Raw genomic sequence first — 72089 nt, 5'->3', positions numbered from 1 at the left:
TCGAAAAAGGTAATCAATCATGTCCAATCAGGTCTTTTCGGTTTCCCAAAAAATTGTCTGACGGCTGTTGCACTTCCCCATGCTTTGAAAAAAGTAATTCCATGATTACCTCTTTTACCGTGCCACAATCAATATAAATAATTCCCCAAGATCACTTTTTTAGTTTTTACTTTTCATTTATCTTCACTTCTTCAAGAACTCTGAAGAACTCTACACTCAGAGCCCAGAAAACCCAAACGATTCCAGTGTTTCACGAAGTTGCTGCCCAACCGCTCGACTTAGTGTTTTAGAGACTCGCTTCATCCTTTACTCAAGTAAGTTTATCAACCTCTTCAGTCGTTTAAGATGCCATGCAAAACTGTTTTTTACCTATTTCATATCCTAGGTTCTTGAAAAATAATTGCTTCGGGGTAGGCGATTATATTGATCTGTGCTTGAGAGGGTAGTGAAATAATGCTTTATAGGGGTGAAGAATCAGTTTGGTAGTTAGGATATTTAACTTAGGGCGTGAAATCGAAGTAAAAATTCGATTTCTAAGCTTGTAGAAAAAACTGGGTTTTCCCCACCCTTTCAGAGTCGAAAAGTTTTTCCTGGAAAACTTTTCACTTCTGCTTTTTAATCCATTTTCCAAACTGCTAGCTTGAAATATAGTTTTTTTTGTCAGAATGCTACTGGTCGTATAAAAGCTTAACTTTTATACACGAGTAGCGTTATTCCAACTTTTAAACACAAGCTTTTTAGGCCGTAGATTTTCATCTCCCCTTTTTTGTTCGTATATTTTCATGCAAGATCTGTGGGGAGTTGAGAGGCCTATCGACGACGATGACTTGCTGGCCCAATTGCTTGAGGACAAGGAGCAACCATCACTGCTAATCCCAGAGATCCCTTTTACTCGTGTCATCCCAAACAATCCATTGACCCCACCTCAAAACATGGGTCGAGTAAAGTCCAAAGCCCAGGAAAAGAAACCTTCCACTACTTCAAATCAACCTTCTCCTCAGGCTGAAATTCCTTCAACCAGTGATCGAGAAGGAAATACCCTCGACCCAAAAATCCAAACTCAAACCCAACTCCGAAACGTCATTTGACCAGATGTCGAATGGTACGTTTCCCCTCCAAGCCGAATCACGGTTAGGATGATTGCCAATTACATCAAGAAGTATGGACTTCCTGGGGTAACCTTAGTCCAACCCACCCGAGACCAGCGGGAAAACCTGCCTGGAGGTACCTTCAGTGCCTAGTTGAGGTATCATATTGAGGCAAGAGCGATCCTGCCTCTCCATTCTTTCTTCCAAGGAGTGGCCAACTATTTTGGGGTCGCTCCTTTCCAAATAACCCCAAATGCGTATAGAATGCTCTCTGCACTCTATATCCTTTATAGTCATAAGAAGTGGCCTGTCCCTACGCCACACGAGGTCAACTACCTGTTCGACCTAAAATCCAACCCCAACCAAGAAAACACGGGGTTCTTTCATTTCTGCCACCAGGAAATGACTCGCACTTTCCTGAATGATACCACTTTTATATCCAATGTGGGGAAGTACCATCTAGAGTACTTTCTGACCACCGACATGGTCGCCAACAACCTGGCCTTCACTCAAGGAGGTAATATCTTTGCTCTCCTAGTCGTATATTTGCCTTTAATTTTTTCTGCATTTCCCTTAGAGATTTAGCGTATTTTAGGTCCATGGCTGCGATCGGCTCCTACTCCAGACATGGAAGTCCGAGCAGCACTCTTGGCCAGCATGACTGACATAGTGAAGAGCGTCAAACAGCTGGTCACAGAAGCTAACCTGAGGCTGGTCGGGCTTCTGGCACCTCACCAGGATGTGAGGGAGTCAACGGCGGGGAGTGCCACCGGCGAGGAGATTCCTGAGCAACACCCAGATGTGTCACAACCTCAAAGGAGGAGGATGACTAGAGTGACAATCAAGGAACCCTCCAGCACCCCATGAGCAACTGCTCCCCCTGCCCCTATGGGGAAGGGAAAAAAGAAAGTTTCCGAACCCCCTACATCCATCGACGAGTCCTCAGATGAGAACGGTACTGTTTTCTCATTCTTAGATAGTTTGCCAATTCCTTGTCACTTATTTGACAGGGATGACAACTTTAAGTATACTCCAAACTTAGGTTCAAATTTCTTCCAGGAAGTAAGTGAGGGTAGCAGTAGTTCAGTAAGTAATGTAGCGACCAGTAGTTGTAGCACGAGTACTTTACTTATAATTTCCTTGCTTTCCTTTTTAGCTCCATCTATACATATTGTCTCACTGCTCGTATTGTTTCCTTTTACGTAGAGATGTCGTCTGAAGACGTGTGCGATCACTATAAGGCCGCTGCTACTTCCTCGAGCAAGAAGAAAGACAGCAAGAGGGCTCACGGAGAAAGCAGCAAAACTACTTCAAAGAAGACCCGGACTGAGGGTCCTTCAACTGCTCCTTCAAAGGAAACCACGCTACCTCCTTCTCCACTCGACCAGCCATCCTCAACTGCACCAGTTGGCCAGCACTCTACTCCTCCAGCGCCTTCCGACCAACCACACCATACTCAGCCCGAAGACACTCTGACCAGCACCGTGGTCAGCTCGGCCAGGGATAGAATATACAAACTCTCCAAGCACAAACGCAGTCAAGAGGTCATCGCCAACACTAGCTCCATGGAAACCAACCAAATAATAAATCGAGGGCTGAACGAGATAGTCAGTGTAAGTTGCTTTCCGTTGTTGAGTCATCTTACTCTTAATTTCTGCCATCATCTTATTCCTTTTTATCTAATCACAGGGATTGCTGACTATCACTGCTGGTTGGCGTTGCGCGAGTACTCTAGTCACCCAGACCAAAGACTTTGACAGCAGGCTTACTGAGGTAGTGAAGGCGCTCGAGGGGAAGAATGCTGACCTGCTCGAGAAAAATGCAGAATTGACCAAGCAGAACGACGAACTGCGCGAGCAGAAAGCCCAGCTGACCAAGGAACTGTTGGAAAGTCGGGACGCCCTGAACAAATCCAATGAAGATAAAGAAAAATTCAGGGAGAGTGCCAAACTCAACTACCAAGAATCCAGACAGCTTGAGCTTGATCTGATTGCAAGCAGAAAGGAGACAGAGGAGCTGGAGGGGCGCGTTAAGGAGCTCGAAGAGACTGATGCCAAAAACTTGGAGAAGTATAGGGAAGCCACCCACCTTTGCTTCTATGAGTTTTGGAAGCATAATCAAAAGGTCGACTTCAGCTATCTGTCTGAGTGCTTGAGAAGAACTCTAATGACCTGATGCGCCATTCGTCTGGAGGAAGAAGAAAAAGCCAAAATTCATGCTTCCCCAGAGATTTCGTTGGCAACGGGGATTGACGGCGCAGACAATGAAGTTGACGCTACTGTCGACCAGAACGCTCCTCAAGATCCTCCAGCCTCGTAGTCTTTTCTTTAATTTTTTTATCTTTTGAATTCACGACCTACGGGTCATGATGTAAAGACAATTTCTTTTTTAATTTTTATTGCTGCATGGGCAATTTTTACTTTTAACAAACAATTACATCCGAGCAGTTTAATGCTCGCGATGTAAAGGGATTCCTTTTGATATTATAATATTTTCATTTTATTATAACATCTGTTTGTATGACCGAACCTAGCATAGTACTTTGGTTTGATTTAACAAAATACAAAATTTTGAAAAATACTCTAAGTACCCTAGCATGCTTTCACTTATTTTTCTCATGTGTTTACATACCTTTCGATATGCTTTGCTTACTAGATTCCTTATATGCCCCCCAAGTGATTGAGGAGCTTTAGGTCCTTGGTCACTTTCCTTGACCAAAACCTGTTCGAACATTACTGCTCGTATCAAAGAATTTAAAACGATAATATAGCAAAACAACACACGTAATGAGCAAATACTTGTAATAAATAAAATAATTGGTAAGAATGACTGGTTGTGCACAGTCCCTTATATTTCTCGTAATAAATGGAAAAATCATGTCTGTACAAGTGATCACTGAAATGATCTTACACTTATAAGCTATCAGTCACATAAAATGACCAACATTTTTTCATAACTTGTAAAAAGTAAAATTAATACAAGCCAATTCTTTAAGAAGAATTGTTTATTGATAGTACTTGCGCAGGTGTTCTCCATTCCAATAGCGAGGAATGAGATCTCCATTTAAGCAAGCAAGTTTATAGGTGCTTGGATGGAGGACCTCTTCAATCTGGTATGGTCCTTCCGAGTACTCCAGCAGCCTGGTCGCGGGTGTTAAGGAAAACCCTTCGAAGTACTAGATCTCCGATATTGAATTTCCTTTCGCGTACTTTAGAATTGAAATACCGGGCGACCTTTTGCTGGTAAGGTGCTACTCGGATTTGGGCTTGCTTGCGCTTTTCATCGATCAAATCCAGGGACTCCATCAATAGCTAGCTATTAGAGCCTTGATCGTATGTCATTCTCCGATGTGATGGGGGATCTAACTCAACAGGCAACATAGCTTCATATCCATAAGCTAGGGAGAATGGAGTATGGCATGTTGTTGTTCGATGGGAAGTTCTATACGACCAAAGGACTTCAGGCAATTGCTCTGGCCATGCCCCCTTTGCTTCCTCAAGCCTTTTCTTCAGAGTATCCTTTAGCGTTTTATTGACTGCTTTGACTTGTCCATTTGCTTGAGGATGAGCGATTGAAGAAAAGCTCTTGATAATTCCATGTCGTTTACAAAAATTCAAAAACAGATCACTATCAAACAGCGTACCATTGTCTGAGACAATTTTTCTTGGCAATCCATAGCGACACACAATGTTTTTAACCACAAAGTCCAGTACTTTCTTGGTCGTTATGGTTGCAAGTGGCTTGGATTCGGCCCATTTTGTGAAGTAATCAATGGTAACCACAACGTACTTGACGCCACCTTTTCCTGTGGGTAGAGATCCGATCAAATCTATACCCCAGATTGAGAACAGCCACGAACTTTGCATCCGTTTTAGCACATTAGGGGCTGCTCATGGAATTTTTGAGAACCTCTGGCATTTGTCACATCTCTGCACGAATTCCATCGAGTCTTCATTCATTGATGGCCAGAAGTATCCTTGCCTTAGGATCTTTTTTAATAAGCTCTGCCCCCCAGCATGGTCCCCACAAAAGCCTTCATGGACCTCTTTCATCAATTCTTTGACCTTCTCTTTCAAAATACATCTGAGGAGTGGCATTGAGTATCCCCTTCGGTACAAAATTCCATCGACCAGGATATACCTAGCAGCCTGCCGCTGAAGGCTCCTAGATTTGTTTTTGTCCGTCGGTAACACGCCTTGCGTCAAGTACTCTATGTAAGGTGCCATCCATGTATCCTTCGCCTGGATCACCAAAGAGGTCTCCTCTGTTTGGATGCTTGGTGCAGATAGTCGCTCAACTGGCACTATGTTCAGAGTGTCAGCATCCTTCGCACTTGCTAATTTGGCTAAAGCATCAGTGTTTGAATTCTGGTCGCGAGGTACTTGCTGAATGGTGTACTTATCAAAATGTGCCAATAGGTCATTTGCTTTATTTAAGTAAGCAACCATTTTTAAACCTCGGGCTTGATATTCTCCAACGACTTGATTGACCACTAGTTGGGAATCACTGTAGATATCAAGCGATTTTATGTGCATGTCTCTGGCTAACCGTAATCCTGCAAGCAGTGTGTGATGCCCCACATCACTATGGCTGCTTTTTGGAATGACGACTGGCCCTACAAACCAAGACAAGTCTTTCCAGCGTGCTTTGTCCTCACTTGCACACTTCCTGGGAAAACTTCCCAGGAGGTCACCCATCCCTAGATTACTCTAGGCCAAGCACGCTTAACCATGGAGTTCTCAAGTGATGGGCTACCGAAAAGAAAATGCACCTTCCTGATATAGGTAGTACCCATCAATCCATTTAAGCCCTCTTCAACTGTGTAGTCCCATACCTACACAGCCTTAGAATCATCACACTTGACCTTCCCCAGGCGGTGTGGGATTGCACAACTTACCCAGTCTTTCCTCTTACGGATCACTGGATTCTGACTGTCACACAGTGCTTCATACTCGGCTTCGTTGTTAGAACAGTGAAGTCAAACCTGATTACGTAGTGAAATCGATGCCCTTCAAGTGTTATCAAAATCACTCATGCTCTTGTCATTAGAAGAACCGTCTGTAAACAACTTCCAAGAAGGAGTTTGGCTTTGAGACTCGGACTCTTCAGACCATTCACATTGCTCGCTGTCTGGAAGCCCAGTGAGTTCTACGACGAAATCTACTAGGGCTTGCCCTTTTATCGCTGCTCGTGGTAAGTAGGAGATTTCAAACTGCCCAAGTTTGACTACCCATTTCAACAATCTGCCTGCGGCTTCTGGCTTTTGTAGAACTTGTCGTAGAAGTTGGTCTGTCAAGACTGTGATTGGGTGAGCTTGGTCGGTCAATAAGCTAACTTTTCAATGGGTGGATATCGCAACTTCACTCCTATTAGCCTTTTGCTTACATAATAAACAGCCTTCTACACTCCTTCTTCTTCTCTTACTAGGACAGCACTAGCAGCGTATTCTGTGATCGCCAAGTAGATGATCAAAGTTTCTTTATCAACCAACTTTGATAGAATCGGTGGTTGCGACATGTGCATTTTCAAAGCTTGAAAAGCCTGCTCGCACTTCTCCGTCCATTCGAATCTTTTGCTGTCTCTGAGTAGATTAAAAAATGGGACGCATTTGTCCGTAGACTTGGAAATAAATCTACTGAGAGCAGCAATTCTTCTGGTTAAGCTTTGAACATTCTTGATCTTTGTTGGTGATTTCATATCGATAAGGGCTTTGATCTTCTCAGGATTAGCCTCAATTCCTCGCGAGTTTGCTATAAATCCCAAGTACTTCCCTGATCCTACTCCGAAGGAGCATTTGAGGGGATTCAGCTTCATCTGATATTTGTTCAAGACGTTGAAGCATTCTTGCAAGTCCCCTATATGCCCTTCTGCCATCTTCGAATTAACCAGCATGTCATCAAAATATACTTCCATGTTTGTGCCGATCATCTCCTTAAACATATGGTTGACCAATCCCTGGTAAGTTGCACCAGCATTTTTCAAACCGAAGGGCATTACTTTGTAACAGTAAAGCCCTATATCAGTCTGAAAGCTAGTGTGATCCTCATCAGGAGGATGCATACTGATCTAATTATATCAAAAGTATGCATCCATGAATGAGAGAATCCCGTGCTCTGCAGTGGCATCGACCAGTTGGTCGATTCTAGGGAGTGGGAAGCAATCTTTAGGGCAGGATTTATTAAGGTCTGTGAAATCCACACATGTTCGCCACTTGCCATTCGGCTTGGGAACAAGCACGGGATTAGAGAGCCATGATGAATAAAATGCTACCCTGATGAATCCATTCTCCTTAAGCTTCTCAACTTCTTCCTTTAGAGCATTTGATCTATCTTTGTCGAGCAACCTCCTTTTCTGTTGCACTGGTGGAAAACTTTTGTCTATGTTCAGGACATGGCTAATGAATGTAGGGTCTATTCCCACCATGTCTTTGTGCGACTAGGCAAAGACTTCCTGGTTTTTCCTCAAAAATTCCACCAGTGCTTGCTTCGTTGTTGTCTCTAAGTTTTTACCGACTTTCACAACCCTGGTCAGATTTTATTCATCAAGTTGGACCTCTTCAAGGTCCTCGATGGGTCCTACTCTTCATCAAAATCCCCAAAGCGAGGATCTAAATCTCTGTTCTTACTTTGGGCAACGCCGTATTTGGTGACATCATCACCTGATTGGGCTTATACATCAGTCGCCATTTACAACTCTTTTTCGGCAACTTCCCTCGATACACCTTTCTTCGCCTTAGTTATCGAGGCATTGTAGCACTCCCTTGCTTCCCGCTGATTTCCCAACACGCATCCTATCCCTGCGTCAGTTGGAAATTTCATGGCCAGGTGCCATATCGAGGTAATGGCTCGCAGCTCAACCAAAATTGGCCTCCCAATTACAACATTATACGCTGAAGGACAATCAACTACTATGAATGTAGTGAGCAATGTCCTGTTTACAGGTGCAATACCTGCTGTAACTGGGAGCCTAATCGACCCGGTTGGGGCGAGCCCTTCGCCAGAAAAACCATAAATGGTTTGGTTGCATGGCTCCAAGTCCTTGACGGACAGTTTCATTATTTCCAGTGATGACTTGTATAGGATGTTGAGTGAGCTTCCTATGTCAACCAACACCCTCTTAACGATCATGTTGGCAATTTGTACGTCAACGACCAGCAGATCGGAGTGTGGGAATCGTACGTGCTGGACATTGTCTTCAGAGAAAGTTATCAATTCCTCCTCTATTTTAGCCTTCTTTGGTGCTCGATCCTCCACACTCATTATCTCGATGTCCTGGACATGGCGTAGGGTTCGAGCGTATCATTCCCTTGCCTTCCCACTGTCCCCTGCAAGGTGTGGACTGCCAGAGATGGTGAGTAATGTGCCTACCACAGGAGCTGGCTGTAAATGTGGCGAGCGTTGGCGTGCAGGCGCCTGCTCATTGCCACCTTGAGCCTCTCGCTGAGATCCTCCTGCGGCCCGCACATATCTCCTTAGATGTCCCTGTCTGATCAGGAACTCAATTTCATCCTTCAACTAGTTGCAGTCATTGGTGTCATGTCTGTAGTCGTTGTGAAAACAACAGAATTTTGTGGTATCTCTCTTGGAGATATCCTTCCTTATAGGTGCGGGTCATTTAAGGTTACCATCTTCCTTCTGCAATCAATGGTTGCCCCATACTTCACTAACCAATCCATACCTAGAATCATGTCGAAGTTAGTCATAACCAACTCTATCAAATCCACTGACAATTCTCTACCCTCCACTGTCACTGGCAAAGATCTGACACATCTCCTAGATACCACTAATTCCCCAGTGGATAACAAAGTTCCAAACCCCACAGCATAAAAATCACAGGGTCTACACAATCTATCAATAATACTACTAGCAACAAAAGAATGTGTAGCACCAAAATCAATCAAAACATTATAAGGGGTACCAGTACTATGAATTTGACCTGTAACTACTCAGGGAGAAGCCTCAGCTTCTGCTTGTGTCAATGCGAACACTCGAGTTGGGGCCAAGCTGTCCACTTTCCTGGGTTCTTCTTTTCTTGCCTTAGGGCAATCCTTCTTAAAATGACCTACTGCTCCACACAAATAGCAGGCCTTTTCCCTACACTCTCCCAAATGGCATCTCTTACATCTAGGGCATTCAGGATGAGTCTTCCAGGCTTCACTACCACCTTGACGACCCATTGAAATACCACGGGGCTGCCTATCAGGACCTGGAACTGGGAAGGTGTCAGAAGCCTTCCTCTTCTGATCACTGGGGCCTCCACCCCTACTTGAGCCTTCCTCTTCTCAGCTGTGAGTGCCTTCTCAACCACCTATGCATAAGTAGCAACCCCTGCCATAGTGGTAATGCAAACATCTCGGGTTAATCTAGGTTGTTGCCCCTGGAGAAATCTCTCCCTTCTGGTCCCATCAGTGGGCACCAGCTCCATGGAAAAATTTGCCAATCGATCAAACTTCAGGGCGTACTCGATCACTGACAAACTCCCCTGAAACAATATAATAATTTCCTCAGCTTTTGCTGCCCTAATGGCATCGTTATAATATTTCTCATTGAACAGAGTCTGAAACTCTTCCCAACTCAGGGCATTGATGTTTCTTGTCTGGGTCATAACTTCCCACCAAATTCGGATGTGGCACAGGCCACCCTCTTATTACCAGTCACCCTCATGAAGTCTAGGATGGTGGTAATCATGCTCATCCACTACTCTGCCTTAGCAGGGTCTGCACTACCTTCAAATACTGGAGGTTGTTGCTTTCTCAACCTTTCATAGAGAGGCTCTCATTTATTACCAACCTCAGGCAGCTGCTGGCACCGATACAGGAGGTGCCTCAGACACACTGGCTACTGTAAGAGCTTATTGTTGTCTCAGGAGGCAGAATTCTTCTCCCTGCCTTAATACTGTAGCTTGCAGGTTGTTGACCACGATTTTGGCCAACGACGAGTAGATGTCAAAACTACAATGAACCTTCAAGAGAAAAATACGACACAGATATTTTTCTAGTGGTTCAGCCCCAATTTATTAGTAATAGCCTAATCCACTTGGAGTTATGATATATATCCTACACTTAAGATCAGATGAACTTAAGCCAACTGAGTTTCTTAAGTGTAAGTAGAAAAATACATAGTTTCTCTCTCTAAACTCTCTTAGAAAATGCCCCAAGAATACCCCAAGTAACAGTCCCAAAGTCTCCAAACTAGAGAGTTTTTCTCAGTCTAAAAAGATCAGATCCCCAAAATGATGCCATGAGCCATTTATTTATAGGCTCATGGATCGTACATAAGATATTCCCTTTGACCGGGTCATTTCTGTTACTCTCACAATATTTAATTAATAATAACATTTAAAATAAAATAATATGCGACTTCTTTGGGATAAACTGAGAGATTCCCGTGTAGGTACGACTAATTCTAGGCGAAGCCGTTACTGGAACTTCGCTTGCATAACGATGATCTGTCTAGTCGGCCAACTTCACTCCTTGAAGAAAGACTGGTCAGCCAAAACACTCGACTGGTCGGCCAAAACAACTGACTGGTCGGCCATGCACTCCACAAATCGGCCAAATACTTCACTGGTCGGCCATGCACTCCACCGGTCGGCCAAACAACTCACTGGTCGGCCAAATACTTCACCGGTCGGCCATGCACTCCACCGGTCGGCCAAACACCTAACTGGTCGGCCATGCACTCCACCAGTCAGCCAAATACTTCACCGGTCGACCATGCACTCCACCGGTCGGCCAAACACCTAACTGGTCAGCCATGCACTCCACTGGTCGGCCAAATACTTCACCAGTCGGCCATGCACTCCACTGGTCGGGCAAACACCTAATTGGTCAGCCAAACACTTAACTGGTCGGCCAAGACATGTGACTGGTCAGTAAAAATTCTTCACCAGTCGGACATAAATTCTATTAGATCGGTCAGATCACTTTATCACAACTCCGAAGAGCCAACACATTTATTGAATATTAATGGGCCATTTTACTGACCATGCATTGCCATTTGTCACTTCTGATTGCCACGTCATCAAACTGAAATTATGGGGATAACATTTGCCCCCCAAGTTTATTATATGATTTACTCGTATGATAAACTTTTTCTCTAGAAAAATGTTTTTGAGGTCATCCAAAAGCTTCCATTCGGTCAGTAACTTTCACTTTTGTATTCTTCAAATTCCATTTTTTTGATCTTGTGTAGTACCTCATGAGTAGGAAAACATGTTTGCTCCACGTTTTTTAGTAAACTTGTGCTTGCTTAGCTGATTGGAAATGCCTATTTGGTCGTCGGGGACCCAAATAATTTCTTAATTGCTGACCCTTGGGTGCTTTGTTTCCTGCTACTTGGACGCCCGCCTTGTGGGTTGGGAATGCCCTCTCCGTTTGGGGCACATAACCTCCTCAGATAGCAGCCCTTGGCATGCTGGCTCCTCAGCACTAGGGCAGAGCCCCTCGGATGCGCGCCTCCCTTGGTGCACCTGGCTTCTCGGACGCGCGACACAGCCGTTCGGATGCGCACCTGCCAGCTCCTCGGACGCACCTGCAACAGCTCCTTGGATGCGCGCCTGGCCGCTCGGGTGACTTCACACATCTACTCGGATGATATGCTAGCTACCTAGACACGCGCACGCAATCCAATCGGCACCACTCCACATCTGCTCGGATGTCACGTAGTCTACTCGGACACGCCCCAACATCCGCTCGGATGCAGCCCCATCCGCTCGGATACATGCTCTTGCCACTTGGACACATGCAGCCTCAGACGCAGCTCCTTAGATGCCTAGCCCACAGCTCCTCTGACACCTAGATCCTCGGACACGCAACACAGCCACTCGGACACGCCCCCTCACCGCTCGGACACACCCCTAGCCACTCGGACACGCATAGCCGCTTTGTTGCGCGCTTGGCTACTCGGACACCACTGCCCTTATGTCCTCGAGTTTGCACAAAATTTTTATGGTTCATGCATTTATACTTTACTTTTCTTTGTTAACTTGAAACATTCTAAGTCTTTTTAGACTTAAAAAGTTATAATTTTTTTGTGAATAGTAAAGTCACTCTGATGTATGCCTTATATTTTCACATGAGTACTTAGTTTTCTAACTTAGAAATTCTAGACATTTCATAAGTCCATACTAAATATACTTTCTCACACTCTTATTGCTCTAACATTTTATGAGCATAATGTTTATTGTCACACGAATATCTGCTTCTAACTTGAAATTTAAAAAAATTCCATGTTACTTAAGCTTTGTCAAACAAGTTAGCTTAATGGCCTTTTTGGACTTTGAAAATTTACAGGTTAGCCTAAAAACAGATATCTTAATTCGTGCTCTTATTGCCTATGTTAAATTATATACCAGTATACCCCATGTGCCCCCCAAGTGATCGAGGGTTGAAATATCCTTAGTCACTTGCTACTTGACCGAATATGTTCGAGTAGTTAATTACTCGTGAAACACATAGAATATATGGAAAATATTCGAGCAGTTGAACACTGCTTGAATGTATCAACCAGTTGAACACTGTCCGATTTTACCGACCAGTTGAACATTGTTCAGATAATTAACACACATGCACATTTGTAGCAAGAATCGACCACGCTGCGCGTAATCTCTTTTATTACTCGCAAATTAAAAAAGGAAAATACGTGTCTAATAACGAGTCTTAAACAACAGAAATTGTTCAAAAATAGCTGACTGATCAGCAAATAACCAGCTCATAAACCAAATTTAAATAACAAGTTAAACAACTTGAAATTAAACTACCACTCTGAAAGCGATACTTAGTGATAATATATCCTCCGATGCTCGCCGCTCCAGTGGTTTCTGATCCTAGCACTCCCGCTCATGTCGAAGTGTCTCGGCATACCTCTCCCTTGCTTTGTTGCTATCCTCAGCCAAGTTTGGACCTCCACATATAGTGTCTAAGGTAAAGTCCACAGGCCCGGGCTCCAAGGGTGGAGATCTTTGTCGTTTGAACCCAGGATTGCTAGTGCCTCCTTCTCCTTGGGGTGTCTCTGCCCAGTACTTTCTCAACTTGCCCGACCGGAGAAGAAACTCTATCTCGTCCTTGAGGTGATTGCATTCATTCGTGTCATGACCATAATCTCCATGGAAACGACAAAACTTATTCATGTCTCTCTTCCTCATCTCTTTCCTGATGGGTGGAGGTTTCTTGTAGGGAACCTCTTCATGACTAGCAAGATATATTTCTGCTCGGCTGGCCGAGAGAGTGGTGTAATTAGTGAACTGAGGTTCATACTTGGTTGGATTTTCATTTGAACTCAAATTTGTTCTCTTTTCTTCATGGTGGTCAGACCCGTTATTCCCACGTTTCTTTCCACCATTCTGACTATTTCCACCATTCTTAGGAGGGTCAGTCGACACGCCCGGATTTTTTATGCCATTCTCCTCTTTCTCGATTCCATCATCCAATTTCATATACTTGTCTGCTCGGTCAAGAAATTGTTGAAGTGTTGAAATTGGATTTCTATGTATACTATCCCACAAAGGGCTCCGATAAGTTATCCCAGCGGATATGGCAACCATCTTCCCCTCGACTCCTACAACAGTTGCTCTATTAGCTTCTCTCATGAATCTCTGTATATAATTCTTTAAAGACTCATCTTTTCCTTATTTGATATCTACCAAGTGGTTGGCATAAACTGGTGGGGTCCGGGCAGTGTTGAATTGTCTACAAAACTCCTTCCTGAATGCTTCCCAAGAGGTAATGGAGTTCGGTTTAAACTTCCAATACCATTCCTGGGCGGTATCTGACAAAGTAGTCGGGAAAACTCTACACCAATAATCGTCACTTACTCCGAGAAATTCCATCTGGTCCTCAAATTTCCCAACATGTTTGATGGGATCTGCATTTTCTGTATATACTGGCAGAACTGGTGCATTATATTTTGCTGGCGACTGGGCTGCTCTAATCCGGGCACAAAATGGGCTTCCACTCCGGTGGTCTATCGCATCCATCTCGGAAGGTCGTTTTGACAAACCTTGCATTGCAGTTGTTAGCACGTCAAGCTGGGCTTGGATGGCTGGTGCAACTGACGAAGTTCCAGGGTCTTGACCGCCTGGTCGGGAATTACTATCTAATGCACTATCATCAAGTATTTCTACTTGACTGGCAGAGCGGTTCAGATTTTTCCCTTAGACTGGGACGTTCCTCCTCTTGTTGGTGATAACATCCCTTAGATCCTTCCGGGAAGCATGCTCTCCTTCCCGATCGAACACCGTACTCTTCGATTTTCCAGAGGGTTTACTACGCGGGACTTGCTCTCTCCTACTACGCTGCTGGCTGAGGTACAGTGGAGGCTTTTCGGTACGTCCCGGGCAGTCTTTTCCTCCTTGTTGGTCATTGCCCTCCTTTTCCTTTGACTGGTCGGTGTGATGAATATCAGCCTCATCACGACCATGCCCATCTTTGAATTGTGAAGTCCTCTTATCTCGAGGAATTTTGGTCTGATTCTGCCTGGGTGGAGTCTTTTTACTGCCCGATCAGTGACTCCTTGATCTAGAAGTTTCAGATCGGTGGCTCCTGGAGGGGGTTCTAGAGTGCTCCCTTTGCGTCGAGGTAGTTCTAGATCTGTCCCCATCATCTTCCCGACCAGGGGGGTTACTCCTGCTTCTGTCCGGTCTCCGAGAATTGGCTCTGTCAGTGGTCCTCCGATCAGCATTATTATTTCTTGCTCCCTGAGTGGTTGCTTATGCTGCGGCATGAGCATTGGCTTGGGCCAACTGGGTAGCCGCTTTTAGAGCAAGTGCTGCTTCACGATGTCTCCGGTCGACTTCCTCCTATCGCTGTCTGAGCTCTTCGCTTCTGGCCTCCATATCGCGCCTTTGCTACTCTAACGCAACTCTCTGCCTGGCCATCTCTTCAGTGAAAGACTCCTAGGGAGCATTGAATTGCATCATCTCGTCTTGGGAAGCACCTATTTCTTCCTGGAGTTGTTCAACTTCTTATGGAGTGGTCTCCTCAAGAAAGACCCTGGGCTCAGTCTCTGGGTTCTACGGTCCAGGACCTTCTGATCTAGCAGGCTCTTTTGACGTGCCTGACTTTATAGATGCCACACTGGTTTTCTTGGGCGCCATCTGGATACGATAGTCGTGTGTTTCTTCTTTTCAGACTCTTAATGAAAGCACCAAAATGTTGACCACAATTTTGGCCAACAACGAGTAGACGTCAAAACTACAATGAACCTTCAAGAGAAAAATACGACACAGATATTTTTCTAGTGGTTCAGCCCCAATTTATTAGTAATAGCCTAATCCACTTGGAGTTATGATATATATCCTACACTTAAGATCAGATGAACTTAAGCCAACTGAGTTTCTTAAGTGTAAGTAGAAAAATACATAGTTTCTCTCTCTAAACTCTCTTAGAAAATGCCCCAAGAATACCCCAAGTAACAGTCCCAAAGTCTCCAAACTAGAGAGTTTTTCTCAGTCTAAAAAGATCAGATCCCCAAAATGATGCCATGAGCCATTTATTCATAGGCTCATGGATCGTACATCAGATATTCCCTTTGACCGGGTCATTTCTGTTACTCTCACAATATTTAATTAATAATAACATTTAAAATACAACAATATGCGACTTCTTTGGGATAAACTGAGAGATTTCTGCGTAGGTACGAATAATTCTAGCCGAAGCCGTTACTGGAACTTCGCTTGCATAACGATGATTTGTCTAATCGGCCAACTTCACTCCTTGAAGATAGACTAGTCGGCCAAAACACTCGACTGGTCGGCCATGCACTCCACCGGTCGGCCAAATACTTCACCGGTTGGCCATGCACTCCACCAGTCGGCCAAACACCTAACTGGTCGGCCATGCACTCCACCGGTCAGCCAAATACTTCACCGGTCGGCCATGTACTCCACCGGTCGGGAAAACACCTAACTGGTTGGCCATGCACTCCACCAGTCGGCAAAATACTTCCCTGGTCGGCCATGCACTCCACCGGTCGGCCAAACACCTAACTGGTCGGCCATGCACTCCACCGGTCGGCCAAACACCTAACTGGTCGGCCATGCACTCCACTAGCCGGCCAAATACTTCACTGGTCGGCCATGCACTCCACCGGTTGGGCAAACACCTAACTGGTCGGCCAAACACTTAACTAGTTGGCCAAGACAGGTGACTGGTCAGTAAAAAATCTTCACGGGTCGGACATAAATTCTATCAGATCGGTCAGATCACTTTATCACAACTCCGAAGAGCCAACACATTTATTGACTATTAATGGGCCATTTTACTGACCATGCATTGCCACTTGTCACTTCTGATTACCACGTCATCAAACTGAAATTATGGGGATAACACAGGTCATTAAATAACTGCTGCCAGTTTGCAGGAGCTGGCTGTGGAATCTGTCCCTAGTCATTCTCTTGACCTTGATTATTATTATTCTGGCCTTGATCACTCTGGCCAGCTGATGTATTTGTCTGTCATCGATTCATTCTTATCAACTTATACCTTGCTAAAACATTAGTCAATACGGCCAGTTAGGTAGTGATAACTAAACCTCTTGCCGCCTTACGGTCCAAGAACAAGCAGATAACTCTCATATTCCACAGTCATACAATTATAAGCAAATATATACATGATTATAGCATTTAGCACTTAACATGTATCAAATAATAGTTCACAATCAACAATACTAATAAGTATGTTCCAGTAATTTCAGTACTATTTAGCACACGGTTGCTGAAGATGCAGTATTCAGGGCACAGTCTTAGCATGGTGTCTCATGTAAACAGGTAAAGCATTTATACTATATTTAAGCAGTTATACATATAACTACATAAATAGTTACCAAACAATGAGTCGAGCTTGTCTTCAGTGGTGAGTGTACATGCCCAGCCAATCTACAGGAACCCTAAACCTTGGCACACTCTGATACCAAGTTGTAACGCCCTGGTTACCCCAAGACCGTTACGGTGAATGTTGAACCGTGAATTTAACTCGCTAATCGAGTTCTTTGGTTAAAAATGTGCTTCTAGGTATTATTAATAGGTTAAGGTGGAAAACCAATCAAAAGGAAAGGATGTGTTTTATTTAAAACATAAAACTGTTCATGGGCCCATAAAAACATTTACAAGTTATTTACAATCCAAAATGGTCATTACAGTTTGAAATTTACAACCCGCCGACCTAAGCGGCAAAATAGGGTAAACCCCCTAGTTCCTCAGAGAACTCCTTGGCCGTGGTGGTCAAGCGGCCGCATATGTACACATCGTCACCTAATCTCTCCACTCAAGGTTGGGTGAGTTTTTCTTTCCCTTTACCTGCATCACATAGCACCCATGAGCTAAAGCCCAGCAAGAAAACTCAATATTGCATGTATATAATATCAAATGAGGATCATGATAATCATACAGAGCTTATAGCTTTGAACAGATGAGTGATTTAACACTTGATGTTCTGTTAACCATATTGAGGCTTATAGCCTTAATCAGATGAGTGACTGATGAGTAAGTCACTAGCTTAAACAGATGAGTGACTGATGAGTAAGTCACTACGGGGATCGACACTCATAGCCATGTGACTAAAAAGTCACCTGGGCTCACTGGCCCTGGCTCTAAATGACTAGCCTTTGGCTAGACAAGCGCTTATAATATTCATCAAACTAAAGGTTGGTTCGGCATTAATGCTCATTCGATTCATTCAATGCAGATGTCGATTAGATCTAATCTTTATTGGCTTGCGTTAACACGGTAAAGTAGTTCTTGAGTTAGGAGTCAATCCCACGTGACCAGTGCTCAGTACCACTGTCGAACTTGACTAATGAGTCACAACTTCATAGTTAATACTGACAACATTGCCAAAATTGACTAATTAGTCAGTGCCATACACAATTGAGCAAGTTTTTCTAAGCATTTGATATGCAATCAATGTCCACATTTAAACACTCAACATGCCTCATGAATAACCATGCATGCCACATATGAGGTGCAGTTTTCTTACCTCTGGTTTGAGCGAGAATTAATATAAGAACAACCCTTGAGAATGATCTTTCTTTTAGTTCCTTAGCAGTTACCTCAAGCTTAGGTTGAATCCTCTTCAATGGCTGAACATCAGTCTAAGACCTCAAGCTTCAATCTCCAAGCTTCAATCACCAAATTTGTTTCAAAATTCAAAGGAAAGAGAAGCAGAAGATAAAGATCTTGAGGGAGGTAACCAAACTCTGTTTTGGTTCTATTTTCTACAACCTTCAGCCCTTATACCAATCCTGTGGGTAAAAAGACTAAAATTCCCCTAGGTCAAATAAAAGTTTCTAAAGACTCCCATGGGAAAAACCGTCATTTTCCACCTATCTCATTAATCATAATTAATGCTCTCCAATTCCCGATATCCTCAAATACCAATAATTCACAACCTGTTACCCTTTAATTTCCGGTAACGCTCTAATCACCAAAACACCCCGAGACTCACCCCGAGCCTCGAGCTTAAGCCTGTTATGACCAAGCCGCTAACTTGTTACTCAAAGATCATCTCATGCCGAATGGCTCAAAAAAACAAACATTATGATGTGGCCTTATCAATTAATCACAACACATGCACCAAAATACACAATTCTGCCCTCAACGGGCCAAATTACCAAAATATCCCTGTTATGAAATGTGGACCTACATGCATGAATTTAACATCATATTATAATATAACTCATATAAACATGCACGTAATCATTTAAAAGCATATTAAATCAATTATGGCCCTCCCGGCCTCCTAATCAAGGTCCTAAACCTTATTAGGAAATTTGGGGCATTACAGCCCCTCCTCCAATCGTACTCTATGTGGGATGTTCGACTCCCAACTAGCTGTTGTACTGCTTGGTTCAGGGCATCAATTTGTGCCTGAACAGCGTCTGGGATCGCTGGGGTGATTGGCACCGGGGGAGCGTACTCATCGTGCCTCTCGCGACGGTCGTTGAGCACATCCCTCAAATCTTCATCCCTACGCCTCTGCTCGCTAACTTCTAGCCGATCAAAGACGTTGTTTTGTCGGGGTTGCCCCCCAGCGTTATGGCTTGTCGGCCTATTTTCTCTAGGTGGGGGGGTTTTCTTTCTCTGCCTCTATCTTCATTCCTCCGACCAGAATTTCCCCTGCCAGAATCGGCCTCATTATAGTCGTGGCTGTCTCTAAACTGTGGCTGACTATGGCACGATTGACTGTTCATGTTGTTTCCTCCTCGGGATGGCATCTCCTGAGCATCAGGAGGAGGCCTGCGCTGGTTATTGGATCCCCATGCATAATTATGTCGTGGGGGGGCCCTGACCGCAGAGCCTGACTCGTTGTTCCTTCTGTTGGCAGAAGGATGTTGCCCCTGCTTGGTGGAATTGGCTCTTCATCCCCTGGGCGTCTAGGGATGCGGGGTGGCTACCCGACCCTATTCTGCCTCTGGCGCTGGGGATTGCCTCGACCAGCTTGAGAAGGAGGCTGCTGCTCAGGATCTAGAATTGGGACATCATCTTGAGCCACAGGTGGTTGCTCCAGCCTTTGGGGGCTTACTGGCTGGAGCGGAGGACTTAGATTGGGAGCCCGCTATGGTGGCGCATTTGGTGGATGATCCGGTTGAGAGGCCGACACAGCCTGTCCGCGAGCCAACTGAATGGCTGCCTCAAGAGCGGCCATGACATCCCTCTGTCAATGGTCCATGTCCGTCTGCCGCTCATTCAGCTCTTGGCGCTGACGCTCAATATCTTTCTGCTGCAGCGCCATTGTCTCCGTTGCGTTCTCCTGATTGGCCCTCAGATTGGCCAACTTATCCTGCAACACCCCCAGTGTTTCCCTCAGTGTTTTCGTATACAACTCCTTCTCTTCAAACTCTAAATGTGGTTCATTCTCCGCCACATTCAGAGGAGGAGGTTGAGATGATGCAACGCCAGCGGCTTGTCCAGTTCTCTTAGATTTCTTTGCCATTTGATTTTCTTACAGCTTTTTGATCAAACTCTCAATGAAAGCACTAGAATGTTGACCCTTGATTTGGCCAACGACACAGAGTTAGAATTACGACAAGAAATGAGATGATAGTCAAGAATGGAATCAAATGGTAAAGAAATGACACAGACGATTTATAGTGTGTTGACTGTGAATTTAGCCAACGACGTGAGAACGTCAACTACGACAACCTTCAAGAGAATTATAAACGACAACAGACAGTTTTTTATGAACGAAAGTAAATAGCACGAGGTTTTTATAGTGGTTCAGCCCCGATGATCGGTAATAGCCTAATCCACTTAGAGATTTTATTACTGTATTCGCACTCAAGATCAGATGAACCGTGTCAACTGAGTTTCTTCAGTGTGAGATATTCCAGGACGCAAAAATGGGTTTTTCTCAAGAACAACACACTTTCTCTCTCTAGAATACAGATTCACTCTTGATTTTGCCAAAAGTCCTTTTACGATCCTCCCAAGTCCCTATTTATAGACCTGGGTTCTCAACTGATATCCCCTTTTGATCGGGATATTCTATTATTTACCTAATATTTATATTACAAAATAAACATTCAAAATATAACTGATCCCTAATTTCGAGTGAGGATTGAGTGATTCCCGGATGCTTAGACCAATTCTCACTGAAGTAGTTTTCGGGCAGTTTGACGTAGCTTCTCATGCATGCTGACTATTCTTCAAGCTTCACGTAGGTCAAAGGTAGCATACGCATGGCTCTCCTTGGACCAAAGGTCAACTACACTCGAGGTATACTCCTCCATTGTGTCCGATCGGACACAATGGTTGTCTTCTTTGGCTTAAGGTGGTTCAAACCACCTTATTTGACTCCTTCAATCAAGGTCCAATATGACCTTACACTTTGCTCCTCGGACCAAGATGGTCCGAGCCATCTTCTTCCTAGCATATCCTCGTACCAACATGGTCCAAGCGCTCCTGCAGGCGTCTTACACGATCGGGGGAGGTCATGTGCGATCGGGGGAGATCTTGTGCGATCGGGCATAATGCCCCTTTACTTGGACCTAAATGGTCCAAGCTTCCTTTGGCTAACCAAGGTCCGATCGGACCTTGGTCCTCTCTCTTCGGACCTAGGTGGTCTGAGCCACCACCTCTCCTTGGATCAAAATGGTCCAAGGTACCCGCAAGACCACGTTCGATCGGGCACACATCCTTCTCCTTAGGCCAACTAGGTTTGAACCTCTTCGCTCAACCAAATGCTCGATCGGGCATTAGGCTTCTCTCCTCGGACCAAGGTGGTCCGAGCCACCATCTACTTCTCCTTGGACCTGAATGGTCGAAGGTACCTCCTATGTGTATGCTCGATCGGCCACTATGTGGCTTTCCCCTTTTGAGTAAAACTTGAGCCTTATTCTTTTTGAACTCATTCGAGCCAAGCTTAACAAGAGGTCCCCTAAGCTTAGGTCCGATCGGACCTACTGTTTTTATATCTTGAACCAAAATTCATACCTCCCCTTCACTTTCTTGGACTTGGCACCAATTTAATTATATGGGTCTTTAAACTGAGGTCTAAGCCAAGCAACCCCCAGTCTAAATACTCTCTTCGATCGGGCGTATTTGGCTTGACTATCTGTCTCATTCCTTAACTGATGTATTGGGCCATTACTAAGCCAGATCACCCTACTGACTCATGCCACGTGTCAACTTCACTGTCACGTCATTCCTTTCAAATTTTTGGGATAACATTTGCCCCCTAAGTTTATTATATGATTTATTCACGTAATAAACTTTTTCTCCGCTGAAGTCATTATGAAAAATAATAATTGTTCATCTTCATGCAGCAGACCTACGATCACTGCAAAAATCCACCCATGATCGTGGAGAGAAAAATAGTCCCAGAATATCAAAGGTCCAAAAGTAAATGAAAAACCCACTTTTTTCCCTTTAAATATCTCCACCTTACATTCTCTTCTTCACACATACAAAAAATTATTCTAAAAAATCCCTTCATCTTCTCTCTTGGCCGAAACCCTCTCAAGGACCCCCTCCTCTTGCCGACTTCACAAGCTTAAAGGGGAGCTCTTCATCTTCAAGCATCCTCCAAGTAAAATCAAAACTCTCCAACCTTGGGTAAGTCTTCTTCTCCATACCTCTTAGATTGCTACATTTTTTTCTAAAAAAAAATGCCATGGCCGAATATGCTTGTGCCTTGGATGTTCTTGAAGTTCTTGAATATGTCTTGTTCAATGTGTTTGCTTGTTGTCTTGATGAGGTTTGTGGCATGGGGTACCCGAATTTTCCCTTTAGCTTTTAGGAATTTCAAGACATTTTTGGTATTTTGACATAAACAAGAATATGGGTTTTGAGGGTTTTGATAGTGTAATGGGTTTTTAAGAACATGAAGAAAACCTTTCATTTATATGTTTTGATCTTGTTTTTTGTTTATGTGAATGATGGAATGTGTTTGAGACTAGGGATTTTTAGGGCTTTGTCTATTTGGTTCGGATTAGGGGTAGGCAAAGTATGCCATTAGGGGCCATTTTTTACATGGTTTTTTGCCCAGAAATTCTGGGCATACGCGTCTCTTGAGGCGTGCAAGTTCCATCTGGTTTGATCGGACCTTATGTTCGACCGGAGCCCACGCCAAAACACCTTAGCCAACGACGCCTCCTTAAGTTGTGGTTAAGTCATTAGGTTCGATCGGAGCTCTTGTCCAAGGCTGGAAGTGGTTGCTTTTCTCTTCATACCCGATCGGAGATTCGAAAAATTTCAGACAAATGTGTGGTCCGATCGGACCACACTTCCCTTCCTTGGCTTTTAAGTGCCCGAATTTTTTACAGCAAATTTCGAACCTCCCTTGACACCCATGCCCGATCGGTCCTGAATTGTTGCAGCTGCTGGCTAGGAGTTTTTTGGAGGCACGAGGCACACGTCCGATCGGACCTCAACATCTTCTCCTCGGGCGTGCTATGTCCGATCGGACGTCTTGGGGACTTCGCGTGAAGCTCGAGCGGTGGCGAGGCAGGACGTCTCCTGGCTAGAAGTTGTCCGATCGGACCAAGTGCACTTTGCTCTGGGCTCGCGTGGATGCACGGTTCCTTGACCCATGGGCTCTGAACGCCTCTTTTGGTCATGAGTACCCATCCTATCTTGGCATTCAATCGAATGCTCAGTTGTCCCTTAGAACAATCATATGGTCCTATCGGACCACATTCCGTAGACCTTGGCTTCTTTTCCTTCCAAGTGTATACCCAACCTCTGTATGTTAACTACACACATAAGGAACTTAGTCTTATAGGAAAATCCCAACAATGCCTCATTCTATAAGCTTTAACAAGTTCAATACTTTAAGTACCTTTTAGGCACCTTTGAGCATTAAAATTATTTTTTTTTATATGCGTTATATTTTTATAACTTAGACAAAATTTTCCAAGTATAAAAATAACTCTTATTTTTGATGAATTTTTTCTGTATGGTTACTCACCTCCCCATTTTTTATTCATTTTTGTAGATGAATCGCTCTGACTATAGGGGAGGTGACAACCATACGGACTCCGAATCATCCGCCCCGCAAACAATCGAGACTCCCTTGAATAGCGATTCCTCACCAGGCTCGTCTACCGGTTACACTCCAGAGGATCGTCTTCACCGCTTCAAACAGATCCTCCCTCGCTCAGCTTTATATCTTCTCCACGAGGAACAGTTTCTTCGACAAGCCTCTGAGTCGACGATGAGGGTGAAGCAATCTAACAGGCTCCCTCAGGAACACGACCCGCAGGTTGCCCGCAGAGCAGTACAGAAGGTGGTACAGCGTAATCAAACCCGCACTACCACAGCTCCAAGAAAGCCTTCTCTGAAATTTGCTACCGCGATTCAGGATTTGGCTGTCCAGAAGCCACGTGATGAGGGAGAAGAAGAACCCTCCTGGTTCGTTGCCGAAACCTCAAAACTTACTCCCGCGCTATTCCAGAAACACATTGAAGCTTTAGGCTTAAGCGGGGCAAACGTGACGTGCCCAGGCTCGCACCAAAGAGCCAATAGGCCCGGTGGAAGGTACTGTGCCTGGTCCAGGCACCATGTGCATGCTGGAGCAACACTCCCGCTGCACATGTATTTCCGGTCTGTAGCAGACTACTTCAACGTCTCCCCATTTCAGATCACACCGAATGGGATCCAGGCACTCTCTGCGCTGTACATCCTTTACTTTCTGAATGGTTGGGACGAGCCTACCCCCCATGAGGTGCATTACCTGTTTGATCTTCGGACCAATCCTTCCCACAACAACTCAGGCTTCTTCCACTTCTATCACAGGCACAGGGGGATTACATATCTCAACGGCATCTCCCACAAATCAAACGCCGGGAAGTATCATAAGGAATACTTCCTCACATTGGATATTGAGGCCAACAACTTGGCTTTTACGCGCTCGGGTCCATTTGAGCGACCATTGCCTACTGAAGAGATGTTTAGGCGGGCCAAAAAGTTGGCTAACATGAGTCTTAAGGAGAAGGATGTGAAAAGGTTGGTCACACTGGACCTTCTCCAGATGGTGGGTTTGGTGCCATGTGACCAGGATCTGGCGGTGGACAGTACTACCGGGGAGAACGATACTCCTGATCGGTCTACTGGGGGCCTGGAGCTAGTGACTAGTCGGCCCTCTCCCGGGCCTTCTCCGCTTTCTCACAGATCTGGCGACCTAGTCATTAGAGAGCCTGATCCTCAGCGTAGATCTACTATTCCCGCTCAACCTGGGAAAGGAAAAGCTATCCAGGTTGAAGGGGAACTTAGCTCATCCTCGGATGACGAGGATGAGTTCCTTGAACAGATCTTCAACGCAGGTAACACATGCCTAGTGAAAATAGGAATATTTTTTATAATTGGTAATTAGAGAGTATCACAATTGCAGTATACACTTGTACACGTTTCATTATGTTTATTTCTCTAACAATCTTGTTTTTTCATCCTTGGCAGATTCAGACATGTTCAGAGAAGTTGCTTCAAAGAGGAAAACTGGTGATGGAAGTGGCTCTATGCCTCCACAGAAGATTCAGAAGGTAGTACCGCCAAGTCAAGGGAGGCAACCTGGGGGACCGACTACACTTCCGCCATTGACCCCCTCTTCCCTTCCTCCTTCTGCGAGCCTAACTCCTACTCACCAGGGTAGTTCGAGTGAGATTTTTCGTGCTGTTAGCGACCTGGGCAAGGGGCTTCTTGAGGATATTGGCCGTGATGCATCGACGCTTCAAAGCCTAGACTCCTACCCTCGACTTAGTGTCGAAGTTGTCTTGAAGAGAGGACTCACTCAATTGATGAAGGTAAGCATTTTTCCTTGAGATACTTTGTTATTAGTATTTTTACTTGTATTAACTTTTTGTCTTCCATGCAGTCACTTGTCACCATTGGTCATGCTCAGCTTCGAGCCGTAGATTACAAGGAGTTGATCAAGGTGCAGGACGATCAACTGGTGGAGGCCAGGTCCAAGCTGGAGCAAGCAGAGAGAACTATAGCTGAACGGGACGAGTCTCTCAAAAAGCAGGCTCAAAACAATGCTTCCTTGACAACTCAATTGGAGAAGCAATCCCTCGATATTAAAGAGTTAGTTCGAGACAATGAGAGGTTGATCAGCGAGAACGAAGAGCTGAAGCAAGAAAAAGAGCTTGACTTGATTCGCTTTGAGGAGGCCAGTTTTGACTGTTTTTATAGGGTCTGGAAGTTGAACAAGCCTCTTAATCTTGATTGTTTCTCCAAGGAGGCCCAGGCAGAGGATCTTGCCAGATGTGAAGCAAGGGCCGCTGAAGAAGCTGCCAATCCTCCTGCGTTCACCCCTGCCTGCTCTGCTTTATCATTCCGAGCGAGAGGAGCAGCTGATGTAGAGGAGGGAGTCGATCAACCCTCTAGAGGAGCTCGCCTGTGACTCCCTCTCGTGGTTCATCACAGTCTACTTTACTTTGTATTTTGTTGCTCGAACTAGTGAGCTATTTTGACATTTAGTACTTTACTCTTTCCTTGTTGACAACTTCAAACTTTTAAGTTTTTATTGTGCATAGCAAAGTTTTTAGATGCCTTTAGTTTCACATGAGAATTTAGTTTTTTTTTTTTTTTTTACTTAGAAATTTTAACCATTCCATAAGTTCACACTAAATATACTTCCTCATGCTCTTATTGCTCTAAATTTTTATGAGCATAAATTTCTTATTACACGAATATCGGTTTTTAACTTAAAATTTGAAAAATTCTAAGTTGCTTAAGCCTTGTAAAACAAGTTAGCTTAATGGCTATTTTAGACTTCCAAACTTTACAAGTCAGCCCAAAAACAAAACAAACATATTTGCTCGTGCTCTTATTGCCTGTGTTGAAATACATACCAGTATACCCTATGTGCCCCCCAAGTGATTGAGGGTTGATAAATCCTTGATCACTTGCTACTTGATCAAATTTGTTCGAGTAGTTACTACTCGTGAAACACATAAAATATACGAACATATATCAGTAGTTGACCACTACATAAATATTATCTAAACGTTGGTCCTTCATATTATGATACCGACCAGTTGAACACTGTCCAGTATATATTTACACTTAGTTTTTAGAAGACCTGTATTGTTTAAATCATTATGACAGTTGAACACTGCCCGGCGAAAATAATCAACACATATGCAAAGTTTGTAGCAAGGTACGACCACAGTGCGTGTGGTCTCTTTTATTACTCGTAATAATAAATGACAAAACGTGTCTAACAACGAGTTCCAAACAAAATAACATTGTTCAAAATAATGCGACTGGGTAGCAAATAACCAGTTCACAAACAAAAAACTTAAATAACAAGTTAAGCACTTGATACAAAGCTACTACTCTGCAAGTAGTATTTATTGATAATATTTTCTCAAGTGCTCGCCATTCCAGTAGTTTCTGATCAGCTCCCCATTCAATCGAGCAAGCTTGTAAGTGCCGGGCGGTAAGACCTGTTCAATTTGATATGGTCCTTCCCAGTTCGGTCCTAGCACACCAGCTGCTGGGTCTCTAACAAACACCTTCCTTAGGACTAAATCTCCGACCTGGAACTTTCGATCTCGCACTCTGGAATTGAAGTAGCGTGCCACTTTTTGCTGATGAGCTGCTACTCTGAGGCTTGCCTCCTCTCTTCTCTCTTCGAGGAAGTCCAATGATTCTGCCAACAACTGATGGTTCTCCTCTTGGTTGTAAACGGTCCTTCTATGAGAGGGTGGATCTATCTCCACAGGTAACATGGCTTCATACCCATATGCTAAAGAGAATGGGGTATGGCCAGTTGCCGTCCGAGCGGTAGTCCTATACGACCAAAGGACCTCTGGTAACTCATCTGCCCAAGCACCCTTAGCTTGTTCCAGGCGCTTCTTCAAAGTGTCCTTCAATGTTTTGTTCACTGCTTCAACCTGCCCATTGGCCTGAGGATGGGCCACCGAGGAGAAACTTTTGGTGATGCCATGCCGAGTGCAAAAATCGGTAAATATGTCGCTGTCAAACTGGGTGCCATTGTCAGACACTATCTTTTTAGGTAGACCATAGCGACATATTATATTTTTAACAACAAAGTCCAACACTTTCTTCGATGTAATCGTGGCTAATGGTTCGGCCTCAGTCCATTTAGTAAAATAATCTACCGCGACCACAGCGAATTGCACTCCTCCCTTTCCTTTGGGTAACTTCCCGATCAAATCAATGCCCCATACTGCAAAAGGCCACGGACTTTGCATTTGCTTCAAAAGATTTGGTGGTGCTCTGGGTATCTTAGAAAATCTTTGGCATTTGTCACACCTTTTCACATATTCCATAGAGTCTTCGTTCATAGTAGGCCAGAAAAATCCTTGCCTCAAGATCTTTTTAGATAGACTCTGCCCCCCAGCATGATCTCCACAAAACCCCTCATGCACTTCAGCTAATAAGCTCTTTGACTGGTCGGGGGTTATGCACCTGAGGAGAGGTAAGGAGTATCCTCTCCTATATAACACTCCATCCACCATGGTGTACCTAGCAGCTTGCCTCATAACTTTCCTTGCTTCATTTCGACCATCTGGGAGTGTCCCATGCTCAAGGTAAGCAATGATGGGAGTTATCCAGGTGTCGACTATCGTAATCGGCATGGCCTCTTTTCTATCAATGCTTGGCTCTGCCAAGTACTCTACTGGAACTATATTCAGTGTTTCGGCATCTTTCGCACTTGCAAGCTTGGCTAGAGCATCAGCATTGGAATTCTGCTCCCTTGGTACTAGTTTGATGGTATACTCCTCGAACTGGGCTAGTAAATCTTTAGTTTTGTTTAAGTATGCCACCATGCGTAGGCCCCTCGCCTGGTACTCCCCTAATACTTGATAAACCACCAATTGGGAATCACTGTTTATCTTTACCGACCGGGCACGTACATCTCTAGCCAGTCGCAGGCCTGCTAAGAGGGCCTCATACTCCGCTTCGTTATTAGAAGCATTGAATCCGAACCTCAGTGCACAATGAATTCGGTGCTTCTCTGGTGTAACTAATATAATCCCAGCTCCTGAATGGTGCTCGTTCGACGATCCATCAACGAAAAGTTGCCAAGCAGGAACTTCCTCTTTTAACCCAGTAACACTCTCCTGCTGGTTAGGGACCTCAACGATTCCAGTACACTCAGCGATGAAATCCGCCAAGGCTTGACCTTTAATAGCAGTCCTTGGTTGGTACTTGATTTCAAACTGGCCTAGCTCGACCGCCCATTTAAGTAGCCGACCAGACGACTCCGGTTTTTGCAAAACTTGGCGAAGAGGCTGGTCAGTGAGGACCTTGATGGGGTGTGCTTGGAAATACGGCCTCAACTTTCGTGATGCAAGTACCAAGCAGTAAGCCAACTTCTCAATCATGGGGTATCGGGACTCCGCTCCTATCAAACGCTTGCTAACGTAATACACTGGGTGCTGCACCTTATCCTCCTCACGTACTAAAGCAGCACTAACAGCGTGTTCCGTGACTGCTAGATATATAAGTAGGTCCTCTCCATCAACTGGCTTAGAAAGAACAGGAGGTTGAGCCAAATGCTCCTTTATCGCCTGGAAAGCTTGTTCACACTCTGCGGTCCACTCGAACTTCTTGCCTCCTTTAAGGAGGTTAAAAAACGGGACGCACTTGTCCGTTGATTTTGAGACGAACCTGCTTAGAGCCGCAATCCGCCCAGTCAAGCTTTGCACATCCTTTATTCTTGTGGGAGACTTCATCTCCATGAGAGCCTTGATCTTTTCAGGGTTTGCTTCTATTCCTCGGGAGTTGACAATAAACCCAAGGAATTTCCCAGAACCCACTCCAAATGAACAATTGAGGGGGTTTAATTTCATGTTATACTTCCTCAAGATTGCAAAGCACTCCTCTAAGTCTCCCACGTGCCCCCCAGCTTCCTTCGACTTCACCAGCATATCATCTACGTATACCTCCATGCTTTTGCCGATTAAGTCACGAAACATGCCATTCACCAAGCGCTGGTAGGTAGCTCCTGCATTCTTTAACCCGAAGGGCATCACTCTATAGCAATAGAGCCCTATATCCGTTCGGAAGCTCGTATGCTCTTCATCAGGAGGATGCATGCTGATTTGGTTGTACCCCGAATATGCGTCCATGAAGGACAAGGTCTCGTGACCAGAGGTTGCATCCACCAACTGGTCTATTCTCGGTAAAGGGAAACAATCCTTCGGGCATGCTTTGTTTAGATCAGTAAAATCTACACAAGTCCTCCACTTTCCATTGGGTTTAGGCACCAAGACTGGGTTTGAAACCCAAGCTGGGTAGTATGCCTCTCTAATAAACCCATTTTCCTTCAACCGCTCTACCTCCTCCTTAAGAGCCTTTGCTCGGTCCTTGTCAAGCAACCTCCTCTTCTGCTGTACCGCTGGATAACTTTCATCCACGTTGAGCACGTGGCTGATCACAGTTGGTGAGATACCCACCATATCTTTGTGAGACCAGGCGAAGACATCCTGATTCCTTCGCAAGAACTCTATCAGCTGTACTTTCACCTCAGCTTTCAATTTCTTCCCAATCTTGACCTCTCTTGTCGGGTCATTCGCATCTATAGGGACCTCCTCCAACTCCTCGGACGGTCCCACATCATTCTCATAATCCCCAAAGCGAGGATCAATATCTCTTCCCTCGCTTTGGGCAACTCCCTATTTGGTGACTTCATCACTTGATGGGGTATTCTGCTCTTTCAAACTAGGAGTGCTCTCCTGACCACACTCCTCCAACATTTCTTCATCGTTTACTACGACAAGACTCTGGTCTACGTCTATCTCATCCACTTCCCCTCCTTCAACACACACAATCATGTTGTTCTCCTTGGCACCTTTCTTTGCCTTAGTTATGGAGGCATTATAACACTCTCTAGCTTCCCTTTGGTCTCCTTGGATGCAGCCTACGCCAGCGCTGGTCGGGAACTTCATAGAGAGGTGCCAAATTGAAACTACTGCATGCAAGTTGGTGAGTAGTGGTCGACCAATAACCACATTGTAGGCAGACGGGCAGTCAACAACCAAAAACTCAGTCATCACGGTTTCATGCTTGGGGGCTTCCCCCGTGGTGACTGGTAACTTTATTGTCCCAGTTGGTGATAGTCCCTCTCCAGTAAACCCATAAATGACGTGAGAGCATGGCTTCAAGTCATTGATGGATAGCTTCATTTTTTCAAAAGAGGACTTATAAATAATGTTTACGGAGCTTCCCGTATCAACCAGACATCTTTTCACCTTCATGTTAGCTATTTGTACTGTCACTACAAGAGGGTCATTGTGAGGATACCTCACGTGTTTAGCATCTTCCTCAGTGAAAGTGAGGGACTCACTTTCATACCTTGGGTTCTTTGATGGTCTCTCCTCCACCGTCATAACCTCGGATGTGGACGCTGCCTCTAACTCATGACGAAGGGTGCGAGCATATCTCTCCCTCGCCTTGTTGCTATCACCAGCAAGATGTGGTCCTCCACATATTGTATCTAATGTGAAGTCCACAGGTTCAGGTTGCAAAGGTGGAGACCGTTGCCTCTTGAAACCAGGATTATTGTTGCTCCCCTCTCCCTGGGTCTTCTCTGCCTTATACTTTTTTAGTTTTCCCGAACGGAGGAGAAACTCTATCTCATCCTTAAGGTGATTACACTCGTTCGTGTCGTGACCATAGTCTCCATGGAAACGACAGAACTTGTTCTTATCCCTCTTACTCATTTCCTTCTTGATTGGAGGGGGTCTTCGGTAAGGGACCTCCTGATGGCTGGCTAGATAGATCTCTGCTCGGGTTGCCGAAAGAGTAGTGTAGTTGGTGAATCGAGGTTCATACTTCGTAGGTTTGTCATTCGACCCAGACTTAGCTTTTTTCTCACTGCGGCGGTCAGACCCGTTATTCCCACGTTTCTTATTACCGCCTTGATCATTTCCGCTATCTTTTGGAGTATCCTCTGATCCACTTGGGTTGTTCAACCCATTTTCTCCTTTCTCAATGGCATCATCCAACTTCATGTACTTATCTGCACGGTCCAAAAACTGTTGTAAAGTTGAAATCGGATGGCGGTGGATGCTGTCCCACAAAGGACTTCTATAAATAATACCCGAGGAGATTGCAACCATCTTCCCTTCATCTCCAACCGCGGTAGCCCGATTGGCTTCTCTCATAAACCTCTGTATGTAGTTCTTGAGAGACTCATCCTTGCCTTGCCTAATATCCACCAAGTGGTTAGCATAAACAGGTGGGGTTCGGGCAGTGCTGAACTGCCTGCAGAACTCCTTCCTAAAGCTCTCCCAAGAGTTGATGGAGTCGGGTTTGAACTTCCAGTACCACTCCTGGGCAGTGTCTGACAAGGTGGTGGGGAAGACTCTACAGCGGTAATCATCACTCACCCCAAGCAGCTCCATCTGATCTTCGAACTTTCCAACGTGTCTTACCGGGTCTGCCTTTTCTGTATAAACTGGCAACACCGGTGCTTTGTATTTCCTTGGTGGTTGGGCTGCTCTTATTCTAGCACAAAAAGGGCTACCACTTCTATGGTCTACCGGATCAATAACTGGCTGTTTTGACAAACTTTGGATTGCCGTCGTTAAAGCATCAAGCTGGGCTTGGATGGCTGGGGCCACTGCTGGGGATGCACTTTCGGGACCGCTTGGTCGGGCATTCCTATCCAGCGTATCCACGTCAAGTATTTCTACTCGACTAGTAGGACGGATTGGCTCCTGCCCTTCGACCGGAGCGGTCCTCCTTCTGTCATCAATGATGTCCCTTAGGTCCTTCTGAGCAGTGTTCTTTCCCAACCGGTCGAACACTGTACTCCGAGTCTTCTCGGAAGGTCTACTAGGTGGAGCGTGCTCCTTGCCATTACGCTGGTTGGGATGCCGTGGTGGCTTCCCCGTTTGAGCTGGTTGATCATCTCCTCCTCGTCGGTTATTATTCTTCTCCTTCGACTGGTTGGTGTGGTAACTGTCGCCTTCATCACGCCCATGTCCATCCTTGAAGTGGGAAGTCTCCTTGCCACGAGGAGGCTTGTTGTGCCCCTGCTCAGAAGGTGTTTTCTTACTGCCAGACTTATGACTCCCTGACCTGGAAGTTTCTGATCTGTGGCTCCTTGAGGGGGTCTTAGAATTCCCCCTTTGGGTAGAGGCAGTGCGCGATCGTACTCCCTCTTCCTCATGACCAGATGGGTTACCACCATTCCTACCTGGCCTATCAGTTTTCTTATGACCAGCCTCCGTGGTCCTTGCCTTTGGGGTGGGTGTCACCCCAGGCACAGCTTGAGCGTTGGCTCGGGTTAATTGCGTAGCTGCCTCCAGAGCAAGTGCAGCTTCGCGATGTCGCCTGTCGGCCTCCTCTTGCTGTCGACGGATCTCCTCGCTCCTAGCGTCCATCTCTTGTCTCTGCTTGGCCATTTCCTCAGCAAAGGCCTCCTGCCTCGCATTGAATTGGGCCAACTCATCCTGGAATGCGCTCATGGTCTCCTGGAGCTCCTCAACTTCTGGAGCTACATCCTCAAGCACGACCCTGGGCTCATTCTCACGATCTTGAACGCTGGGGCCTTCCGATCTTGCATGCTCCCTGGAGGTGCTTGCCCTCTTGGAGGCCGCGGTGGTGTTCTTTGGCGCCATATTGCTTCAGGGACTGTCTGTCTTCTCTTCAGGCTCTCAATGAAAGCACCAAAATGTTGACTGTGAATTTAGCCAACGACGTGAGAACGTCAACTACGACAACCTTCAAGAGAATTATAAACGACAACAGACAGTTTTTTATGAACGAAAGTAAATAGCACGAGGTTTTTATAGTGGTTCAGCCCCGATGATCGGTAATAGCCTAATCCACTTAGAGATTTTATTACTGTATTCGCACTCAAGATCAGATGAACCGTGTCAACTGAGTTTCTTCAGTGTGAGATATTCCAGGACGCAAAAATGGGTTTTTCTCAAGAACAACACACTTTCTCTCTCTAGAATACAGATTCACTCTTGATTTTGCCAAAAGTCCTTTTACGATCCTCCCAAGTCCCTATTTATAGACCTGGGTTCTCAACTGATATCCCCTTTTGATCGGGATATTCTATTATTTACCTAATATTTATATTACAAAATAAACATTCAAAATATAACTGATCCCTAATTTCGAGTGAGGATTGAGTGATTCCCGGATGCTTAGACCAATTCTCACTGAAGTAGTTTTCGGGCAGTTTGACGTAGCTTCTCATGCATGTTGACTATTCTTCAAGCTTCACGTAGGTCAAAGGTAGCATACGCATGGCTCTCCTTGGACCAAAGGTCAACTACACTCGAGGTATACTCCTCCATTGTGTCCGATCGGACACAATGGTTGTCTTCTTTGGCTTAAGGTGGTTCAAACCACCTTATTTGACTCCTTCAATCAAGGTCCAATATGACCTTACACTTTGCTCCTCGGACCAAGATGGTCCGAGCCATCTTCTTCCTAGCATATCCTCGTACCAACATGGTCCAAGCGCTCCTGTAGGCGTCTTACACGATCGGGGGAGGTCATGTGCGATCGGGGGAGATCTTGTGCGATCGGGCATAATGCCCCTTTACTTGGACCTAAATGGTCCAAGCTTCCTTTGGCTAACCAAGGTCCGATCGGACCTTGGTCCTCTCTCTTCGGACCTAGGTGGTTTGAGCCACCACCTCTCCTTGGATCAAAATGGTCCAAGGTACCCGCAAGACCACGTTCGATCGGGCACACATCCTTCTCCTTAGGCCAACTAGGTTTGAACCTCTTCGCTCAACCAAATGCTCGATCGGGCATTAGGCTTCTCTCCTCGGACCAAGGTGGTCCGAGCCACCATCTACTTCTCCTTGGACCTGAATGGTCGAAGGTGCCTCCTATGTGTATGCTCGATCGGCCACTATGTGGCTTTCCCCTTTTGAGTAAAACTTGAGCCTTATTCTTTTTGAACTCATTCGAGCCAAGCTTAACAAGAGGTCCCCTAAGCTTAGGTCCGATCGGACCTACTGTTTTTATATCTTGAACCAAAATTCATACCTCCCCTTCACTTTCTTGGACTTGGCACCAATTTAATTATATGGGTCTTTAAACTGAGGTCTAAGCCAAGCAACCCCCAGTCTAAATACTCTCTTCGATCGGGCGTATTTGGCTTGACTATCTGTCTCATTCCTTAACTGATGTATTGGGCCATTACTAAGCCAGATCACCCTACTGACTCATGCCACGTGTCAACTTCACTGTCACGTCATTCCTTTCAAATTTTTGGGATAACATAGTGGTTCGGCCCCAATGAATGGTAACGACCTACGTCCACTTAGTGTTATTATTGATATTGAATCCCAATGTCGTGATCAAAGAACTAGGGTTCTTGAGTTTCACAAGCCTTGGGGGAATTACAACTGTTTGGAGGATAATCACACTATACGCCCTTTCTCTTAGTATTCAGAAAAAAGGTTCCAAAAGTCCCTTCCTTGAGCCCCCTCATTCATATTTATAGGTTCAAGGGGGTTACATGGGCCAATGGGCCTTAATTATCCCTAATCTTAGCATATCAAGGCAATGAAGAGGAAATAATAATTGTAATTATTACAAGATTACATATTTTTTAAGGAAATAAACCGAAGCATGCGACCAGTCTGGTCGCATCTAATCGTGAGGTTTGATGAAGCAGCAAGTGTTATATTATTTTATAATATAATGTAATATTATATTATTTTATAATATAATATTTTAGATTAAATAAATGTGACATAGAGTGTCACATATTGTAACATATAATAGAGAGTTACATTATTTGGATATATGTGAAATATCCAAACATGTAACATATTTGGTGTTACAAATTCATCACAAATTTGTAACTCCTAAATATCACCCATTATTGTGTAGATTTGTTGTTACACAATATTGAGATGAATTTCTTAAATCCATATGAGAAATGGCTGATAGAGATGTGATTTTAACTCCCATATTGTGTATGGAAGTTACAAAATCAAGTGGGAATAAATTGGAACGTTTTGGAAAACTCAAAAAAATTGGTTGCTGAAACTGACCAAGGGCCGCGGCGCTTGAAACTAGCGCCGCGGCGCTAGTGGCTGACAGATTCATACTAATTCAGTTTTTATCCAATTTTGAACGTTTCCAACAGCCAAGTAACTCCCAAATCTCTATTTTAATTCCATAAAACACCCAATTAATCATTGGTAACAGCCATGGGGGTTGGTGGAATTTGAAATTCAAATGGTGTCTCTAAACTCTATAAATAGGAGCCTAATGCTCACTTGTAAGACACACCATTTTTTCATCCACAAGCACTTGGCTGAAAAATACACCGAAAGGCTTGATAATTCCAGAGAGCTATTTCCTAGAGAGATCCCTTAGTGCTTAGAGAATAGGGGGAAATAAGCTTTTGGACAAAGGTCTTGAACCTTGTTCAAGTTGGTGATCCCCACTACTCTACACTTTGGTTGTGTGAGAGTTTGTTTGTGTTTTTCATTCTTGTGTTCTTCTTATTTACTTGTATTGTTATAGTATTGAGTTTGTAATCTTCTTCTTCTACATCTTTCTATTTACTTGTATTTTGAGCAATTGAGTTGTAATACTTATTTAATCAATATTATCTTGTCCATTGTATTTTTGCATAGAGTTGTATTTGGTTTTTCCATAATTCCATTGAAGCAATAATATATATTCTCTAACAGCAAGGAGCTGGTCGATAGACGAACAACACCTCTTCATAATGACGTTGTCACGTGTCAACCACGTGTGAGAAATTCTTGCCACGTCATCAGCAGCCATTTTTGGGTAAACACTCATCTTTCGAATTTTGAATCAAAATCATAAATCAAGCAAATATTGATCAAGTATATACTAGCATTAAACACACATTATATAGATTAGAATAAAGAAGAAAAATCAATAGAACATCATAATTAAATTAAATAGAAATCCAAGTGACTACATTAAACCCTAAATAAGAAAATTAGTTCATGGAAAAGAATAGAAAAAGAAGTAAGAGAAGTAGAGAAAATAGAGAGAAGTCAAGAAGAAAGAGAGAGAGAAATATCTAAAATAGTCTAAAGCATTCTTTTGATAGTGATAAGGTTATGAAAAGAGTTTTCTAGATGTTTCCATTTGTTAGTTGATAATGCTCCAAAATATCTTTATTTGAATTTCAAGTCCTATAACTCTAGCTTGCGTAATCTTGTAGGTCAAATATCACTACGTAAACGTCCGAATTTGACTTTTTTTGTGAAACAAGCTTTCGTATGTCTTTGAATAAGCTTTCCAACGCCACCAAGAACACGTAAATCGATAAGTGAGTCAAAAGATATGGTCAAAATACCGAAACTGTCTCAGATTCAAAATATCTCAGATTTTTCCAACAATTAAAGTTTGAATTCTTCTTTACTTCTCCAATCAATTCAAATAAATATTTTTTTTATTATTTTTATCTTGATTAAAGATAATATTTCAAATAAATTTTGAAATATTTCTCAAATATCCATTTAACAAATGACAACCTGAAAAATACAACAACCACACATAAAAAAGAACTAAAAATATAAAATAATAATAAAACTAAGGCTAAAAAGTATTAAAAATCTATCCTATCAAATTCCCTCAAACTAAACATTTACTCGCCCTCGAGTAAAGAACACAAAAGACAAACAAAAACCAAACTAAAAATCTAAAACAACCAACACAAATGAATCAAACCAACAACAACAATTTAAGCCTCAAAATTTTATGAATAACATGCTGATGGACCCAAAACAGGTATGTTTTAAATATTTATATCGCAAGCGCACGAATCGTTCATATATAATAGTGATCGTGTAAGCAAGGATGTCGAACCTAAAGAAGTTGTCTAAAATCGAAAAGAAAACTATTTTAAACCAAAATTGATAAATTCTAACATAGCCCCAAAGATTGATGATAACTTGTGACAATAAAATAAAATAAAAGATAATAATAAAGATATTAAAGACAATATATATATACTTAAATTGATAATTTTAAAGAAGATGGTAAAAGAAAGATTATTAAGATAATAGAATCCACAAAATATAAGTTCAATAATATTTATAAATACATTGATTTCCAAATTTTAGTAATAGTAGAAATTAATCAAACCATCACTTATTCAAATTAGATATTCTATTTAAGCACAAGTTTTTTTATAAAAATATAGGATTTATCTTCACTTTTCAAAAAATTATAATTTCAAAGCATTTAGTATAAATCAATCTAATGAAATAACAATGAACATTATTTATAAGGCAAAACATAATATTTTTGTTCTAAGCATTGGATGTGTACAATTTAATGACACATCTTACACAAAAAATATTATGTTTTTTGCACTAATGAAGAACAAAGTGTAAATATGTGCTAACAATAAAAAATACATGATATTTAAGATGAAAGAAAATATTTGAAGAAGAAAATCCATAAAATTTATTGCACAAAATGGAAAATCAACATACAAAATAAACACTATCTAGTTACATATTGTTTCATCATCACCTTAATAATCTTAAAAAGATTAGAAACTGATAACTAAAATAGCAAATACAAACTAAAAATTACAAACATAAATAGGAAAATTTGGAGGAGAAATCCCCAAATTTTTCCTCTAAAATCTCATAGGAAAAATGATCAAAAAGAAGAAAAAGATGAAGAGAATTGAGAGGTCTTGAAAGTGTATAACTTGTGGTGTAACCTCCCCTAAAATAAGCATTAAACTCCCTTATTTATAGCCAAAAAAAGTGTATTAAAATAATCAATTTAAAATAATTAAATGAATAATAATAAGGCAAATAGGGGTAAATTATATGGTGTAATGATGATGTTATAGGGTAAAATGTGTAGAAAAGTTTGGGTAAAAATGTGGTATTTTTGGCAAAGGGGACAAGGGTACATAAGTGAGCTTTTGTTGGGCTCAAGGGGAAAATGGCATGGAGGCTGTGGCAGGTAGGAAAGTGGCTAGATTGGGCAGGCCACTGGCGCTAGGCTTGTGTTGGGCCTGGTAGGAGACTTTTGGCTGAAGGGGACAAACGACTGGGAGAGCTTGTTGGGGACGAGTGGAGCTGCTGGAGGCTGGTTCTAGGCATGGCTTCAGTTGGAGGAAGGCGGAAGGAGGCAACAGCCACGGCTGGGCAGGGAACGGGCCTGGCGTGTTGGGCTTCGCTTGCAGCAGGGAAGCTGAGAAGGCCTGGCGACTTGGGCCTTGGCTGAATGGAGGATTGGTGGCATTGGGCTTGGCATGCTGATGGTATTTCAATAATACCATTTTTTCTTTCTTTTCTTGTTTTCTATCATTTGTAAAGTACCAAAATTGCCATAAATTCCCTACAAAATAAATATAAAATAAATCATAATAAAATATTTTCAGCTATAAAATAAATCAATTTAATTATTTGAAAATATTAATTATAATTTAATTTATATTTAACATTTAAGTTCAATAATACAACATTTTTTTACCTCAAACTAAACAACAATAATTCAAATAATTAACTACAACATTTTACAACAAAATAACTATAAAAACACACAAAAATATATAAAATCAAAATAAACCAAATTAATTCAAAATTACTTAAAAACTTAATAAATCAATTAAAAACTCAAGAATTAAGCAACAATTAGCACATAAAAAGTGGTAAAATAACTCTACAATGCTTATATAATCTTCAGGAAAATCAACTTATGATCCAGAATTTCAATCAAAACATTCTTCCAATTCACTTAAGTCCAAACAAAAATAAAAGCTCTCAAAATCATGATTAATAAATAAAATGTATTCGAATCATTTCATGCTCACCAAATTTTTTCATTACAATCAATCAATATCATTATCCCATAAGCTTGCTATACTTACTAATCTCCACTAATGTAGAAAACACATGCTCAAAAATTAATAGGACTTTCATGTTTTATAATTGAACGGTTTAGGTAAAGGTAGATGAAAAAGTCATTAAGACTCAAATATACCATTAGCATACAAACCAAACAAACCAATCTTATGACAAACTCACGAACCCAAAACAATCTCAAATTTCTCAATCTTTCTTGTTTTGAGAGAGAACTCATACACATATATTTTTTTCTTTTTTACATTTAATTTTTTTTCTAATGACACTACACTCCCCCAAACTCATTTCTTTATATGTTCAATTGAAGTGTATTTTCTTTTCAATATTTTTTTTTTATTTCTCTCTCATTTTTTCTTCTACTATTGACACAAATTTCCAAATATAAACCCCATTACCAACCATCCCCCAATCACTTTTCATATGCTCATGGTATACATCAAAGGGAAGAAAAAAAAACAAAGTTTCAAATATGCTCGAAATAAGTGTCAAACAAAAAGAATCAAATTAGGCTCAAAATGGGGTACCTAGTGATTTAATAAATCAATGTTGGCTTGAAAGGCTCAAACGTTCCAAAGAATTTCCTAAATCATCTTCTTAAACATGCATCATCTAGAATTTCGTCTCAAAAAGCAAGCAAACAAGTTATAGAATAACAACATTTTATTCTTATTTTTATTTTAAAAATTCAGCAAGCATAAATAAAATTCAATCACACAAAATATATCAAAAATCATGATTAAGCTCTCAATTATTTAAGTGGACAAAGTAAAAATTGAAACAACTATTCAACCAAGCACACAGATTTTTATAGCTTTATTCCCATTCAATTTATACAACACATCATTCATTGTCAACTTGATTCACACTCTAAACAAAAACTAAAGAAAACATAAAAATAAATATAAACCTAACAAAACTTAAACAAACTAAGGTATCTACAATGAGCAAAGCAATAAAAATCAAATCCCTTCCCCCAAACTTAATCTAAACATTGTCCCCAATGTATAAATAAAAGAAAAGGAAAAGAAAACTTCCCTGAAATCCAATGATTTGCTCCATTGTATTGACTCCCATCTATATCCTCCTAAGTGTTTTATATTTTGAAACACATCAATGAGTAGTTGACGCCCATAATAAGCGTCATACAAAATAACTTGAAGGTTGTCATTTTGAATGCCAGCAAGCTTGGCAAGATATGAATCTAATCTGTATGTTAGTCCAACAACACAAGACTTTGAGTAATGAGCTTGGGGAGAAAACTTTGGTAGCCCATAAAGAATGTAGAATAGTGAAGGAGTCATCAATTTAAAATATGGATCCACTGGCGGTGTATATGATTGAAGCATTGATGAACTCAAATCAATGATTGCAGGTGCTTCCTCATCCTCCAAAGTCATATTTTCCTCATCTTCATTTGTGAATTCCTCATATAACCCTTCTAACTGTTTTTCACTCTCCACTCAGCTATCCATAAACATGCCTGTGATTTGATCTTCAACAACTTCATGATCATGGATGAAATTTACTTCATTCACCACACCATAATCATTATCCACCAAGCAAGTATCCAACTTAGCAAAATTTTGAGTGAATATAACTTCGAAGGTCTCTTATTCATCAACTTTACACTCCTCTTCCAATGGATTAACCATTGGTACTTCTATAGTATTCGAATAACTCTCACAACCTTGATTGTTTGAGTAATTGTCCTTAAACCGGTCCATATTATCTCCCATTAAATTTAAAGTGTTCTTCAATTGATTCAGTAATTCTTCAATTTCTAGTTTATGCTCTTCATGCTCTAATTATTGGGGTATAATATTAGGATCATGGAATAATTGAGGATATTGGTGACTCCAACCTTGCAGTGAAGGATCCCAATGCCAATGGTAATCAAAATCTGCCATATCATTCAACAACTCCATTATAACATCATGACACCTTCTTAATAAAGGTTCACCAGTTACCTCTGCTCCATAGTTTACCCAACATCTTGTTGCATCATCTAATTCATTGTAAAAGAAAAGTGTAAGACACCCCCTTGAGAAATTGTGATAACATCTCTCCATCAATTCATTAAATCTCCCCCAAGCAGAGTAAAATGGCTCATGGTGTTGTTGGGAAAAACCCACGATGTAATCTTGATGGAGCATTTTTTTTATTTACCTCGCAAGTCAAACACAGAAAAGAAACATAAATTAAATAATAAATAAACCAAGTTAGAATAAAAATCAATTATGTTGATATTAATAATATAAAATATAAAAACCAAATTAGAACAAAAAAATAATTTTGATATTGGAAATTTAGTCTCCGGCAACGTCGCAAAAAACTTGATCGTGAAAATATGATACTCAAGTGCATGCAATCGATTCAAGTAATATAGATGATAAATAGAGTATTGTTCCCACTAAGACTATTTTCCAATTACCAACAATTGTTCTTTTAATTTCTATTTGGCAAACAAAGTTTAGATGAATGAATTTTAATTTTAAAATTATAAATAATTATGAACAAAATTAACTAAAGATGGAAATCAATATTAAAAAGACCTATGGTGTTAATTTCATCAACTTTTTATTCTACTAATTTTATTGATAAATTCTAGATTTATTTCTTCCTATTCTAATAGCAGGTTAACATAAATCGATTCCTATTCTTCTTCAAGATATAAGATCTCAGCCTATATGTAGGTTTTCTACATCTCTGTGATAAACTTAAACATATAGAAGGCATTAAGCATGGAAACATAATTACTACACAAGTCATACAGGTACTTTCGTCCAATATGCAACCTATGTTTATATAATGATAACATATGCAATTATCATCTTTCGAATTTTGAATCAAAATCATAAATCAAGCAAATATTGATCAAGTATTTACTAGCATTAAACACACATTATATAGATTAGAATAAAGAAGAAAAATCAATAGAACATCATAATTAAATTAAATAGAAATCCAAGTGACTACATTAAACCCTAGATAAGAAAATTAGTTCATGGAAACTAATAGAAAAAGAAGTAAGAGAAGAAATAGAGAAAATAGAGAGAGGTCAAGAAGAAAGAGAGAGAGATATATCTAAAATAGTCTAAAGCATTCTTTTTATAGTGATAAGGTTGTGAAAATAGTTTTCTAGATGTTTCCATTAGTTAGTTGATAATGCTCCAAAATATCTTCATTTTAATGTCGAATCCCGTAACTCTAGCTTGCGTAATCTTGTAGGTCAAATATCACTACGTAAACGTCCTAATTTTACTTTTCTTGTGAAACAAACATTCGTAGGTCTTTGAATAAGCTTTCCAACGCCACCAAGAACACATAAATCGAATAAGTGAGTCGGGAGATATGGTCAAAATACCAAAACTGTCTCATATTCAAAATATCTCAGATTTTTCCAACAATTTAAGTTTGAATTCTTCTTTACTTCTCCAATCAATTCAAATAAATATCTTTTTATTATTTTTCTCTTGATTGAATATAATATTTCAAATAAATTTTGAAATATTTCTTAAATATCCATTTAACAAATGACAACCTGAAAAATACAACAACCAAACATAAAAAGAACTAAAAATATAAAATAATAAAAAAAAACTAAATAAAACTAAGGCTAAAAATTATTAAAAATCTATCCTATCAATCCCATCGATTCATTTCTTTAGTTCCTTGCCCGATACACAAGCCAAAGAAGCATTGGATCCGTCCCGCCTTCCATGTTCATTTTCGCGCACAATCTAAAATAAAAAGGAAAATGAGCCTAATGACCAGTAAGGAAAAACTACTAAACATAAAACATCAAACTTAAATTATAAAATAGACTTCAATATTAATGGTCATTAACTCATTATCGTAGTATATGATAAAAACAACTATAGTCCTCTTATTTTAACTATTATTTTAAAGGTAGGTTTAGACACAACTATAATCTACGATAACAATAAAAATCTTGGGATTTGCTATCTAAGCAACCATATTTCCCAAGCGAATAAAGACATAAAAAAAATACAAACACATAGCACATAAAATCTAACTTATTTTTCTTACCAAAATCGAGATATTAGAGACAAGTGCAAGATTGGAAACCCCTAAAACCAAACATTAAAAACCATAAGTTTCCTAGAGAAAATAAGATGAAGATAAGATCTAACCATCAGAAGAAAGACTTACCGAAAATCTTAAGTTTCAAGAATTGAGTACCTTAGATAGTAGAGCTTCGATCTATACCACAAACACCAAAATCACACTATAGTTACTTACCAAGTGTTTAGAAAAGCTTAGATTTGAAAGCTTTAAACCCCAAAACCCTAGTGTTTCTCTTTAGAACAAAAATGGCAGCTTGGAGGCTCTAAGAAGTGTTTGAAAAATAATGCAAGTGATTGAGTGAAAGATCATATTTATAGGGTTCCAAAAGTGAAACTAACTCCCATTAAAATGAATAAAAATGACACTTACTGCTCAACAAATGCCCAGAACTCGGTCAAAATCGTTAAAGAACAAGTCCAAAATGTTGAGGATTGATTCTAGCTTCGGATTCCACATAAATTCAAAAGTGGCACACAAAGCCTATATGTCGCCCACTGTAGGCGATATATCGCATGTCATGATTTGTCAAGGTCCCGTAGTTTCGATCAAGCAAAGTCTATGTGTTTTTCCATATTAGCATAGGCGATATATCACCCCCCCATAGATACGATATATCGACTTACGCTTATGTACTAAACCATGTTTTTGCACTTTTTAAGCACACTTAAAGTTGTTTAAACCACTTTCACTGATTAATACGAGATCCTAGCATTGAGGGAAGGTTGTTGACTTCCTAGGCTTATCCTTGATTATTTTATTAATCTAAAATCCTTAAATCCTTAATAAATATACATGTGACAAATGTCACACTCTTAATTATTCTATTTAAATCTTATCCTATAATAAATAATATTTCTAAGACCAACTACAATAATCAAACATTAGGATAAAATTAATATTTCTAAACTATAGGCTAAACTTATAAAATTCATAACTAGCTCTACAAGTTTTCAAATAATTCTCGGCTTAGACCAATATCACGAAAATTAAAATTACTACAACATAAGATAATACTATCTAACTAAGTAAAATTCTGAGGCACTAAATCTCAACATTCCCCCACTTGGTTAAATATAACCCTCTTTTTTCTAACTCAAACAATATTGGTGTATGTTGACCACGATTTCGGCCAATGACGAGTAGACGTCAAAACTACAATAAACCTTCAAGAGAAAATACGACACTGATAATTTTATAGTGGTTCAGCCCCAATATGTTGGTAATAGCCTAATCCGCTTAGAGTTTGATATTTAGATCTACACTCAAGATCAGATGAACATGTGTCAACTGAGTTTCTTAAGTGTAAATGCAAGAAAATACAAGATTTCTCTCAGAATACAAATGCTCTCTCAGAAAAATCAGAATTCGAATCCTTTCAATGATTCCATGAGCTCTTTATTTATAGGCCCAGGATCGTACAAATTGAAATCCCTCATAATCGGGATATTTCAGTTGCTCTCACCAATATTTAATTAATAATAAATTTTAAAATACAACAATATGCAATTTCTTTGGGATAATTTGAGAGATTCCCGCTGTGGATATGACTAATTCTAGTTTAATTCGTTACTAAAATCTCGTTGCATAATGATGATCTATCTGATCGGCCAACTTCACTCCTTGAAGTGGGACTGGTCGGCCAAAACACCCTTCCGGTTAGGAAAACCTTTTAACTGAATGGATACACTTGACGCCAAGATGACTGGTCGGCCAAAACAACTGACTGGTCGGCCAAAACAGATGACTGGTCGGCAAAAATGAATGATTGGTCGGCCAAAACAACTGACTGGTCGGCCAAAACAGATGATTGGTCAGCCAAAACAACTGACTGGTCGGCCAAAACAACTGACTGGTCGGTCAAAACAGATGACTGGTCAGTCAAAAATCTTAACTAGTCGGACAGAAATTCTACCAGGTCGGTCAGATCACTTCCAAACCAGATTAATAATTTTCATGTCAGTAATATCACAAGATTAATCTCAAACTTTTGACCCAGCCATTTATTGCCACTTGTCACCTTTATTGCCACGTCATCGTATTCAAATTGTGTGGATAACATTTGCCCCCCAAGTTTATTATATGATTTACTCGTATGATAAACTTTTTTCTCTAGCAAAATGTTTTTGAGGTCATCCAAAAGCTTCCATCCGGTAAGTAACTTTCAATTTTGTAGTAAACCCACGATTGAACTTTTCTTTTGAATTCTTCAAGTTCCATTTTTTGATCTTGTTGTAGTACTTCATGAATAAGAAAAACATGTTTGTGTCCCATGCCCTTGAGATTTGTTGTCCCCTCAAAAATAATCTATTGGGAAAGCATGTATATGGTCGATCGATCATCTTCTTTGAGAATCACCAAGGACACCATAAACATGCCCCCCAAGCCGCTCGGGTATGCCACCGTCTGCTCAGATGTAATGGCACCATCACTCGGACACCAGGGCACCATCACTCAGACATGTAGCCTCGGATGTGCCAAGTTCCTTGAGAATTCTCCATCCGCTCGGCATGCCTGGCTCCTTGACATGCAATCTCTTTGAACATCAGCCATCGACATGCCTGGCCCCTAGGCACGCGGCTCCTTGGATGCTTGGATACATGGAGCCCCTCGGATACGCACCTACAGCAGCTCCTTGGCGTGCCTGTCTCCTCAGATGCGCACCTCCAACCGCTCGGACACACGGACTGCTGCTCAGACACATGCCTCCGCTCGAACACGCATCTTGCTCCTCGGACGCACGCATCCGCTCGGACACACACCCTGTTCCTTGGATGCAACACCATCGCCAAGCCGATCGGACATGCTCAATCTGCTTGGACACGCTGTCAGCATCCGCTCGGACGCACCCTCCAGGTTGTTCGGACATGCCCCATCCGATCGGACACAACACCATCATGCTCGGACGCAGCCCCAGATGTGCCAACTCCTCAAATGCCCCTTAACTTCTCAAAAACCACCCCAGACGCTCGGACACCACGTAGCTGCTCCTCGAACACCTGCCTCCTCGGAGGCACCAGCCTCTTCGGATGCACCACCCTCCTAGCTCCTTGGGCTTGTACAAAACTTTATGGTTCATGCATTTATACTTTACTTTTCTTTGTTAACTTGAAACATTCTAAGTCTTTTTAGACTTAAAAAGGTTATAAGTTTTTTGTGAATAGTAAAGTCACTCTGATGTATGCCTTATATTTTCGTATGAGTACTTCGTTTTCTAACTTAGAAATTCTAGACATTTCATAAGTCCATACTAAGTATACTTTCTCACACTCTTATTTCTCTAACATTTTATGAGCGTAATGTTTATTGTCACACGAATATCTGCTTCTAACTTGAAATTTTTAAAAATTCCAAGTTACTTAAGCTTTGTCAAACAAGTTAGCTTAATGGCCTTTTTGGACTTCGAAAATTTACAAGTCAGCCTAAAAATAGATATCTTAACTCGTGCTCTTATTTCCTATGTTAAATTATATACCAGTATACCCCATGTGCCCCCCAAGTGATCGAGGGTTGAAAGATCCTTAGTCACTTGCTATTTGACAGCATCTGTTCGAGCAGTTAATTACTCGTGAAACACATAGAATATATGGAAAATATTCGAGCAGTTGAACACTGCTTGAATGTATCGACCAGTTGAACACAATTTGATTTTACTGACCAGTTGAACACTGTTCAAATAATTAACACACATGCACATTTGTAGCAAGAATCGACCACGCTGCGCGTAGTCTCTTTTATTACTCGTAAAAAAAAAAGGACAAAACGTGTCTAATAACGAGTCTTAAACAAAAATTGTTCAAAAATAGATGACTGGTCAGCAAATAACCAGCTCATAAACCAAATTAAAATAACAAGTTAAACAACTTAAAATTAAACTACCATTCTGAAAGCGGTATTTAGAAATAATATATCCACAGACGCTTGCCATTCCAGTGGTTCCCGATCAGGCTCCGTTCACCGAATCTGATCCTAGCACTCCCGCTCTTGTCGAAGTGTCTGGGCATACCTCTCCCTTGCTTTGTTACTATCTTCAGCCAAATGTGGACCTCCACATATAGTGTCTAAAGTAAACTCCACAAGCCCAGGTTGCAAGGGTGGAGATCTCTATCGTTTGAAGCCAGGATTGTTGTTGCCTCCTTTCTCCTTGGGGTGTCTCTGCCCGGTACTTTTTCAACTTGCTCGACCAGAGAAGGAATTCTATCTCATCTTTGAGGTGATTGCATTCATTTGTGTCGTGGCCATAATCTCCATGGAACCGACAAAATTTGTTCATGTCCCTCTTAGATATCTCTTAACTCATTGGTAGGGGTTTCTTGTAGGGAACCTTCTCATGACTAGCAAGATATATTTTCGCTTGGCTAGTTGAGAGAGTGGTGTAATTAGTGAACTAAGGGTCATACTTGGTTGGTTTTTCGTTTGAACTCAACTTAGCATTCTTTTCTTCATGGTGGCCATACCCGTTATTCCCACGTTTCTTTCCACCATTCTGATTGTTCCCACCATTCTTAGGAGGGTCAGCTGATCTGCCCGGATTGTTTATGCCATTCTCCTCTTTCTCGATTGCATCGTCCAATTTCATATACTTGTCTGCTCGGTCAAGAAATTGTTGAAGTGTTGAAATTGGATTTCTATGTATACTATCCCACAAAGGGCTCCGATAAGTTATCCCAGCGGATATGGCAACCATCTTCCCCTCGTCTCCTACAACAGTTGCTTTATTGGCTTCTCTCATGAATCTCTGTATATAATTCTTTAAAGACTCATCTTTTCCTTGTTTGATATCTGCCAAGTGGTTAGCATAAACTGGTGGAGTCTGGGCAGCGCTGAACTGTCTACAAAACTCCTTTCTGAATGCTTCCCAAGAGGTCATGGAATTGGGCTTGAACTTCCAATACCATTCTTGGGCAGTATCGGATAATGTGGTTGGAAAGACTCTACACTGGTAATCGTCACTTACACCGAGCAGGTCCATTTGGTCCTTAAATTTCCCAACGTGCCTAATGGGATCTGCCTTTTCTGTATACACTGGCAGCATCGGTGCTTTATATTTTGCCGGCGGCTGGGCTGCTCTAATCCGGGCACAAAATGGGCTGCCACTCCGCTGGTCTATCGCATCCATCCTGGAAGGTTGTTTTGACAAGCCTTGAACTTCAGCCGTTAGCATGTCAAGCTGGGCTTGGATGGTTGGTGCAACTGACGAAGTTCCAAGGTCTTGACCGCCTGGTCGGGCATTACCATCTGGTGCACTGTCGTCAAGTGTTTCTACTTGACTGGCAGGGCGGTTCAGATTTTCCCTTCGACTGGGATGGTCCTCCTCTTGTTGGTGATAACGTCCCTTAGATCCCTTTGGGAAGCATACTCTCCTGCTCGATCAAACACTGTACTTTTCAATTTTTCAGAGGGCTTACTATGCGGGACTTTCTCTCTTCCACTACGCTGCTGGGCGGGGTGCAGTGGAGGCTTTCGATATGTCCTGGGCAGTCTTTTCCTCCTTGTGGGTTGTTTTCTTCTTTATCCTTTGACTGGTCGGTATGATGACTTTCAGCCTCATCACGACCATGCACATCTTTGAACTGTGAAGTCCTCTTATCTCGAGGAGTCCTGGTCTGATCCTACCTGGGTGGAGTCTTTTTACTGCCTGATCGGTGACTCCCTGATCTAGAAGTTTCTGATCGGTGGCTCCTGGAGGGGGTTCTAGAGTTCTCCCTTTGCGTCTAGGCAGTTCCGGATCAGACCCTATCATCTTCCTGACCAGGGGGGTTACTCCTGCTTCTGTCCGATCCCAGAGAATCGGCTCTGTCAGTGGTCCTCCGATAAGCATTATTATTTCTTGCTCCTTGGGTGGCTGCTTGTGACGCGGCTTGAGCATTGGCTTGGGCCAATTGGGTAGCCGCTTCTATAGCAAGTGCTGCTTCACGATGTCTCCAGTCAACTTCCTCCTGTCACTGTCTGAGCTCTTCGCTTCTGGCCTCCATATCACGCCTTTGCTGCTTTAACGCAGCTCTCTGCCTGGCCATCTCTTCAGCGAAAGACTCCTGCCGAGCATTGAATTGCATCATCTCCTCTTGGAAAGCGCCTATTGCTTCTTGGAGTTGTTCAACTTCTGGAGTGGTCTCCTCGAGAAAGGCCTTGGGCTCAGTCTCTGGGTTCTGCAATCCAGGACCTTCTGATCTAGCAGGCTCTTTTGACGCGCCTGACTTTTTGGATGCCACATTGGTATTATTGGGCGCCATCTTGATATGATAGTCGTGTGTTTCTTCTCTTCAGGCTCTCAATGAAAGCACCAAAAATGTTGACCATGATTTTGGCCAACGACAAGTAGACGTCAAAACTACAATAAACCTTCAAGAGAAAATACGACACAGATAATTTTATAGTGGTTCAGCCCCAATATGTTGGTAATACCCTAATCCACTTAGAGTTTGATATATAGATCGGCATTCAAGATCAGATGAACCTGTGTCAACTGAGTTTATTAAGTGTAAATGCAAGAAAATACAAGATTTCTCTCAGAATACAAATGCTCTCTCAGAAAAATCAGAATTCGAATCCTTTCAATGATGCCATGAGCTCTTTATTTATAGGCTCAGGATTGTACAAATCGAAATCCCTCATAATCGGGATATTTCAGTTGCTCTCACCAATATTTAATTAATAATAAAATTTAAAATACAACAATATGCGATTTCTTTGGGATAATCTGAGAGATTCCCGTTGTGGGTACGACTAATTCTAGCTGAAGTCGTTACTGAAATCCCGCTGCATAATGATGATCTGTCTGGTCGACCAACTTCACTCCTTGAAGTGGGACTGGTCGGCCAAAACACCCTTCCGGTTAGGCAAAACTTTTAACTGACCAGATACACTTGACTCCAAGATGACTGGTCGGCCAAAACAACTAACTGGTTGGCCAAAATAGATGACTGGTCGGCCAAAACGACTGACTGGTCGGTCGAAACAACTGACTGGTCGATTAAAACAGATCACTGGTCAGTCAAAAATCTTTACTGGTCGGACAAAAATTCTACCAGGTCGGTCAGATCACTTCCAAACCAGATAAATAATTTTCATGTTAGTAATATCACAAGATTAATCTCAAACTTTTGACCCAGCCATTTATTGCCACTTGTCACCTTTATTGCCACATCATCGTATTCAAATTTTGGGGATAATAGTGTATAAAGTAAAGCATCTTTCGATTTAAGCTTTACCTTAGTGAAAGCATTACAAAGCCTTATTGGATGTATGAGTGTCTTAAAGAATGAACCAAGTACTCCTAGTGGTAAAACTGATAACACCTTACACACCTCCACTTGACAATTTATTTTCACACTTTTCTTGCTTAGCACTATCATGGCCATGTGCTTATCTTTCATGAACCTTCCGGGGGGAATCTCCAATTCCCATGAAAGGCGAAACCAGCTCTAAGTTCGCATAGGTGAAGTTCTTACAACATCTTTGCTACCTTTAGAGATGCTTGTTGCACTCAACTAAACTTCATTAAAAGCCTTAGACTTAACCTTCATGTCCAGTAGCAACCAAAACTAACCATTTCATATGGAACTCACATTTTTTTAATGCTGAAAACTATCAACTTATCAATGACTTGTTCTTACCCATTTAACTCTTGCCCTTGATATTCACAAGTTTGGAGTTGGGTTTCCATCATTGGTAAACTTCTTATTCTTGGAGGCTCAGTCCCATTCTCCAGATGTAGAACTTACCAAATCTCTTTTAAGAGGTTTGGTGAATGGATCCGCTAAGTTCTCACTGGTTCTCGCATAATAGATTGAAATAATTCCATCTTGAATCAATTATCTCACATATTCATATTCTAGACGTCCCATTACATATGCCATTATAGGCTCTAGCTAATGTGACTTAACTATCACAATGTATCGAGATCACCAATACCTCATCCACCGAAATTGAGATATCCAATATGAGATCACTAAGCCACTCAGTCTCTTTGCCGATTGTTGCTAAAGCTATAAACTTGACCTCCATGGTTGAGTGTAAAATACATTTTTGTTTCTTTGAACTCCAAGAAATTGCTCCTCCTCTAAGTATGAACACCCAACCGATAGTGGATAGATTGTCTCCTACACTCGATATCTAACTTGCATTGAAATATCCTTCAATTATCATAGAAAACTTTGAATATTTGAGGCTTAGCTTCTCAATCCTTTAAAGGTACCCTAGAACTTTCTTAATAGTTTTCCCATGTTCGATATTTGGATTGCTAATAAACCTACTTAGTTTACTAACCGCATATGCAATATCTGCTCTTTAACAATGAGAGGCATACATTAGACTCCGTAATGCATTTGTTTACTCAAGTTGAGCCATTGCTCTACCATTGTTCTTTTCAAGTTTTCTACTTGAATCAAATGACGTATTTGCCTCAATGATTTTGAGATGGCTAAACATTTCAAGCATTTTGTCAACATAGTGGGCTTTACTTAAGGTATAACCCCTACTATTTCTTCTCACTTTTTTAATTAAAATGCTATTGACCTTTCCAAGGTCCTTCATTTTGAAAATGGAAGATATAAACATCTTTGTTTCTATTATGTCTCTCATCTCATTACACAAAATCAACATATAGACATACCAAGAGGATATAGTCATCATAAGTCTTAGAGTATAAGCACTTGTCTACATTATTGTGTGTAAACCCATTCGAAAGAATGATTTTATCAAACTTCTCATTTTATTATTTTGGTATTTATTTTAATCTATACAATGATTTAATTTAACAAGTCTACCCACTTTATGTTATAATGGGTCATTTTAATTTTTTTATTTTTTCGACAGCGATAAACTAACACATTTAGTCCTCACTTTTACAAAACATCAATGACCGGTGTTGATTGATGTTGTAGGCGAGTAATTTTAAAAGTTGTTTGAATTTTCATTTGATAATTTATGAAAACAAAAATTTATTAATAAAAAATATATAATGTTATTTTATTATGGGGTTGTTTGAGTTAAAAATAATAAATATATAATGTTATTTTATTGAATGGGATAAAATTGTTAGGGTTTTTGTTATAATGGGTCATTTTAATTTTTTTATTTTTTCGATAACGATAAACTGACACATTTAGTCCTCACTTTTAAAAAACGTCAGTGAGCAGTGTTAAGTGATGTTGTAGGCGAGTAATTTTAAAAGTTGTTTGAGTTTTCATTTGACAATTTATGAAAACAAAAATTTATTAATAAAAATAATAAATATATAATGTTATTTTATTGTATGTGTTAGTGTGCAGGCAAATATTAATAAAATACATGTACAATTCAAAATTCATTATCGATAAAGTATATTTCTTTACCTTATAGTATTGAATTTCTTTATATTTATATTTGTTGGTATGGTTTCATGTGAGACCTCAAAATCAGTAACGAAACAAACTCACAAAATTGCTCCATAGACCATCCAAACCAATACTTTAGTTGGGATTACTCAGTTTTCGTGGCTTAAGTCATTTTATATTATATTTGGAATAAGCATAAGACCAATTAAAAACTTAAAATTATTTCCTTTAAAATTATTTCTTGAAATGTTATGGTGAACAATTTTAAATAAATTTAGGACTTAGTGAAAAAAAAAGTGCTAAAAGATGAAGATAATAGAGAATTGTGAAACTACGGATGTACCCCATCCTCACAATCAGTTGAAAGGGCTTATTCTATTATTGGCGCCTTATAAAGTTGGTTTTGACACCATACTTAACTGTGAGATACCATATAATGCTCTGGTTCATAATTTTACTATGCATTTCTTCTTTTAATAATATTAATAATAACATTAACATAAATTAACTTTGAAAAAATAGAACTAGTAAATGGCAGTTGGCTCAGTTTGCTAGCAAGTCGAGCAATGATAATATTGTGCAGTGAGAGGCAGTCAATGTTGTCCATGTGGCAACTTATATTAGTTCATTTCCCGGAAAAATATGTACCGATGACAGTTAATTTATTCACTAATATATTCATTATTTTTGTATTAAACCAATAAAAAAGCCTACTTATTCTATTTCATTCTTTTCCAGCCACAAAAATAAGAAAGAAAAAAATAAGTGAAACTGATTCTATTCTTTTTGGTTATAATATAGGGGCCAATGCGACCTTTACTTCAACCATAATAACATTATTCAAAACAATCGTAATCCAGTTTTAACCTCGTGCACAAATTATGTATACTTTACTTGTGTAATTATTTTTGTCTAATGAATAAGGTGATATCTCCCTGAAAAAAATTCTTAAATTAGTAAATTAAAATATTAAATAATCGACTATAAATATATCGAAAAAAGTTGATCCGAGAACCAATCTCAAACCGCGAACTCATACCTAACTTAACGACCAAAAAAATCTCCTCACTCACTCTCCTTTCTCCTCTTTCTATCTCTGTCTCCCTCATAATCTATCGTATAAGGCCTCCATTAATGGCGTATGACCAAAACTCCACCGATTCATCGCCGTCGAGATCAACACCACCATCACCACCACCATTCACAGTTCCTCCTCCGGCGCCGGCGCTGCCCCGGCTGCCGGTGTCCCTAATCCAACCATCTCAAAAAAAGCGATCCCACAACAAAACTAAGGTCCTTCGAGTTTTCCGCTCGGTGTTTCGGTCATTCCCAATCATATCACCCACCGCATGTAAGATGCCAGCGCTCCCCAACGGCCTAATGGACGGCCACCACCACCACCACCACCACCGGTCGTCGTCGAGCGGGCACCGCGTGACAGGTACGCTGTTCGGATACCGAAAGGGCCGAGTAAGCTTCTCCATGCAGGAGAGCCCGCGTTGCCTGCCGACCCTGGTGGTCGAGCTGGCCATGCAGACCAACGTGCTCCAGAGGGAGATGGGTTCCGGGATGGTACGGATCGCGCTGGAGTGCGAGAAACGACAGGAAAAGGACAAAACGCGGCTTGTGGACGAGCCCCTTTGGACAATGTACTGCAATGGGAAGAAGAGTGGTTATGGGGTGAAGAGGGAGGCCACCGACGAAGATTTGAACGTTATGGAGATTCTCAAGGCGGTTTCTATGGGGGCCGGTGTTCTTCCTGGGAATTCTGAGGTCGAAGGCCCAGATGGCGAGTTGGCTTATATGAGGGCCCATTTTGATCGGATTATTGGGTCCAAGGATTCTGAGACGTTGTACATGTTGAGCCCAGATGGAAATACTGGGCCTGAGCTCAGTATTTTCTTCGTACGGATTTGAGGGGTTTGTTGTGCTGGTTTTGCGTCGAATTAAATTTGACGTTTTGTTTGTGATGATTGTGTAGAAAAATAGGTTTTTGTTATTGGTTGAAAATTAATTAGATTGGTTGATTTTATTGCAATATCTTCGTTAATGACCGTTAAACTGGTTACGTAGGTGCATTTGTTGTTCTTCGAAAATAGTTCTGAATTTTTTTATTAGGAGTTTTAGCTAGCTACGCATTCCAATAATTATTATTGTTATTAATCTAATTCAAAACTTTTTACACATGATGCTATAGTCAGCCATGAAAAGTTCACTTTATTCATACATACTTGGTCTCTGGGACCACATAGAGATGAAGTCGCACTAATATTATGGGAATTAGCATTTTTAATTCTTTTTATTAAGAAGTTTATATGCAAAAATATATAAATACATATACTAATTAATTTGAAATTAGGGTAGGACTCGCATATATTTAATAAATAATATTTCGAGTGCATGTAGTTCTCTACTTTGAATTGAGCTAGCTGTCGATCATTACTTACATAATTTATATAGAAGCTTAATTAATATACATACACAACTCATTCTGATGAATGAGTTAGTGTCACTAAGCTTTTGTGGCTCTAACTCCTAATGATGATCGATCAAGTAGTTTCCACCGCCTTCTAATTCCCAAGTGCTGAGTTGTATGAGTAATAATGATAACAATGATATTAAAGTAGGTTGCGTAAAAACATAAAGCTAAAGCCTAAAGCACGTGGCTTTTCATGTATCATCGAGGAACAAGTCTAGTATTATAAACTCATTTTAGTTTTTGTCTACCAATATGAATTCAATATGGAAAAACTTGCTCAGGATCTGAAGAAGGGATTTCTCCACATGATCAACAGTTGCAAAACTACAACTACTACTGGTAAAACAAGAGCTATATCGTCTCTCTTTTAACTCCTCTTAGTACTAAATAAATATATATATATATATATATAAGTTAAACATTTTTGGTAGAGTATTATTATGGTTAATATATAGGATTGCCTTATTGTTGATTCTCAATTTTAAGTTGCACTAATATTTTCCAACAAAAAATTACCAGAGACGGAAGATGGAGAACAACCCAAGTTGAGATCTGTTCAGGTAATCTTTCTGTAATTTTTTTAATTTTTTCATTATTAATTTTGATAATATATATATATATATATATATTATTGTAATGCGCATATATATATATATATCATTACAGAAAGTAAGAAGAGGAGGTAGAGGCATACGCCTCAAAGCTCCGAGATCTCCAAAACGCCCAGAAGTTCCTAAAGGTCCCCCTCCACAGACCAGTTGAAGCTAAACCCAAAACTTATATAATAATTTATATTTACCTTTTCCTATATTTTATTTTTTTCTTCTTAAAACAATAAGAGTTTTTTTAGTTTCTTTAGGTGATGTTGTCTTGTACTATTCCCAGGGATAAAAAACATATATGTTTTTCTTCATCTTCTTATAATTCTTTGGCTAGCTAGTAGATATTTTCTGCTAAAATTTTCAACTCGAATTAAATATATATAATTGTGTGTATTATTAGTTGTAAACTTTTAACACACAGATTAAATAAAGGAAACTGAACTTAAGGAGTGGGTTTTAATTAAGAGTCCTGATTATATAATCAAGAAATACAATCAGGCAATTGTGTTATAAGCTGAATTGATTCTAAAAGAAAAAAAAAGGGAAATTTACATTAAATACATTCTTTATTACTTTTGTACGGATGAACGGCTTTATTTTCTTGCGGTTTGCACTTTAATTTTAGACCACTTTTTAATATTTGTCAATTTGGTACACAGTTTAGCTTCCCACAACCAAAATTTCTTTCCTGTTTTCTATTTTTTTCTTGTCCCTCACGCTTGCCTGTTTCAACCCATAGTAATCTATCTTAATATATTTGAGAGGAAATTACATTATATATGAGATTTTGAAATTATATTATAAAATATATGACTTTTTATTTTTATTTTAAAAAGTTAATCTCCGACTTTTTTTTTTTTTTAAATTTCACTTTTGTGAGTTTATTTTCTCATATTTTTGTATAAAAGTTAGTTTATACTTTAATTTTACTCTTAATTAGGTTTTTTTTATTTTGGAATGGTATGTTTGTAATTTGATTATTATTTTTTTAGCTTATTTATTTTTTTATATTAATAATTTTATATAAAAAATTTCTTTGGTTGTTTTGCAATTTTATTTTTAATATGAATTGTGTTTATTATTATTTTTTATTTATTATAAACATTTTTTCTTTTTTTAGATTGTACGTTTCTTTTTTCAAATCCTAAGTAAGATAATCAGTTACTTGATTATTTTTGACAGTTATGTAAAAATAAATTCCTAAAGCTAGGTTAAATAACATGTATTAGGAGGGGTAACCGGTTACCCTGAGAAGAGTAACATTTTATCATAAGAGGGGTGACGGGTTACTCATATTAAATATGAAAAAAAAAACAATAAATTTGAAGGAAAAAGAGAAAGAACGCTTCATTAAAAAAGGAAGAAGAAACAACTATGATTTTAGTAACATAGGTAACCAGTTACCATATGATTTTTTTTTTAAAATTTGGATGTTTCCATTAGGGTTACCAGGTACTCATTCACGTTTTCATATCAGTTTTTTTTTTCTTTTCAAATTTGAATGTTTATATCAGGGTAACTTGTTACCCATTTATGTTTCTTATATCTATTTTTTATTTCCAAATTTGGATATTTCTATCAGGGTTACTGGTTATCCATTCAAGTTTTCATATCTATTTTTTTTCTAAATTTGGATGTTCCCACTAGGGAAACTGGTTATCCATTCACATTTTCATCAGATTTTTTTTTTCTAGATTTGAATGTTTCTATCAGGGTAACTGGTTACCCATTCACATTTTCATATCTATTTTTTTTTCTTTCTGAATTTGGATATTTCTATTAGGGTTACTAGTTACCCATTCAAGTTTTCATATATTTTTTTCTAGATTTGGATGTTGCCACTAGGATAAATAGTTACTCATTCACATTTTCATATATTTTTTCTAGATTTGAATGTTCCCACCAGGGTAACTGGTTACCCATTCATGTTTTCATATTTTTATTAGTTTTCTTTCCAAATTTGGGTTTTCCTATAAGGATTACAGTACAAAGAAAATGCTGAAAAAATTGATTTGAATTTTTTTACATATAGTGGGAAAAACTATAAAAAAAAATTATAATAATAAAAGATAATAAATAAAAAATAGTAAAATAATTATGTAATGTTTAAATATATATGTGTGAAAAAATGGGAAAAAAAAAAGAAAATGGAATGAGAAAAGAATAAGTACAAAAAAAAAAAAAGGGAAAAAACTGAGGAAATAAAATTAAAATATATGAAAAGAAAAGAAAAAAATGATGAAAGAAAAAAAAAACAGATGAACGAATAAAAATGAAAAGAAGAAGAAGAAAATAATGGAAAAATGGAAAGAAAAAAAGATGAATGAAAAAATTGGTACAAAAAATTAAAAAATAAAGGAAAAATAGAAGAAGAAAAAAAGAAAGAAAAAAAAGCTCATATGTGTGAAAAAAAAAATATTAGGAGAAAAAATAAATACAAAAATGAAGAAAAAATAGAAGGAAAAAAATGAAAAAATAAGAGGAAAGAAAATTGAAAAAATATGAAAAAAAAAAACTATACAAATGAAAGAAAAAAATAGATAAATGAATAAAAATGAGAAGAAGAAGAAGAAGAAGAAGAAGAAGAAGAAGAAGAATAATGGAAAAATGGAATAAAAAAAATGATGAAGGACAAAATTGGTAGAGAAAAAGAAAAAAGAAAAAATAAGTAAGGAAAAAAAAAAGAAAAAAAACTGAAAATCTAATTAAAAAATAAAAGAAAAAAATAAAAAATTGAAAAATAAAATAAAATTATCTTCAAAATCAAAGAAAACATAACTGTTATACCCAGATTTCGAGCCATGTTAAATGTGACCTCGAAAGCTGGATTCGCAGTGGATGAACCCGTAAAGTTCGAAGTATGCTCCAGGATTAAATATCGAGCTTGCAAGACTCGATACGACCCCGAACGTGGTGACCTCGAAGTGTTCACGATCTCGAAAGGTAGCTCCGGAGACGCATCTATCCTTAGGGATGAGCTCGACATATGATCTCGAAAGTCGTGTGACCTCGGGAGATGTCATTAGCTCGAAAGCTGATGAGAAACCTGGGAGGCTAAGGCCTTGGAGATATATGATAAAAACCGTGAATATCTATAAGTGTTGTCCATAAGAGACGTAATCTTCATTTATTACTGTAAATCCCCTAAAGTCGTGAGATATTATTTGGTTAGTTATACGCCCCCTGGTCTTCAGGGGACGTTTCCTTTTATATCTGATTATAGGCATTTAAAGTCATTTATTTTATTTACACAAAAAGAGTAACTACCCAATATATGTGGGATAGTATTCGGCAACCTTCTCTATAAATAGAGAGGTCATGCACCATTGTAATGGACCGAAATTCTGAACCTTGAGAGAAAACTCTGAAGAATTCATGCTAAAGAATTTTCAGAGATAATCTTGAGTTTAATAACAAAGACTCGTGGACTAGGCAGATTTAACTGCTGAACCATGTAAAAATCGTGTTTTGTGTTGTTATTTTTTAATTGGTCATTACTAGTAATTGTTTACGTGCTCTTCTTTCACTGTTGACGAAAAACGGCGTCAACAGTTTGGTGCTTTCATTGAGAGCCTTAAGCATTCCTGAAAAAGTCATGGCCACAAACAATCAGAACACACCTGAGGAAAATTACCCAAGACGTCCTGGAAAACAACCAATGGAGAACCCGGATGTTGAAGAGAGAAGTGGGTCTTCTGATTCCCGGGGACCACCTCCTCCACCAAGGGATGAGGGTATGTACTACAATCCGGAGCGGTACGTTCCTATCGTGGAACTTGAAAACCGGCAATTGAAGCAGCTGTTGGCAGAGGCCAATAAACGGAATGAGGAATTGACAAGGATAGCCGCAGAGGCGCAGGTGGCTCAGCCTCCACGCGAAAACCAAGTCCCTCCTCCAAGGGACGTGCATGTTCCTCCCCGGAGACCCCGTGGGCGTCCACGAAAAGATGCTACCACAAGGAGGCCGACTCAACCTCCGGCACCAGCAGAGCCATCCGCTCCACCCAGGCCCCAGAGGAGTACTCGGGCTCGGGCCTCGGCTAACCCGCCTGTGGAAGTGCCTGCAGGAACTGAGAATAACCGAACCCCTGCAGAGGCTCGGACTCAGGTACCTGGGAGCGCACCAAATGCGACCGACCCATCTCGGGAAAATTCTGGACCCTCTAGGCCGCGACAAGGGTGGCAGCCACCGTCGCCTATACGGTTCCCTCCATCACCCATAAGATATCCTTCGCCCCCCCGCAGGAACGCTCAACCCGTTCGAGATCAGAATGAAGGGCGTGCGGGGGAAAGACAAGGAAATAGGGAGGCTTTCCAGGACCGGAGAGGTGCCCCATCTGAGAAAAGTCAGACGTCTCGGTCTCGCACGGCGGAGACGAGGCGACGTGGGAAGAATCCTTCACGAAATAACCAAGCAATGAGTTTTACCAGTGATGAGTCCGGAGAGACCAGGTCGGTCAGCAAGCATGACCGAGGTCGTAAGAATACCGAAAGCCGCAAAAATCGTCACGACCTGCGAGACCACCTGAATCAGAGTCGGGGTAATGGAGATCAAACAAATCTGGACCTGAGGGATCGCTTGAATAGGCGTAGAGATCCCTCGCGGAGATGCGAGCCTGGAATCACGATCAATGACAATCAATTCCAGACAGTACCTCCTACTGACCCAGTCCAAGAAAGAATCGATCAGCTCGAAAAAGCCTTTAGGCTTTTGAAGAATGAACGAGGAAATGGTCGATATGAGGACTCTGACGAGGAGCTCGAGCCGTTTGCTCCCCATATTTCCAACACTCCATTTCCTCAAGGGTTCCGGATCCCTCATGTCCCAACGTTTGAAGGAAAGACCGACCCGTGTAGTCACCTGAGCACATTCAACACTATCATGAGAGCCAGTAATGTGGGTTACAAGCTCAGGTGCATGTTGTTTCCAACATCATTGGCAGGACCTGCTAAAAGTTGGTTCGAAAAATATAAGAGACACTCAATAACTTCTTGGGAACAGTTGTCTAAAGACTTTAAAAAGCAGTTCAGAGCAATGATGGGGGTCAGACCAGAGGCATCCACCTTAACTAACGTCCGACAACAGCCGGGCGAAACACTAAAAAGTTACTTAACGAGATTTAATCTGGAAGTCGCCCGAGCTCGGGACGTGGATGACAGTGGGCACCTTATGGCTATCCGAGCTGGTGTATTGCTGGGAAGTGCCCTTTGGGACGACATGCAAGGGAAACCGGTAAGGTCAATAACCGAGTTTAACATACGAGCGCAGAGATTTGTCAATGTAGAGGAAGCGAGGTCGACGCTCAATGCGACTTCCCAGCCCGAAACTACAATGATAAACATCAACTCTGCCTCAACCTCGGCGGACCCAGCAGCTCCAAAGCCTGCCACGGAGAACCCCTCCAAGAGGAAAAAGAACGAAGGAAGTAACCCCAAAGCCGAGGGGGGAAAGAAGAAGAAAGGGGAGAGGTATTTCTCCGTGTATAGAGTATACACCGAGCTCAATGAGTCTCAGGAGAACATATACCTGGCTAATGAAAACCAGGTCCCCTTTAGGCGTCCAGACCCGATGAGAAATCAAAAATCCAAGAGGGATTCCAGTAAGTATTGCCGGTTACACAGAGACACCGGGCATACAACCGATGAATGTCGAAAATTGAAGGACGAGATCGAAGGGTTGATCTCGAGAGGTTACTTCCGACAGTATGTCAAAAACCAGAGTACGGGTCAGACGGCCGCGAGCCAGAGAGTAGCCGCGCCTCCGACGACGCAAAACAATAATTCCCGAGCTCGGGAAGAAGACAGGCCCCCGCCGATAGATGGAGAGGATGTAATAACCATCTCAGGAGGGCCTCACTTCGCAGGAGTGGGCAGGAATGCCCAAAAGAGATATGTTAACGAACTGAAGACTGGGGATGGATCTCCTTATGAACCCGAACCTAGGGCTCCCAAAAGTCAGAGGATTTAGACACAACCAATAACCTTCACCGAGGAAGACGCCTCCCATGTCCAGTTCCCTCACCATGATTCGCTGGTCATTACTCTTCAGCTGGCCAACAGGAGGGTCCACCGAGTTCTCATAGATAATGGGAGCTCAGTCAACATACTTTACAAAGCAACCCTCGAGAAGATGGGACTCTCCCTTCGCGACCTGAAAGCGTGTGCAACTACGTTGTACGGTTTTTCAGGAGAAGGAACCGCCTGCATGGGATCCATCGAGCTTCCCGTGACCTTGGGAGACTACCTAGTCTCGGCAACCAAGATGATGGAGTTCGTGGTAGTAGACTTACCATCAGCCTACAATGTGCTGCTCGGGAGACCCGCCTTGGTCGGGCTGGGGGCAGTTTCATCAGTGAGGCATCTGGCCCTTAAGTTCCCAACCCCTAGCGGAGTCGGGACATTGAAAGGAGACCAGTTAGCAGGAAGGGAGTGCTACAACATCTCCTTGAGAGGAAAGAAACAGACGAGCGCACAAGCACTCGTCATCATACAAAACAAAGACGGAACGGTCTTAGACATTGACGAAGAGATTGATCCAAGAATTGAGGAGAAAGCTGACCTCGAACCTTTAGAGGAGCTCGAAGAAATTCAGCTCGAGGAAGCTGATCCTTCGAAAAAGGTGAAGGTCGGAAAACACCTCCCAGATGAGACAAAATAGCAATTAATTTTCTTTTTGAAGAAAAACCAGGATGTCTTCGCGTGGTCACACTCAGACATGGTGGGGATAAGCCCGAATATAGCAAGCCACGCACTAAACATAGACAAAAGCTTTCCCCCGAAGCAACAAAAGTGAAGACAGCTAGACGAAGACAGAAAGAAAGCACTGAAGGAGGAGGTTGACAGGTTAAAGGCAAACCGATTCATTAGGGATGCCTTTTACCCTGACTGGGTAGCCAATCCGGTGTTGGTCCCAAAGCCCAATGGGACGTGGAGAACCTGTATTGACTATTCAGATCTCAACAAAGCTTGCCCAAAAGACTGTTTTCCGTTACCGAGGATTGACCAGCTCGTGGATGCCACAGCGGGGCATGGCCTGATGTCGTTCATGGATTCTTATTCTGGATATAACCAGATTCCCATGCATGCTCCCGACCAAGAACATACGAGCTTCATCACGGATAAAGGGCTATACTGCTATAATGTCATGCCGTTCGGGCTCAAGAATACTGGAGCCACATACCAGCGGCTCGTAAACATGATGTTTTCAGAACAAATAGGGAACAACATGGAGGTTTATGTTGATGACATGCTTGTCAAGTCTCGACTTAACAAGAACCATGTTGATGACCTCGAAGAGTGCTTCGGCGTGCTCAGGAAGTATAACATGAAGCTAAATCCTCAGAAGTGCACTTTTGGGGTATCTTCAGGAAAGTTTCTGGGCTTTATTGTAAACTCTCGTGGAATCGAGGCTAATCCCGACAAGATCAAGGCTCTGATTGATATGCCTTCGCCTCGGAGGCACAAAGATGTCCAAAGCTTGACTGGCAGGATGGCAGCCCTAAGCAGATTCATCTCGAAATCTACGGACCGCGGCCTCCCATTTTTTAATTTATTAAGGGGAGGTAAGAAATTTGAATGGACGGAGGAATGCGAGCTGGCCTTTCAGGAGCTCAAAAAGCACCTTGCAGAGCCACCCATCCTGTCGAAACCTAAAACGGGAGAAATACTGTACCTATACCTTTCAACCACCGAACACGCAATAAGCGCTGTGCTCCTTCGAGAAGAAGAGAAGGTGCAAAGACCCGTCTACTACATCAGTAAAAGATTAATGGGGGCAGAGTCAAGATACCCATTGATGGAGAAACTCGCGCTCAGTTTAATTCATTCATCTCGTAAACTCCGCCCCTACTTTCAGGCGCATCCCATCCATGTACTGACTGATCAACCGCTTAGGCAAGTCCTGTCTAAACCAGAAGCTTTAGGTCGACTTCTTAAATGGGTTGTTGAGCTCGGACAGTTCGAGATCACCTACCACCCGAGAACGACCATTAAGGCACAGGCATTGGCAGACTTCATAGTGGAATGCACTGGAATAGCCGACGACAAGGTAATAACCACGGCCCACGAGCTGTGGAAACTTTACGTCGACGGCTCATCAAATGAAAATGGAGCAGGGGTAGGGGTCATTTTGGTTACCCCCGCAAGGAGCAGATTTCATTCTGCCTTAAGATTTGGCTTCAAAGCGTCGAATAATGAGGCCGAGTACGAGGCTTTACTCGCGGGACTTTGTATAGCAAAGGAGCTCAAAGCTAAAGCTACATTGCTACAGTGACTCCCAGCTCGTGGTTAATCAAATCCTAGGAGAATACCAGGCTCGTGGCACAAGAATGGCAGTTTATCTGGAGAAGGCAAAATCCGCATTGGAGTATTTCGAGTTTTATGCAATCGAACAGGTTCCTCGAGAACAGAACTCAAATGCAGATGCCTTAGCTCGACTCGCCACATCCGCCAAAAATGAAGAGCTGAATGTTGTGCCCATAGAACACTTATCAGCACCTAGCATTAACGAGCCAGAAGAGGAAGATGTGTGTATGATCGAAACAGAGCCGACCTGGATGACCCCGATAGTTGATTATCTCGAAAATGGAGTTCTTCCAAAAGATCGGAACCAGGCTCGAAAGTTGATGTATCAACTTCCCCGTTACACCATTTTAGACGGAAAGCTATACAGAAGGGGATATTCCATGCCGTTACTTAGGTGCGTAACCCCTCCCAAAGCTAAGAAAATCATTGAAGAAATTCATGAAGGGTTCTGTGGAGATCACACCGGGGGGCATAGCCTGTCCAAAAAAATCATACGCCAAGGATATTTCTGGCCAACCATCAAAACGGATTCTTTCGAGTACGTGAAGAAATGCGACAAATGCCAGAGATTCGCCACGATACCCCGAGCACCACCATCCGAACTGACCATGTTGACTTCCCCATGGCCTTTCGCGGTATGGGGCATCGACCTCATAGGCTCTCTCCCGACTGGTAAGGGCGGAGTAAAATATGTTGTGGTCGCCGTGGATTACTTCACAAAGTGGACGGAGGCTGAACCGTTGGCGAATATATCTTCAAAAAAGATCCTTGATTTCGTGGTAAAAAGCATCGTGTGCTGCTATGGGGTACCAAGGAAGATCGTATCCAACAATGGAACCTAGTTCGATTGCGACTTGTTCACCAACTTTTGTGAAAAGAATGGCATAATAAAGAGTTTTTCATCAGTAGCTCACCCTCAAGCGAATGGCCAGGTCGAAGCCATGAACAAAACTCTCAAAAGTTCTTTAAAGAAAAAGTTGGAGGAAGCAAAGGGACGGTGGCTCGAAGAATTGCCTCAAGTCCTTTGGGGATACAGGACCACAGCTCGAACCTCCATAGGACATACCCCGTTCTCTCTAGCATACGGCTGCGAGGAAATGTTGCCCATCGAGGTCGAAATTCCAACGATCCGAACTCAGATTTACGATCAAAGTTCAAACCACACTCAGCTCGAGGAAACCCTAGACTGGATTGAAGAAAAGAGAGAAGAGGCTCAGCTGAGAAACGCTGCTTACCAGCAACGAACCATCAGGTATTTTAACAAGAGGGTTCGAGATCGAAAGTTCAGAATGGGAGATCTGGTGTTGAGACGCGTATTCCTGGCAACGCGAGATCCAGCAGCTGGAGTGCTTGGGCCAAATTGGGAAGGACCATACTAGATAGAGTCAATCATCCGTCCCGGTGTGTACAAACTTGCGAGATTGGACGGGAGCATGGTACCACGAGCATGGAATGGCGAACACCTTAGACCTTACTATCAGTAGTGTAGAAAAAGTGTTGCCTATAACCATGAGTTTCTATCTGTATTAGTTTGTTTGATTTTTGAATTCCATCAAATAAAGATTTATTTCGATCAGTATATTATCTCTTTTTATTTTTTATTTTTGCAATCTCTCTTAATTTAATAACCTATGGTCGTACTCATAGGATATTAAGGGGACATCATTGGTATATATACCATCAGCTTAAAAAATAGAAAAAAAAATATACATAAAGTATTTGGATATAACCAGATACGCGAGCTTAGATAGTTCGGACATAACCGAATTATCAAAAACATAAAGTATTTGGATATAACCAGATACGCGAGCTTAGATAGTTCGGACATAACCGAATTATCAAAAACATAAAGTATTTGGATATAACCAGATACGCGAGCTTAGATAGTTCAGACATAACCGAATTATCAAAAACATAAAGTATTTGGATATAACCAGATACGCGAGCTTAGATAGTTCGGACATAACCGAATTATCAAAAACATAAAGTATTTGGATATAACTAGATACGCGAGCTTAGATAGTTCGGACATAACCGAATTATCCAAAACATAAAGTATTTGGATATAACCAGATACGCGAGCTTAGATAGTTCAGACATAACCGAATTATCGAAAACATAAAGTATTTGGATATAACCAGATACGCGAGCTTAGATAGTTCGGACATAACCGAATTATCAAAAACATAAAGTATTTGGATATAACCAGATACGCGAGCTTAGATAGTTCGGACATAACCGAATTATCAAAAACATAAAGTATTTGGATATAACCAGATACGCGAGCTTAGACAGTTCGGACATAACCGAATTATCAAAAACATAAAGTATTTGGATATAACCAGATACGCGAGCTTAGATAGTTCGGACATAACCGAATTATCAAAAACATAAAGTATTTGGATATAACCAGATACGCAAGCTTAGATAGTTCAGACATAACCGAATTATCAAAAACATAAAGTATTTGGATATAACTAGATACGCGAGCTTAGATAGTTCGGACATAACCGAATTATCAAAAACATAAAGTATTTGGATATAACCAGATACGCGAGCTTAGATAGTTCAAACATAACTGAATTATCAAAAACATAAAGTATTTGGATATAACCAGATACGCGAGCTTAGATAGTTCGGACATAACCGAATTATCAAAAACATAAAGTATTTGGATATAACCAGATACGCGAGCTTAGACAGTTCGGACATAACCGAATTATCAAAAACATAAAGTATTTGGATATAACCAGATACGCGAGCTTAGATAGTTCGGACATAACCGAATTATCAAAAACATAAAGTATTTGGATATAACTAGATACGCGAGCTTAGATAGTTCGGACATAACCGAATTATCAAAAACATAAAGTATTTGGATATAACCAGATACGCGAGCTTAGATAGTTCAAACATAATTGAATTATCAAAAACATAAAGTATTTGGATATAACCAGATACGCGAGCTTAGATAGTTCGGACATAACCGAATTATCAGAAACATAAAGTATTTGGATATAACCAGATACGCGAGCTTAGACAGTTCGGACATAACCGAATTATCAAAAACATAAAGTATTTGGATATAACCAGATACGCGAGCTTAGATAGTTCGGACATAACCGAATTATCAAAAACAGAAAATGTTTGGAGTTAACCAGATGTGCAAACTTAACAGGTTTGGAACAAACCAGCCAAAAAAAAAACTAATCGACGATAAGTAGGAACCTAAACCTACTTCGAGATAAATCGAGATCGAGGCTGGAATGTCTTAAAGAAAAATAGTTTCGAACTCTTAACCTTGGAGCAAAGACCGAGGATGAGGAAAAGTGACTAAGCAAAAAAGATATAACCAAATCATTCACATTACATACCATATAAGTACTTTCGGGTTCATGGTTAAAGTTATATCCGACTTTGAAAAATAACGAGGTCGGAAGCGGATAATTTGAACAAACTATGCATGAATGCATTGAGCTTCGAGCCTAAATCCACAATATGTTTGTATGAATAAATAAACATAAATGATTCATCCATGTAAAGTGTGCAAAATATTTCTCGCCAAGAAATGTAAAGCATATATAAGTCAATATTTAAAGAAATTGTATCAGCCCCATGGGCATAAATTAAAATAATTACAAAAATAAGGGGACACAGCCCCAATAGATGGTTTCCCCGAGATCAGATTTAAGAAAGAGGAGTCTCCTTGGCCTTCTCAGCATCAGCAGCACCGGACTCCTCAGGACGAATAGCATGGCTATCCTCCTGAGCTCCCTCCGAAACGGCCTCCCGATCAGCCTCTTCCTTCTCGAGCCGAGCATTCCACCTGTCAAGAAGTGTCGCCTCGTGAGGACCTAAGAAGCTGGTATCCAGATCTTCATTGTTGGCCCACATTCGGTACATGGCCGATTCAACCGCCTGATCCTTCTTCTCTTTGTACTCAGCAAGAAGACGAGCTTTTTCATCCTCCATGATGTCAAAGGTGGCGGCCTTTTCATCTTCAAGCTTCTTTTTGGCCTCCTGGAGCCGCGTGACTTCCTTCTTAAGATCTGCGAGCTCGGCATTATCCTTCTCAAGCTCCTCAAGCTTGGCTTTCAGCTTCCCGAGCTCGGAGGCCATGCCCTGACGTTCCTTAGCTCCTGCATCAAGCTTTGCAGTGGCTGCCTTCAGTTCATCGCTTGCTTTGAGGTGGAGATCCTTCGCCTCCTGGGCATGAGACTTGCTCGAGTGGATCTCGTTATTCAACTTATAGTTGAGCTGGGCAGTAAAGGCAAGAGACTGGCAAAAGAAGAAACAATCATTAGCTCCAGGTCAGTGTGTTTATAACCAAGAAGTAAGACTGTAGGACACTTACCGCGGCGGCGAGCTCGATACTCTTCTCATAGAGGACAGTGCAGTCTTGGGTATCGTTCAAGCACTGCCATTAGGGAGCTTCAAGACTGCCAAAGCTCTGGCCGATCCGGGACATGACATCCGAGACCAGCGTAGACCCATGGGACCCAGCGGCATTGTCGACCACATATGCATCAATGTGGGTGGAAACTGATAGCTTATGAGCTCGAGAAGCAGAAGGCTTTCTAGAAGGCGGACCAAAGGATGACTGAACCACCACAGGAGGTTGGGGCTCAACCATAATGGAGGGACCGACCAGCGAAGTCGGCGCCACTGCAGAGGCGACGACCTGCGAGGACGGCGCCGCTGTGGAAGCGCCGGCCTGGGAAGTCGCCGCAGGGATGGAGCTCGAAACCGGCGGAGCAGGAGGAGGGGTTTTCTTGGACCTCTTGGGGCCCTTGCTCAGCCGGTCAGTCTTCAGCGACCCCGCTCTGGGACGCTTGCTCCTCTTGGCGCCACCACTTTCGATGATGTTGTCAAGGTCGGAATCCATCTTGCCTGCACAAGTCACAACACAGTGTGAGTCAGTAAAAGAGAAAAGCATGAGTTGTTTCAGTATCACGCAGACATATAAAGTGATGATAGAGAAAACCTAACTGGAACTCTCCTCCGAGCTCGAGCTTGGGGACCATGAAATTCCCCCGTCTTCAGAGGAGGCGGGGGGAGTGCCTTCCCTATATGTGGGTGATAACCTCGAAAGGTCCCTATAATCATTGGTCCCGTACTGAACAACTATCCCGTTCCACACCTCGTCCGTAGTATACATGGTGTCGTACTTCCCGAGCCCACTATCAAACCTATGGACACAGTCGTCTACCCAACTCCATATGTAGAAGTGGTATCTATCCTGTGGGCATGAGACTAACCTATTGGGCTTATGTTTTAGTAAGGTGGGGGACCACATTCTCGAGGTAGGAAGGGCTTTACCTTCATCCGAATCTGAGCTCGAGGCTTCGTCATTAGCCTCATTCCCTGACAGCGAACTCCTTATGCGAACTGGAAGTGGCGGCCTTGCTTCTCTCCTCGGAGGGAGGGCGCCTGTGGGCAAAGGCACCTGCTCCCAGTGTTCATAATTTTTATTGGACCAGTCAGAGGTGGACTGGCCCTCCCCCAAAAGTCCGCATTTTCAGAGCCTGTCCTCGTGTAAAAGGTATAAGAGAGACCTCCTGCCATGGGGGAGTTGGAGCAGGGTCTCTCTGTGCCCCTTCATTGTCTCGTCAGGAGTGGGACGCTGAAAATTGGCTGAAAGACAAAACATATTTCAACTAAGTACGGATCGAAGAGCTAAAGTCCCGAGCACAGAAACAAAAATAACAAGAATACTTAAGAATCCGCCTGAACGAGTAGTGTCGAGACGGGGACAGACCGTCTGTCCAGAAGAAGACCCTTTTGAAATCAGGCGGATGATTGGGAAGATCTTCAAAGACCTTCTTCTCTTTGGGATAGCTCGAAAGATAATAAAAGCCATCTCCTCCCCGAGCTTGGGAGGGGTTGCTTTTCAGACAAAAGAGATATAAAATCTCTTGAGGCGAAGGTCCTTCCCACGTCTGCTCGTGGTATAGCGACCTCAGGGCAGACAGCACCCTGTAAGAATTGGTGTTAAGTTGGAATGGAGCCAACCCAACGAAATCCGTGAAGTCCTTGAAAAAAGACTTCAAGGGCAACAGTGCTCCCGCCCTCATGTGTTCCTAGCTCCATGCCGCGTATTTCACCTTGGCGTCGCGGCCCCCAGGGGCGAAGCAGCTTCGTTCATGGTCGGTCGGAGCACGACACTTTAAAGAACCTGACAAGCTGAGGCCATGGAGGGCCAAGATGTCAGTTATCTGACTAGTCGAGGTAACCAAGCTCTAATAGTGCTCGGCCTCGAACATTTCTTTCCTCGGCTGTGAGGAAGAAGGTTCCCCCATTAGTGAAAATTGGAGCTCTCCTGGATGGTATGCGACAGTGACCTTTAGTGCAGGGTCGAGGGGAATCGGCCTAGGTCTTGAATTGGATTCCGGATAAAGGGCCTCTCGAAGAATTCTCCTCTTCTTCTCAATAACCTCGACTATATATTAAGACCCTTATTAAAGAGTCAGGACGTGCGTTCCACGAGAAAGGAAGGAGAGTGGATAATTTTTTGAAAATCCCGAAAATCAGGGGAAAAAAGAGTGGCGGTTAACCAGAAAAGGCAGCCTTGGGTTTCGTGCATTAGCCAAAGCCAAAGTTTTTTACCCGAAATCTTGGTGTACAAGAAACGTCTCTTAAAATTTTAAAACCCAGGAAACAGGATTCTTGCTCAAACATCAAAACTGGGTATGAACCAGTGATGTAAATTCTGTGTTGGAAATCTAAAAAGCATAAGAGCCTATCGGATAGAAATCTCCTATCGTATTATGCTAAGAATGTAAACTAGTACATACAAAGACACAGGAAGAACAGCATGAACAAAAACTGACAAAATGGAAAACAAAGATTGCATACTTACACAATAATGGCGATTGCAGAGAGATCGTTGAATGAAGGAGAGGTTGCAAATAAGAACTCACGGACTCGAACAAACTAGGGTTTCTTTGTTTCTTTGGCTGAGAAAACATGCACGGGATAGAAGCTTTATAGGAAGGCCTCTGGTTTCGTTTTTTTTTCTTTCTCTTTTCTTGCTTCTGGTGAACGAAAATAAAAAAGAAGATGATGAGTGGGGTCTCGTATATATAGATGGAAAAAGGGGGATTAATCTGGGGCATTGAATGAAATCCTTGCTAGATCCAACGGATGGGGATCAATGACAAGATGACGCTGAAAAGGTGGCAGACGGATGATCGTGGGCATGTTTCCAAGGTACTCAAGTACCAAAAGTGAGCAATACCCAACTGACGCGTGTCCATTTTCAAGAGTATGACGGTACGGTTCCCGAAGAAAGTAGTTCAAAAGTTTCATTCTCTTAGGATTCGAACAAATACTTTTGAGGGGGCAAGATGTTATACCCAGATTTCGAGCCATGTTAAATGTGACCTCGAAAGCTGGATTCACAGTGGATGAACCCGTAAAGTTTGAAGTATGCTCCAGGATTAAATATCGAGCCTGCAAGACTCGATACGACCCCGAACGTGGTGACCTCGAAGTGTTCACGATCTCGAAAGGTAGCTCCGGAGACGCATCTATCCTCAGGGATGAGCTCGACATATGATCTCGAAAGCCGTGTGACCTCGGGAGATGTCATTAGCTCGAAAGCTGACGAGAAACCTGGGAGGCTAAGGCCTTGGAGATATATGATAAAAACCGTGAATATCTATAAGTGTTGTCCATAAGAGACGTAATATTCATTTATTACTGTAAATCCCCTAAAGTCGTGGGATATTATTTGGTTAGTTATACGCCCCCTGGTCTTCATGGGACGTTTCCTTTTATATATGATTATAGGCATTTAAAGCCATTTATTTTATTTACACAAAAAGAGTAACTACCCAATATATGTGGGATAGTATTCGACAACCTTCTCTATAAATAGAGAGGTCATGCACCATTGTAATGGACCGAAATTCTGAACCTTGAGAGAAAACTCTGAAGAATTC

General features: G+C 41.5%; 2 protein-coding genes and 1 long non-coding RNA gene across 3 annotated transcripts; all 3 read left to right on the top strand.

Annotated features, from left to right (window-relative positions):
* Positions 1 to 23502: 23502 nt before the first annotated feature.
* LOC133828836 (uncharacterized) lies at positions 23503 to 26134 on the top strand. Its single transcript, XM_062258925.1, has 3 exons — positions 23503 to 24844; positions 24978 to 25321; positions 25393 to 26134. Exons 1-3 carry the CDS (start codon positions 23518 to 23520, stop codon positions 25918 to 25920), a joined length of 2199 nt encoding a protein of 732 aa, XP_062114909.1. The 5' UTR covers positions 23503 to 23517; the 3' UTR covers positions 25921 to 26134.
* Positions 26135 to 53743: 27609 nt separating this feature from the next.
* On the top strand, positions 53744 to 54859 carry LOC133828824 (protein MIZU-KUSSEI 1). Its single transcript, XM_062258919.1, has one exon. The coding sequence runs from the start codon at positions 53896 to 53898 to the stop codon at positions 54676 to 54678; it is 783 nt and encodes a 260-aa protein (XP_062114903.1). The 5' UTR covers positions 53744 to 53895; the 3' UTR covers positions 54679 to 54859.
* Positions 54860 to 55435: 576 nt separating this feature from the next.
* Positions 55436 to 56583, top strand: LOC133828817 (uncharacterized). The gene is made up of 3 exons (XR_009891329.1): positions 55436 to 55579; positions 55760 to 55800; positions 55907 to 56583. It is a non-coding gene; the product is annotated as an uncharacterized LOC133828817 (long non-coding RNA).
* Positions 56584 to 72089: the final 15506 nt, after the last annotated feature.

The sequence above is a fragment of the Humulus lupulus genome, chromosome 1, assembly GCF_963169125.1.
Source record: "Humulus lupulus chromosome 1, drHumLupu1.1, whole genome shotgun sequence".
NCBI classification, from domain to species: Eukaryota; Viridiplantae; Streptophyta; class Magnoliopsida; order Rosales; family Cannabaceae; genus Humulus; species Humulus lupulus.
Note: the sequence above shows the minus strand (reverse complement) of the source record. Positions and strands in the feature narration are given on the sequence as shown.

Excerpts from the sequence above, each read along its gene's own strand:
- LOC133828836 (XM_062258925.1), top strand. The coding sequence starts at position 23,518 with ATGAATCGCTCTGACTATAGGGGAGGTGACAACCATACGGACTCCGAA. Across the intron at positions 24,845-24,977 it reads TGAACAGATCTTCAACGCAG|ATTCAGACATGTTCAGAGAA; the intron begins GTAACACATGCC and ends CATCCTTGGCAG. Across the intron at positions 25,322-25,392 it reads GACTCACTCAATTGATGAAG|TCACTTGTCACCATTGGTCA; the intron begins GTAAGCATTTTT and ends TCTTCCATGCAG.
- LOC133828824 (XM_062258919.1), top strand. The coding sequence starts at position 53,896 with ATGGCGTATGACCAAAACTCCACCGATTCATCGCCGTCGAGATCAACA.